Genomic DNA, 56,014 nt, shown 5'->3' on the forward strand with positions numbered 1-56,014 from the left:
GAAAATATTGTCACTGGGCTCATTTCCTATGTGGTGCCAGAAGGGCAGAAGAGTAAATGTGTGAACAGTTTAGTGAAGGCACCACTTAACTTCTCTGGGTGAGACAGAGTGTGTGTCTATGGCTTAGGTTACACGGCACTGTTTGGATATCCAGGCCACACTTACCTCAGCCTCTCACAGGCCTATGGGCCGATTCACAGGCTAATGCACTGAGAAGCCTTATACAGACGGGAAGAAACTTTTCTTATTTTTAATATGCATTTTACATTACTTAAAAAAAATTAATAAAAATTAAAAAAAAAGTCTTACATTTTTATCAAACTTACTTTTAAAAGTAAAAAAAAACAAAAAAACCTTTCCTATTAGGGATATAGGGATGACCTTGCAGGTTGATCAGGCAGTTTATTTTAAATAGCCTTCAGCAATGTGTTTGTGGACTGGCTATTAATATGAAGTGGTGCTACTTATCAATCAATTATGTATGTAATTATCATAAACACTTAATGATTATCTATTATGTTTGCAGAAAAAAATAAATGAAGTGAATATAATATTAGCAGGTGTTGTTTGCCAACTGGTTTACCAAACTTTTCACAAGTACAACTTTAGATAAACAGAGCTAAACCGATTCTACAAATAGTACTTTTCCAGGTCTAAACTAGGATTGAACCAGGTATAAAACTGGACAACATAAAAACATAAAATAAAAAATAAAAAAATATCCCAAGCTAGGAGGACCAAACAGTGGATAACGTACCACTGGCTTAGACCATTACTCTGCAGCAGACATAGAGCTCTGAGCTATAGTGTGACCTGGTGTCCACTGCACAGACACCTCTCTGTGGCCTCACCTGGTGCTATGTACAAAGGGATGACTCCATTGTCATTGTCCTGTCCATTCTGTGCAAACACTGCAGCTTGGTCCATGTTTACTGTAATCGGTTCCTCATGTAGTGTGTTTACTCAGTCTGCCACCTCTTTCACTGTATAATACATATAAACCTGTGGCCAACATGCTCATTGTTGCTACTTTCAGGCTCACTGCTTAAATACAGAGAAGTCACGTAAAATATGAGACTGTGTCATTTGGGTTGCTTTGAAAGTGAAATTTCCAATGTACCTAAACAGTTGAGGCAGACAAAAACTCAGACGACACCACGGCTTGTTCCTTCTTGGGTACTGGCGTGACAAGTGAAGATGAATGTAAGTGTAACATTGCCAACAAGTCCAACACCTGGCTGTCAGATTGAAGTCGAGATAGCTGACACATAACTATATATATACAAGACTGTGCAAAAGTCTTACATTTCTAACACAGGCTAAGGGCAAAACGGGTGTATCACTGAACACAAATATATCAATTATTATCACTCAAAAGGTAAGTCATAACCACATGCTCTTAGTCAAAGTTTAGACTTATTTTTATTTATTTATTTATTTAATCTCACATATTGCTTTCACTATTAGAAACCATGCCTATACCGATCATATTATTTAAGTTTGAGATGGCCTCGCTTACAAAATCAGAAATATGCTTGTTTGCGTCGTTGGTCACATGACGGTTTGAAAGCTTGTCGGTCCACATAGAAGGCTTGTCAAAGCTGTGACAGAGCACCCAGATGGTAGATCCAAGCTGCCGCCGCACAGGCCCTGAGGTGATGGGTGGGGCCAGGCTGTACTCATGCACTTTTATTGGTATGGCACGTGAACTCTTCGCCTTTGCACTCACATGTCTCTGTGTCCTCACTCACTTGCTGTCACAGAATGACAGCGAAGAAGCTTCTCTGAACAGTAAAATGGCTTAAAACATAGCCTAGATAATTCGTCAGTTTAAGTCTGTTTGTAAACAGAAACAGCTCATCTTGTGTAAGCTAGGTAAATAGGTCACTTCAGTCACTGTGAGTTGTACTCATTGACCCGAATGACACATTGGCTAATTGCTGTAATAAGTAATGGCAGAAATACAATTGCTAATTGTATGAGTCAAGTTGGTTCTTTTTTCATAATGGATATTATACTGAGGACATGATACATTTAAGTTGACATATGGACGTAAAGATACAAAGCACAAAATTTTCAATGAATTGGGTTTATTTGATGTCATCAGGAGAAATATGTTGTTTACGTTTGTCTAACCAGTCAACTTTGGTCAATTAGCAACTTTTACATTAGTAAGAATGCACATGACAGTGACAACAAAACAGTTTATGGTCTGTACGAAATAAATAGCACATTGCTCATTTACAGCTTGGCTGAAGAGAAAACAAACAAAGGGTTAATCTTCATATTAATGCATACCGATGAGTGGTGATACTCATGTGTTCACTAACTGCTCAACAAAGACAAAATGCTCTCCTCTTAAATAAAGCTTTCAGTTTTAATATGTACCTTCAAGAGCCTGTTATAGTTAAATAAATAGAATGCTTTCCATTTGAACATGCACATCCAATTTGCCTGGGAAAACTATTTACATTTTCACTGATCCTACGTGTCCACCAAATCTGCACTGTTTTTTCCTCTCATACTTACTTACTTACTTACACAAATGTACAGTCACTCTTGCAGACATCATGCTGCAGCTATTCACTATTCACACAATATCTAAACCTACTCAAAGTGATCCGAATGCTAACGGTGAACATGGCCATCCACGTATGACCTAAAGACACAACATCTTCACCAGGGGCTTACAAAAACGTAGTATACAATTGATCATGCACTGTATAAATCATGGTTATTTGGTTTGAGTGTGTAGTCAGTGGCTTCTGCTTACTTAAGTGAACAAAGTGAGACAGATATCCAACCAAATAATGTCATTATTTTCAATAGTTTTGAAGCCTTCATCCCCAGGTGTTGTCATAGTTCAGTGGTTCCTGTGTCTTGTAAGCTTCCACACATAACCAGGAGCTGTCTTCTTTCTAGTCCTCCCGGCCGTCACACAGTTAGGCAGTTTTTTTCTGGTGCTGGTGTTTTTTTTTTTTTTTCACTTTTTCATGACGCAAAGTACGAGTTCTGCATGGAGTAGAGGCGGTCAATGGGGTTTCCCACTCGGGCCTGCAGGGAGCTGACATCTGATGACGCCATGAAGCAGTCACTGAGGCTGGTTAAAGACGTGTCGCTGTCTATGTCGTGGAAGGCTGAGTCGTTGCCTGTGACGTAAACACAAACAAGGCGAAGTAATGTTAACCAATGTTTTAGCTACTCCACGATTTTATTTCTCATCCACTCTTATGTAAATCAGATTAGGTTTCAACTGTTACTCAGCACTTAAATATCATCAAATACAGTACAGTAAATATTTTTATATCATTACTTAAGTATTTGGGTGGTTACTTCTTACCTCTGCTTGCGTAATGCTAAAATAATCCTACTTGAGTATGACTTTTGGGTCCTTTTCTCTCCCAACTTTATATACAAGTGATTGTATCAGTAAAATGTAATTCTATATACTTACTTTTTTAAAGATTTTCCATTACTTTACTACACCAACACTACACACGATTTCTGACTAACAACTCCCTCTTCTAACAACACGGAGTAAAGTTTGCAGGAAAAACAAGTCAATCTTGAAGAACAAATTTATAGCAGTGTTGGGAAATTATAATTACTAATAGTCACTATGTGAAATAGCTGCATGGTGTCATCACAATAGTGAGAAGTGTTTCGGTAGATATCATCAAAGCTTCCTGTTTGCTGCCCTCACTGGGACAATTGCGGTCTATGATGGGGCATGTAAACTAGGGGCATCCCGCTCAAAGATCTGGTTAATAGCAACTGTTTACGCCTTTCATAAAACCTCAACATGTTATTTCTCTGGAGGGAATAGTTAACTTTATTACACTCTGGATCTTAATGATAGTGTTGCACAAAATGGGGACAGTGTTTGGAGACATATCTTTTAATGCCTTGCCAATATTGTTGTTTTCCCCAAACCAAAAGAGAGTGATGAGACTGGGGATTTGGGTTCTCACTACCAAGAACAACTAAATGGAGGCAAATTATAAGGAAGTTATGAACAAGTGGCAATGGTCCCGCAGGGAAGAGTGAAGGACGTCGCTGTGGTTCTAGTTACATCCTGTGGACCAAAGTCTGATTGACAGCATTTTATTCATTTTGTTTTCTTTTTTTTTTCATTTAACATTGTGAAATCCAGAAATCGGTTGTGTGTGATTTGATGGATTAGCACACACATTTTAATGGTGGTGAGGATGGACCAGATGTTTAAATCAATCACTGGAAAACACTAACAAAGGATGGCTTAGAGTAGAGTAGAAGGCAATACATTAGTTCTGTGAGAAGTGTTTTGTTTTGTTTGATTTATCAGTAATAGCTGTAGAAATATTAATGAAACATCTGAAGCTTTTATCTATTCTGATACGTACATATTCTATTGTATTTGAAATCACTAGAACTGTTGTATATCCCAAACTTTCACGCATAAGTGAATCCTTTGGTGTTCTGATGTGGGAGGAGAAGCCTCTTGTATGTGTCTCTGAAAGGCTAAACCAGGAGGCTGTGGCCACAACACATGTCCTGCATTGAAGAGCCATGAGGTTGATCAAGGGACAGGCATGTGCTCAGAGCAGGAGTGGAGTGGGTGTTGTTTTAATGAAAGGGGGAGGGGAATAGTAGTAGTGGCTGGATGCTCACCATATGGGTTCATGTGGTCCCCAGGCATCTGAGGGGGGGTGAGTCCCTGTTGGAAGGGGTCTGTGCTGTAACTGTTCTGGTCCATGGCCACGAGCTGCTGTTGTGGGGGGGCCAGCGGCGTGAACGAGCTCATCATGCCCTCCATGCGGTTGGACATCACCTCTGCCGCACAACACAACAAACATGAGAGTGAGGAAATGAAACAAGAAATATGGAGAATCGTATACTATGTAATTATAGTTGTCTTTTAATATTCATGTTACATCAATGAGGTTTTATGTCTTAGCTAAATGCATATTAAAATAGAGGATTAATTTAACAGATTATGAAGTCCTGCCATAGATTTATCACCAAATGAAATAAAATAGAATAGAACATATTTAAGCAGTTCACAGTGTTTAATGTATAACTGGATGCAGCATTAGACACCAGAGAGAAAGGTGTTATAACTCATGTGGCTCCCCTTTTCCCACAATCCCTTGCAAAAACACTCTGCTCTGGACAACCGTCAAACTTTGGGGACATATTTTTTGTGACTTCATCCCCAAATCCCTGCCCCCTGAGTTTTCCTGTGCAGTGGCTTGTTCCTATGAAGTCATCATTTTAAACAGCTTGACTTTCAAACCAGTTTAAAACACAAAACACATTTTACTTAAATAGTTCAAATTGAGTCAAATTACATACCTTGGCCAAGTCTTTGCGAGTTCTGCTGTTCTTGCTGTTGCTGCTGTCTTCTGGCCAGCTTCTTCATCTGAGACAGAGGAGTCAAAGTTGTGAGGAACTCCCAAAACTAACATGCACTCTTTAATTTAAAAAGGATGCTCCTCACAGTTCACCCTTAAATGAACTTCATAAAACTGCAGCGGAGTGCACTTCATTGTCAAGAATCAAAGCTTTTCACAGATAATAATCAGCAAGAAAGGAGGGTGTAGATGTTAAATGCAACTTTTTTCTACATTTGTGGTTGGAATGTAGTGATAACTTTAACAAACACAGTTGAGGTGATTTATAGGTGACACTGTGTAAATGCCTGATGGAAAAGAGCTGTTGTGAGTTCCCCAGCAAAGATCTGTATTGTGCAATCGGCTCATGTCTTACCTTAGCTCTTTGGTTCTGGAACCAGACCTGAACCACACGGACGCTCAGACCGGTCTCTGCTGCCAGGGTCTCTCGAACCTGGACACAAAAGTAAGATTTTTTATTTTTTTAAAGTCAAAAAGCGAAATGATACCATGACCTGATGGAAGCTTGTGGTGTGTCTGTTTTATGGTTAAAGCTATAGGCAGTTGTGTTGTGTCAGTTTGTCATTCATTGTAGTCGGTTAACACAGACCAGAAAGCAGAGCCCTACTTCAAAGCTCAGATCTGACGAGAGGGAGTATTTTCAAACTTCTATGGGCCATTTTGGTCAGCAGTAATTGTGAATATGTCCACATGCATGTTTACAGCTGCTTTGTAGTCTTAACAGCTCTTTACTGATCCGAAAGAGAACTTATTTAGTCACGGTAGCTTAGTAAGTGGTACGTTTTTTTTAAGATAACTTGGCAATGGCACTTTTTATCATTTACGCTACCACGAAACAACTATGTATATATTTAAGAATGAATTTGCTTTCATTCACAACAGCTTCCAATAATTATGTTTTAAGAATGAACACACATGGCACATTAATAAAACATGGAATAGATCTTCCCAGGCTATTTTTATCTATTATTAGAAACATACCTTTCTACAGGGTTTGGAAGACACCTCAAAAGAAGCCTTGAACGCGCGCCTCTGCTGAGTGGTCAGGATGGTTCGCGGTCTCTTGGGTCTCCGTGGATCTTTCCCATCATCCCCTTTGCCTTGACCTCCGATGCCCTTCTCTGGTTTGATGTCCAGCTCCTCATCGTCACTTTTCTCTGCACAATAAAACAAAGGTTTACTGACAGTGCTCTGACAAATCTGTTTTTCTTCTTTACCTCTTCACACACACAGAGTATAATCAAAGGAGACATGTGTTTTTCATACATTGTTATCAATTTATTACAATAGAAGAGGGCCGCACGAAACGATTAGCCTACAGAAGTGAAATATGCACATTTGTCACAGGGCTGGATACTGCGTCACTTGTAATTTATGGCTCTCAGCTTTGTCTGATTTACACTAAATCAATCTCTGATAAGGGAACTACACCAAGTGCAACATGAAAAGACAGAACAAGAACAAGAAGAGAATTATATTTACCGTACTACTTTACATTTTAAAGAAAGATAGTTATTTTTAAATGGCATCAGCAGCAATGAGGCAAAAAGAGCAAATTCTTCTGCTGGTATTCAACTGGCATAGACAAATGTAAAATACTGAAAATAATAATGCATATATGTTTACTTTAAGTCATGTTATATAAAATTGTTAGCTCCTCAAAACATATCTGGAGTTTGTGTGATCCTGGTTTATTAGTCTGTCTACATCTCTAAAGCTCAAAATGCTCTTCCACCGTGTGATGTGTGATGCAGTGGTAGTTTTCATGTTAACAGCTACCTTTAGTTCAGTAGACAATAGTAATTCCTAAAATCGTCCAAATTATTCTAGAGAAGGTGTATGGAGTCATGGTGGAGCACTTCCTGTATGACAAGGTGGAACAGAATGTTTTCTGTTTGAGGGAAGAACTCATCCTAAATATGCAGGGTTTGTATGTTAAACAAGTGATACAAAACAAAACGCCAGGTATGTTTTTGATGAGGAAACAACATTAAGATCCAAAAACACTTCCAGAACACTTTGGAAACTGTTGTATGTTCATAAAATGAGCTATATAAATAAAGTGGATTTATAAATAAAGCCATTTATCTAGGTATGGGCAGGCATAAAGAGTTTGCAGGACTGTGGCTGGATTGGAGTACTACGTTGTTTGTGTAACATTAAAATTTAAATAAACATCCATCTGACACCACATTACAGGCGATCATAAATTCAAGTGAGTCAACAAACAACTGTGTTACTCATGTGCTCTGCAGATTAGTGTTCCCAAATGAGAAACAGCACTATGGAATCACTGGCTGAGAACAGAGTCAAACATGACACTACAATGTCCCCTATCATCTGGTTTAGATATTTACAGGGAAGAACCCATATTTTTAAAATGGGACACACGTCTTAGTAAATATGGCTATCTTAAAGAATGTCTTTCAATTTATATAGTGAATAATATTGCTGTAAATCAGTTTCCCAACATTTCAAAATTTGACTTGAACATTTTTGTCTTTTGATAAGGTCATCTTCTGTCTTCCGAGTGACACGACCAAACGGGGAAGAGGCCGAGCAAATATTCCCACAAGTTGACAAAAGTTGACACAGGCACAGATGTATTTGACAAATTCCCTCGCTTTTGTGCATGTTTAAATGTGAGCCAGATGGTGGTGAACGGCGAGGCTTGGCGAGGAGCCGTGTGGTGTGCAATGTGTGTGGAGAAGGCTACAGGGCGAGGAACACTAGAGCTGATAAGACTGGGGTGCATGCAGGCCCCAAATCCCGCTGTCACTCACCATCATGCACCGCTTTAATTCTTTCCAGCACAAGATTCGACCCACGCATGGACGCCCATTAATACAGGTTTGACTTTTGTTTCTATTTCCTACTGTATCACAGACCTATACAACCTGTTTTATAGGTCTGTTGACTTTAAGAACTAATTGGCAATCTTGTACTGTGGCATTTTTTAAAGATACAACACAAGAAAAGCAAACAGGACATGGTAAGAGAATATTATGGTGAACAGAAAAAAGCTATATAAATATTATAAAAATTTATGACTGTTCTTAATGTGTATGTGCACGTCCTAAATCCTGTTAAATGGAGAGGACTGTGTTGTGATTGCATCTGGTATATAAATAATAAACAGAAAATATATCAATATAATGTGACTATTTCAATGAATACATTCTCATCTAAAATTGCTAGATCTTTCATATGAATTTCTCCAGGCTTGAGTGAACTCTGTGGCACTTTCCGCGCTGCACCCTGCTCTGACACTGGTGGGTTAGGTCCTTCATGGCGGACTTCTCTGTTGGCTGCGATTGCTCCGAGCCGGCGTGTCCAGAATACAACAAGAGGGTGCCATGTGATGGTCTCACCCTGGTGTGCGCTTGTCATGGAGGTGTGAGAGGGTGCTCACCTGAGTCTGAGTCATCGGGGCTGACACTGCTGAGGAGGTCCTTCTCTCTCTCGTAGTCCACTTTACAGAGCAGCTGGCCCTCCTTCAGCACAAACTCGTCGCCCTTCCGCAGCTGCCGGTCGCACACGCAGCAGCAGAAACAGTTAAGGTGGTAGACGCACTCCAGAGCACGCATCACAAACTCTGTGGGTGCAATCTTCTCCATGCATCCACTGCACTTGGTTGCAAATAACCTACAACAGAAATAAAAAACACATACTAAATATCACCAGCTTCGAAGCGTTTTTATTTTGCTAAATTGAGTTTTCTGTCTTATTCTACTTTCCAAACCCTGCTGCATCTGTAGGTGTCATTGGGAATGTAATTCGGCCAATAAGAAAGAGTTTTACAATCAAAAACACTACAAATCACCCCAGTCATTTTTATTGAGCTAGGTGGTTTATTTTGGCATTAACCACACATTTCAGCTGTGGGTTTGCATAACAGTCAAAATTGGAGGCAGCAACTATGAGCCTTAGGACAATGCACCTGGACATTCACATAATACAAATAATAATTAAAGCAAACCAGTTAAATAGCAATATAGATTTTTTTTTTTACAGCACTTCCCAATGAGTATGGCTTTGATCTTGTGAGACTGCAGTTGGCATGCTGATCCTGTGGGCATTTCTGGCAGCAGCTCATCTGTTCAAATGTGTTGGGTGGACCCTGGCTCGTGTCTGTCCCGGCGAGCTCAGTCATGGGTGCCCCCTCCCCCTCAATCGCATTCAACAGGAGTCCACTGCACACCGCACCACCAGCAGGCCCGCTCCTTTCACATCCATAAGTCTTTATCTATGCAAGCAGCCATATCTGAGCCCGTGATTCATTGCCGACTGCCAGGCTGCCCTCCGGTCGCTTCATATCTCATCTCGGCGTTTGATATTACTCCGCTATGACCGCCTCCATCACACCTCCATCTTCTTTGATATCCTTTCGGGAAGATGTTTGCATTGTTTTATTGGCGACTGAGAGGCATTTAATTGTGTTGTTCGGAAGACGCCACATTAAGTGCAGCAAGAAGGCAGGGGAGTGCGGTTAGATCTTGTCCGGCCGTAAAGCCCAGGATTTATTAGTGGACTCTTTTGTTTGCCCTGGTGTGTAAGACAGCTGGCAGCCGCCTATCTATTTGTGGTGGACATCTTTTTCATTGTCGAGGGGAGCAATTGACATCACGAGAAGCAGGATTCGGGACAAGGCTGAGCGATAGTGATGAATATAATGTGTAAATATGAGAGAGGCGAAGACCAAAGGATGCTTTTTGTTATGCTAATGCGGTTATAGGTGCTGATAGAGTAGTGATATGGTCTGAGCAGCTGTATGCACATTCAGAAGCACATTGTGTGGTTGTCATCTATACAGCACTGCAAATTAATAGCCAGACCAATGATCAACAATGAGAAATATTAGGGAACCTTAATTACATCATAGCGTTTGAATGAGTTTTTTTTAAATCAAAAGCTAATGTTCAAACCGCAGAACATCTCCAATTACAGATGCCAGTTGCAGAAAAAAGGGGAGCTATATTTGTGGCTCTGTAGAGTTTATAAAATCTTTTTATCTTTCATTTATTACAACAGATTAAGATGATTATTATTTCACAGTGGAAAAAAAACTCAAAGACTATCCCACGCAAAAGAAAGTTTGGTTATTGTTTCTCCAAAACACTGCATTTTCGGTCATCTGCCAAAACGGATCTGTTGTCCAAACAAACTATATTTTGGTCACTTTACAAAGATGATCAGGAGTGATACAAAATAATATTATACAGTTGATGCTTGACGTAAAATGATAAGTGCTGCTTCTATTATTATCTTATTCTGGAGTATTATCTTATTACATGCAGGGATCAGTACAAAGTGGTGATGAAACTGTCAAGACAAGTTCTCAGCTCCAACGCTAATGTTTAGCTAATGATTGCCGGCTTAGGCTTCTGCGAGCGGGTGCAAAAGGTGGCGGAAATGACTTGTTAGCTAGATTTTGATACGTCCATGGCCTGGGCATTCACCTATAACATCCAGCTAAAACCTCCTCATCTAGATGAAAACATTCTCATTCAAGCCCCTCTTTCCTTTCTTCTCACTGAGTCTAATCTTGTAAGCCATTATTTTTCTATTTCCCCTCTCTGTCACTTTGCATTATTTTTGCTGCTGTAATTCCTATTGGTCTCTTCTGGAATCTTCCTGTCCTGCTTTTGTCCGGGACCCTAATCCGGACTTTCGGCCTGTTTTCAGTCGCCGGTCTCCATTCTCAGCGGGGCTCAGATGGAATAGCCATGCATGACGCCTCTTCTATGGCAACCACACCTCCACAGGAAGGCAACGGCGACTTTTCGGATGGGCAGAGAGGGCCTTTGAGAAGCTGGCAGCAGAAGTAAATCCTTCTCTAGGGAACAAGGGGAATTAGCAGGGAGCAGTGGACTAGGGATTTAACCCTACCCCTGTGCTTTGAAAGGGCTCGGTCGGTCCCACTCCTGCGGCTAGTCACAATCAAACAGGGGAGGAGCGGGGAGGCGGCAGCAGGGACAGAGAACACAAACTCCCTGAATGACACAAGCAGTGGATTGTGGAGGAGCCTAATCCCACTTTAATACCTTTCCAAGTTCAGCTGCTAAAGAATGCTCTCTAAAACAACACCGCTGTGTGAGCAGTGGAGGCAGACCAGAGGGAGGCTTGCCATTCAACCTCTCGACATTACCTGATTAGTGGTTAGAGGAGCCGAGAAGCAGACCATTGGGCCAGAATATACAGGGAAAATGGAAAGTATTGTTTTGAAAAAAATCGGTACCATCTTTAAGGCTCATGTTATTCTATAAGATATAAAATGTGTCATGAACCTGTCCTGTCAATATTTTGATGACCACGAGGGACAGCAAAAGTTAGATTGTTATGTCTTTAGGGTCAATCAATCACCGCAAAATCCTGCAGGGACATTGTCTGGACGTTAAATTGGTTATGGTGATCATACCATGTCCTGCTCCATCTTTATCCCACTGACCCTTTCCGAGTCCCTCTAAAATCCACTTTGCTTGGACTCACGGGTGCCTTGGTAACATGACTCCCTGTCGCAGAGCTAGCACAACATAGAAAGGACCACCAGCGTATAGTCACATCCCCTGCGCCTCTCCCTCTGTCCTCCCACACCTGAGCGCACCGATGCTCGGAGGGAGCCTACTGTGTGGATCAATGACTGCATCCAACTCACGGAAATGTCAATATTTACACTGGCCTCCCCGAACTGGACACAAACCGTGAGGGAGAGACTATGTCAGCAGATCCTTCAGTGTCCAGCCAGTGTCCAGCCATGTTTATTCTTTTAGAGACTCGATACAATATTTTTTACTATATGCAAAATATATAGCAAAGGTTTTGGTTATAAGGTAACGCTATGCAGTAACTTAAGTTTTTAATTTAATGATCACCACTAGATAATATAATCTGGCTTTTAACGTTAGGGATTTTAATGATTTTATGTCAGATGTCCTGCTCAACACATCCTTCTCCATTTATGCTGGCTTAGAACTGGCACGGACAGTACGGTTCATGGGAGGTGATATGGGATATTTCCAGTTCACATGGTTGTATCTGCATCAGACTTGGGAGTTTAACCAACCACAGACCGTGAGAAAGAGCAAAAGCTATTTTGTGTTGCACTGAAAAGCCCAGCAGAGAAAACTGGCCTCTCAGGCACCCATATTTGCCTTTTCCGTGCACTTTTAAGAGCTATACTTGCTCCCTTTGAACAGATTAGCGCTAACTTAAAGTGTGACAACATCTTAAGTTCGCACCACATGTTGTCAATGATTCCTCTGCTCCAGCTATTACATCTAATGCTTCTGCCGCAGTGATAAGCATCAGGAGGACTGGGCTAGGATAAAAGAGGAGAAAGGGGAGGGGCAAATATGGAGATGTTTATGGAGGATGATAATACATTTACAGACATTTGCAACTGTCTCACCTATACTCCCCTCTGCTGCCGCACACTGTGAGAAACAGCATAACAATTAAGTGAAGAATAGTTGGGGCTATTATGTCACAGCATCTCTTCAAAGACAGAGGGATTATCCAGGCAGCAGCTGTAAGCCATTACTTTGAAGATGGGCGGTGTTTGGGCAGGAAACCTGTGTCCGTGCCAATCATCAGAGGTGAGGCATGAGGTCACACAAAGGCCTTTTTCTGGACAAAGGCCCTGAGGAGCAACTGGTCAAGCAAGGCAGCCGCTGGGACTAATACTTCCTGCTTTCCACACATCTATTCTGTGCAGTGCAGTGGTGGATATGCTGGTGTCTTTGTGGGTATTCTTAAGGATAGATTACACATTTGTAAAAAAGGTGATGTCATTTCAAGAACATTTGTCAAAACATGGGCTCAACTCAAGTCCTCATAATATTCCAAGCTCTTAAACGTGGTGTGAAAATGACTAATGGTGGTTTACAGGTTGCACTGTTGTTAAAATTAATTATATTTACATAAACTGTTACATTTATTTTGTTATTTCTTTATTAATAATTTTATATTGCTTGTAAAAATATCAGCTGAATTTAACCTAGTTTCAGTTTTTTTCCCTTCTGCAAGACTTGAAAACATGTAAATACGATTATTTACTTGTCATTAATTGTCAGTGAAATAATTACACGTATTAGGCTACAACTTTCGTGGACTGTTTGGAGATTACATTAAATTACTCCTCCCATAAAAGATGCTAACCATTCCGTGCTTCTTGCCCATGATTTCAGGTGGGATCTCGTCCTGTTAGTCTTCTGGACACACAACAAACAGAGCTGTCTGACTTCAGCAGAGGAGCTTGTGGTCTGCCAGCAGCCACTTCTCAACAGACACGCCTCATCAGCTCCTAACAACGGAATCAAGAGCTTTAACCAAAGACCAAACACATTTGATGCCCAGATGTTTTACACTGTACACCTTTTTTAACTTTATCTGAACATGATTAAAATTACTTTGTTATGTTGGCTAGCATTTTCTTAGGTGGGAGTGAAAACTTGATAATGTCCACACCAGGCTGGCTAAAAATAACTTGTATATATCACACGTACATTCTGCCAGACACAAGAAGAAGTTAGGGATATGATAAAAATCGATCCTGACTTTTTTTTTCTCCAGAACTACTTGGTCGAACAGCTCTATGTTTGTACAGCTCTAATATTTATGTAACAGTATATTCGAACATTTGGTCCAGAATTTGGTCGTCACTGACTAAACAAAAATTGAAATACATAAGTTGTTTTTATTCTACCTGAGCGATTTCAATACTATTACACTGAAGTAGTAGATCCATGTAACAGTACTTTTACTTAAGTTCCCATGTTCTCTCCACCTCTGATAATAATCCTGTCTGCATAAATGTGCTCAGTGGCCGACCTTGTTTTATAGTATCAGCGTTTCTCTTCGGAGCAAAGATTCATGGAGAGTAATGAAGCCAAATAAAAAGTGCCATCCTTCCTCTCCCAAGGGCCAGCTCCAGTCAGCCCTAAAAGCTGCTTAATCACCACGCCGTGCTTACTGCATTAGCATAATAATGGCCTTTAAATTGAGGCTCTTTGTTTTTTAATTAAACTCCCAGCAGGTAAAAGTAAAACACATTAACGGGAGATGTGCACACTGCTAATGGCCCAAAGGTGCCTTCTTCATCACTGGCCACAGGGTTTTCCTTCCCGCCCATGCTACGCCGGTCGTACTGTAGCTCGCGAGGGACACACAAGACTACATGATAGCACTTGGCAATGCACAAATGCATGCACCTGCCTTACACTGCATATGTGAGACACTTAGTAAACTCAGCCTGGCAAAAACAGTGTGCCCCGTATGTCCACTGCAGTTAAAATACATGTGTCCACTTAATTGTCGGTGGCCTTGGGATCGTCATGTCCAGGAATGTTAAGTATGTATATCTCTATTGTAAAAAAAAAAAAAACTAAACAAAAATAGAAACAAGGACCTTGGTCATGGTAATCTCAGTGGTGATGACTCTAGAACAGGACTCAAAAATGTCAAAAATGTCTGGCAACAGTATGTATTACTCCCCAATAGTAGTTAATTGTTTGAAAGTTATTTGTTCCATAGTGAAAAATTCTATGATACACAATCACCCATGTGCAGTGGATTGGTGAAGTGTGATTATAAATAAAGATATTATAAAAAACAAATTTTACCCAGTTATTAAAAAAAACTTGGTTTGTTAACATCAATTACAGAAAAGTGACAGAATTGTAATCCATTCTGAAGTTGTATTGTTTTCCTTTAAATGTATCTGTTAATGAGTGACTTGTGAAAAACTGAATGCTTCCCTATGTGGACATAATCCTCCTGATACACCACAAAGGTAGAACAAAGCTGTCGGGGTAAAAAGGACAGTGCAGAGGAGGCTAAGTACACATCCAAATACAAGAGTAAGCAGACAGGCACACAGGATGCTGTTTGGACAGCTGCTGCTGCTGCCTATGGAAGATGACTGCAACATTGCATTTAAGCCTAGTTTGAGAACTACAAACAAACAATGTCTATTTAGTAGGTTTAGGCCGGAAATATAATGCCTTTCCTGTTGTTTCCCTATAAAGCCTGTTATATAGTATGCTATATAGTATGCTATAGGCAATAATTCTCCAATATGTTTTGTTCTGTTGTATGTCAATGTAATTTTTATTAATTTAACTTTGACAAACTGTGTCGCTAAAACAGAAGTAACCACAGAACATAACGCTGCCAGAAGCACCTGCTAAAAATATCACATTCATAATGAGTATGTTTTAAGTATTCCCTTCACTGGTCTCTGTTTGCTCGCTCTGAGCTGATGTGAGTTAGGGGCAGCAGCGGTCGATGAGCGGCTTCACAGGCATCGAAGAGCGGGAGAGTGATGGCTACAATAAGTCTAATGGCTATCACATGTTACACAACTGCCCACACAATTACCACAATTATTTTTCTACTTATTTTTAATGACAGCGATGTGTGTCCAGGAGAGTCATGTCCCTGATGCCTATATAACTTCAAAAGACAAAACACAACTTACATAAATCCATCAAGTTCATTTCATTTTGATCATTTATTGTAAGACATTCTCTTTTTTTCAGACTGGAGCTAGTTTTTCATATCAGCATGAAAAAACAAACTCTCTTAGCATAAACATAACTTATATTGTTTAACAACCAGATCAATATCAACCAAGTGCTTACTTTTCTTTATTCTGCTAGATACATTTTAAATATATATGTTACTTTTTAATGTGAGAAACTAAACAGATCTTTCTCACAGATGCAGTAGTGAAATGGTTAAAAGACAACATTTGGATTGGACGGCTTTATAATTACTATTGACCCAAAGGTTCTGGGTGTAAGAAATAAAACAAACAGTAATATGAGGTGTTCAAAAGCACAAGTCTGCAAATATGCAAAGAGCGGGCCTGGAGCAGAGCATGGCAGCCTTCTTTTGGGCCCTAATCTGAGGCCTACACAATATTAAGACGGCTTTGGAGCCACTTGTGACCCAGCTGTGCACTAATGAAAAATTCCTCAGCTCTGTGCAGGGGCCAGCCGAGCTTGACCCTTCCACCCTCCACCAAACCACGGCCATCTTGAGGAGTTTACCCAGGCTCACAGATACTGGATTAATCTGTAAAAAAGGAGAAAGACAGACAATTCCCCTCCCCTCCAATCCTCCTGTCTTTAGTGCACTGGTCTCTAGTAAAGTGTTTGCTCTGGTCTTAATAGGCACAGATGATCTGCAGATCACTGTGGCAGAGGCTGCTCACATGAAGGGGCCATGTTTATTTAACAAAGATTCAGTCTAAGCTCAAAATGAGTTTGGACCAGAGAATGTGAGATGACCAGGAATTAGACGGTGTTCACGAGATCTGGATTCATCTTTGTGTGATCCCACTGATCCTGTGTCTGTCTGTTCTGACTGAGACACGACTGCTCTGTTGATGAGAAAATCAAAAGCTGAAAAAACTGAATGAAATTAGAGAAAGTATTTTTAAAATGATAATATATTTAATGCAATTAGAGCTATGTTGTTGTCAAGTTTCTCAATTTATGCTTGATCAATGAACCCATCCATCTTCAATTGCACATGATTTTCTCTGACTGTCATAATTTTCAAAAAGGCAATTTTAAGAAAAGAAAAATGATCTTCAACCCACTCGTCTGCTAATGTCTAAAGCATATTGTAAGACTCACCGAGCAGCACGAGACACTAAAACTCAGGAAATTGAAGAAGGGAGTGGAATGAGAAGGATGCTGGAAATAGAATAAATATGCATCCTAATAAGTGGCATTCGCATGAAAAACCTGGACAAAATTACACACCAAAAAAGTTAAAACAGGCACAAGTTTAGATAAAGTGTGGCGTTAATTTGAAAGACGGTGGCAGATTAAACCAATTAAGCCGAATCGATATCAGGCATTGGTCCCTGGGCAACTTCCACACAAAGGCTGAATTAAAGTCCTCATCAGACTGAGCAATAATAATAATAATTCATTTCTCCAGGGCCATCTGAATCATCAATGCGCTCAAAGTGTCATCCACTCAAAAAGATGAGTCCACGGCTCTAATATTCAACTGGGAATACTCGAGATTAAGAAGATAACTGGGGGAGGCGCTAGTCAAAATGAAAAAGGAGAACGCCAATGAAAAACAAACACTATTATTGAAAGACAGGATGCTTTAAGAGCTAGAGGCCATGGGATTAACATCAAGATTAGCATTCAGACAATATATTTGAATTTCTCATCAACAGGACCCTTTCAAAGGGCCAAATCCCAAGATTAGCAGGCGTTATGCTAAAAAGCTGTGATTTTTTTGTGTTGCGGATACACTAGCCAAACAAATATGTCTACCGCGAGCGAGAAAGGCTGGCTTGGCGTAGGATGTATGGCTGTAACCAATGGCAACGAGCTGGTAGTTAGGAGCCAGAGCAGCGCAGGAATGTGTCAGACAGACAGAGGGGCGCACACTCACCACAGAGCAAACCAAGAACCTGCTGCTTTCACTAAAGAGCCCAGATCTGCACCGCTGAGACCACCAACATGTACAAGGCAGCGACGCGCAGAGGGAAGAGGACACTCGGCATTGTCACTATATCTGTGCATATATTTACAGTTTATGTGAGTTTTATTTTAAAACTCATAGGAAGTGTAAGGCAGAAAGTGACAAATATGTGTGGTCTATGCAAAATATAAAGTCCAATGAAAAATAAAATCTGTCTTTTCATGCATATCTTAGAAACATAATAAGGCAATAAAAGTGTGTAAATATATATACATTTAAATTACACAAACAAAAATATAAAAATGATCAGTTTAAATCAGTTGAATTCTAAAGTCTATAAAAATCAAATAATAATTAAATTTAAAAAAAAAAAGCTATTTAAATATCATGACTTTACTGTCCCTTTAAATGGTTCTGTTTGACATTTTTGTTTAAATTGTGTTATCCATATATAATTGCTCCTCAATACTTTCTCAACATTTGTTTGTGTTTGATGTGGCTTTTTTTTTTTTTTCTTCAAAACTTCTAACTGTCCAGAGTGTAGATAGAAACCTGCATTTCATGGGGAACTATATCTTGTATTGTTGTTGCATCTGAATAATTAATTTTCATTTGTTCGGAAAATTTTACTAAGCAACAAAATGATCTGTATCAAACCAAAACATTTGATCGTGTTTATGCATCCTATGTGTAAATTCCAGACATGATAAAATCAAGAACAGTACATTAATTGTCTTTCTGCTTCTTGCTGTGACCTGCCATGTGTGTGTCATTGTTTGTGCGCTCAATCTTGAAAGGGAAATTCTGTCTTCATCCTGAGCTCCTAATGTTACTGTGAAACTATTTTGTTCTTCAAGTATTCAAGTATGCCTTTAGCCCGGGGAGGTCTGGCAGAGTGGTTGTCGTCTGATGCCCTTGTAGCGCCTCTGTTCTTTTTCCCACACAAACAGTCGGTGAGTATTTCTCTGTCATGTGCTTGGCGGAGTGCAGAAGCTCAAGTCTCCAGCTGGAAGAGAACTGGTTTGACTAAATTCTGCCTTCCCCAAGAGCAGCCCTGAGGTTGTATGGCAGAGCATGGCACGGCACGTCTGCTTTCTCCACACACCAACCGACGCTGCACACAGCCCCCGGCATTCCTCCTCCTCCGCACTGTCACCCGGCCTTTGGTGGCACCATTATGACCCTAACTGAGCAACTGCAAGGTTTGTTTAGATTCAATAAGCAGACATTGGCCTGATGGATACAGGTGGTGACTCATACATATAAGGCTGCTTTAAGTAGCCTGATATCAACTCTCCAGAGAGTGTGACTGCAGCAGCTGTAGTTACGCAGATTTTGCCCTGAACAAGCACAAAGGCACCGGTGCCTCTGCTGTTCATTGTACACATGATGCAGCCGATATGGATCCTTATTTGTCTTCAGATGTGATGACAATGTCTCCGCCGTAGTGACACCCACGGTCAGCCCTCTCAGCGAGGAGAAAAGCCTTGCATTCACTGAGCAATTTTACACTCTCTTTAGGGCCACGAGTGTCTTTGTGTTGTAAGGAGCCGCCCATTCTCTGTGGCTGTCTGCAAAAGCAGCTGTTTCTATACTGCTGTGGCAGCACTTTATGCAGCCCAATGATAAATGAAGGGGAAGCGGCCGAGGCGAGGTGCAGCTGAAGCACACACACTGAGACAATGGCAGAGGCGGAGCTTACGTTACAGCTCTGCTCCCTCTCTTCCCTCTCAGGTTAGACTCCTGCAGCTTTAGCATAGCTGCAGGTTATATGTAGGAGCAGGGGGCTAACACACTGACACGTCCCACCAGCCCTGCTGACACCCAAGGGAGAGAGAGGTGGTGCTCTGTCCCACCAGGACCTGTCGCTTGTGTCCTCGGGCCAGTCCTCTTCCTCTGCCCATCATTCTAATGACAGAGCCCGGGGGCTCATCACTGCTCCTCTCCCGGTCCTACCCAGGCGCCTGTCACAGGGGTGTCTGCTCTGCCACTGGTGTACCCGTCCCAATAAAGCCCCCCCACAGTGTCCCTCCTCATGGCCCAAGGCACAGCCTTTCATTTTGAAGTGTCGCGCTATAGCTCCGCTCCAGCCTGGGCTTCGGCCTGGAGCCTGCTTCATTGTTCTGCCTCAGAGAAAGACTATTATTTCAACTCAATTTACTGTGAGTAAACACTGACTGATAAGGGCCCCTGTCCTATCCCTCCCTCTCTGACCGTGGGCTGTAATATACACTGCCAACAAATCACCGCTCTCAGCCCATTGCCATCACGCCTTTAGACCGGAGCTCTCTAATTCACTTTCCAACACAGATCAGGGACAGGCCTCATGTGTCGCAGAATATGGCTCCTGCACCATGGGGCATGGAGAGGGCTTGTGGCCCTATGGTTCACTGTTGTAAATTTTGTGCAACTGCTATTTTGCATTTTCACCATGCTGTTTACAGCCCGAGTCTACTCTAATGAGCCATTAATAAATACCCAGAAAATACACTTTAACAGAGGCACACTTGTTATCACTTGTATCAATAATATTGGATATGAGATGGATGCTTCCATTATGACGGCGTCATTAGCTGGGATGGACCAGTTGAGTTTGAATAATAATGGCTGCTTTTTGTTTGCTTCATAAAAGACAAAGTGTGATTCGCAGCTGCAGGAATGACACACTGTGACCCAATGCAGTGAACAGAAAATACAGCAAATATTACAGCATCATATATTGTTAGATCCTGTGTTAATAATAGCTGATTTGCATTTAGCTTCCAATTCCCTTAACATTTTTTTACACGATGGGCTGTTGGTTCTCTATTTCATTGTTTTACCAGAATAAAAGCCCTTGATTCCACTTCTGTGTGAGAAGCTGTGGAATACGTCTTAATTATACCGAATTATCAAGCAGCTTTAAATAGCAGTCGTTTGCACTGTCTCGGCCCTATGCAGCTAATAGAATTATTCTGGGCCTACTTTATCTTAGGCAGAAAGAGGCTGACACAGTAGCACCAGCTAATGGGATAAAAGCTTAGCATATTGCGGCTTGATTCAGGGATTTTAAAGGTAACCGCTTATGACAAGGTAATAATGCCTCATGCAAAAGGCTGGCCGTAAATTGGTTAGTTAGGGCATGATGGATGAGGAGGAGCCTAACCTTATTTCCAATAGAGCTTCTTGATTTCTAGAACTGACGATAATGAATTTGATTTAATTAGGCCATCCGTCATCTAATTAAAAGTGTGAGAAATCTGACCCTGAGTGTAGCCTTAAAAGACTCTGTGAAGCATATGTCTAAACAAAGACTCCATATTCGCTACTGGAAATAAAGAAACGCCTCATTACGAAGACATCCCATTATCCATGATTCATTTTTATCCTTTCATAAAACAAGGCGCTAAAAACTTAATCAATTAAAAACATGATTACTGTATGGAACAAACTAGCAAAGCCATTAGGAGAAGAGTTGGAGAAGATGGGGTTTGGGATTAGGCTTTAACGGCCCAATTAAAGGAGTGATTCATCATCAGATTATTAATGGATGTTGAGAGCGCCCCCTGCAGGATTAGTAATGGGCTGGTGGGCCTTTGGGTGCAGAGCTGCTCCTTACAACACCCAGGTAATCTCTTTAAAAGCCTGGGTGATATAACCTACTACCACTACTACCAGTCCCTAAACGCACCGCAGGGATGCTCCTCTGAACCTGCTACACCATCTTCCACACTTGACAACACCTATTATAGATACAACTTTTCTAAGACTCACCTCAGCGGGGGAAAATCCTTGTGACAGCCCCTGGTGTTAGATTTGTCATTCTAAGACTAAACAGACGTTAGGAACCTATAGTATAAAAAAAAACTTCTGTGTTTTTGCAAGTTTTCTTTGAATTGAGATTGATCATGTTTCATAATTGTAAGCCATTTTTTTTTTTTATTTGCTGACTCTGTATAGCTGTGTCTGCTAATATACACCAAATCAGTGCAGCTATAGTTGCTCACAATGCTTATCGGTGACAGTGCATCTTGTCCAGCTTTTGTATGAGAACTCGCTTACAATACAAAACAATACAGGAGTAGATGCTTAGGTAGCCAACACAGCCCAGATCCAATTACCTGTAATACTCAGTTCAGTTTATCTCACTCGCAGTCATTATCTAAATTGCCGACATATTATTAGGCTACCTTCTTTGGTTGCTGTTTCTCTTCGTCTTCTAATAGGGCCCAAAGGGAGTGTTGTTTTGAACGTAGCCCACCATAGGCTTTAAAGTAAGGGCTTTATAACCGTTTTCCAAATCAGAGGCGTACACAGGACCACACCATTATGCAGCGAGCACAACCATATCTGTCATGACGCGGTGAGTGGTAGAATCAGGAGATTAATTATGTGATTGTAGGGAAGGGGGCCTGTGCCTTCAGTCCGAGTGGTCCCTCATTACATTACCTAGGCCTCCGGAGAAGACCAATTGACTTCTGAGGCAAGTTTTCTCCACTGTGAACTATAGCTACTTTAAACACTAGGCTGGTTTAGTATTGTGACTATATGGGGCTATTGCACTGGGCATGCAATAACAAATCTAAGAATAAGATAATTTCTGTATAGGTTTAAACATATGTTACACTTAAAGGTCCTATATTACGCAAGATTGAGTCATGTTATGGTATTGTTACCTCATCAAAAACATACCTGGACTTGTGTTTTGTTTCATTCACACATGTTTGAATAATCCTTTATTTTTGGTTTGTCTGCATCTCTAAAGCTCAAAATGCTCTGTTTCCCTGTCATATACTGGTAGTTTTGGAGTGGACAGCTACCTTTTACCTTTAGTTCAGTGGAGATTGCAATTCCAGCACTGAAACCATCCAAATGATTCTAGTAAAGGTGTATGGAGTTTAAAAACAGTGGAGCACTTCCTGTGTTTCCACATACATGACATCACAAGGTGGAACAGAGCGTTTTCATTTTGAGAAAAGAACTCTAAATGCAGGGTCTGTGTGTTCAACATGTATGAATGAAACAAAACAAAACTCCAGGTATGTTTTTATAAGGAAACAACATTATAACACAGATCAGAAAATAGTGTAATATGGGCCATTTAAGTATAAATTTCACATGACAACTGGATATTCAGTGACCAAATATGCAACAATCGTACATCATCATTTTTAGATGTGAAATAAACTAATCAAAAACTAGCCTATAGTTGAGAACAAAACTGGTTATGCCTTACAGTAACAGTATAGGCCAAGCATGTGAGCAAAAGAAAATGAATGCAACTTGTAAGCACCATCGCTGCTACAGAGGATAAAAAAAATTCTCTCTTCCAACATTCCTTGCTAGATCTTACCAAAGATACCATGACTTTAGACAGCTCTGAATTTACCACGTGAACACTCTCTTCTCTTCTCTTTTGTTGTACCTTTGCTTATACTGCTGCTATATTTTTGTGTACTGCTCTGGCACTGGCTTAATGAGTGTGTTGAATTGATTCCAGCCCGGAGACCTGCACATCCACAGAGGGAAAACTGAAGGCCAATAGTCGCGTGCATCACTCAAACCGTGTCCATGCAAGTAAGATGTACTCCTGACACTGGCCGCTCCTCCGAGAGCCATATATGCAATTGCAGAACAGGCCTAAAATGTCTCATCCATAGGGAGGCCAGGCAAGTAATAATGCACAAGAAGACAGCTAGATTCAATAGAAAGACAGCTAGACAGGCAGGGATCAAGTCCAATCCTGCACCCGTCATCTGCTCCATGCTCACAGGTCAGCCTTAGCTAATCTAATTCTTGGGCTTTTCCCGCAGAAATGGAAAAAAAGCCAAGTGCCACTCAAGAGAAGTGGCAGGGAGAAGACAGGAGAAGTGGGATGGTGTGGGTGCAGTGGTGGAGGGCTTGAATAATTATGAATCACAGAGCTTAACCTTCTGGGGAGTTAATTTGAAGAGCATTGGGAATAGGGGAGAGGGACTCTTTATTTCCCTGGGGTGCCCCTAATGCCATTGTGTGGGAATGGAGAGATCAGGACGGAGTGGGCCAATATCGTGTCTGTTAGCGGGCCATATGACGAGCTGACCCCCGGGCACGGAGCACAATCACACCTGCCGTCATCAGGGCTAATTTGTTAAACATATCAATAATGTGCTGGTGGAGCCGCGGCTGCTGGCCTTTTCTGCCATTGATTCAGACACTGTGTTGAGTGACAATGGCCCCCCGACAGGGCTGCAGCCTTCATTTTCCAATACTGCAGAAAAAGGATGTGTTTTTGTTTGGTTGAAATGCCAAAATCTGATGTGAAAATAACTATGGCACTTTTCGAAAGTAACTATTTTCTTTTGTAAAATAAAGTTACATAATCATAAATTATGTGTTCTGGTAAAATGCCAACGGTTGTGTCAGGGACGGCATCAGGCATAAAGTTAAATATTGCAAGTCAAAAAGAGTAAATTTAATAAAACATACAACATTTAAAGAGTTAAAGTGTTAAATGTATGATACCTTGTATTTAGACTTAGACAAACTTTATTGACCCACCATTTTGAAACTTTACAATAGCAACAAATCAATCCACATTTTACCAGCAAGACATCGAACGATAGTTTGAAGCCAAGGAGCTCATTCTTTAATTTCTCCCTCTACTTGCTGCTGTCATAGAGCTAACATCTGATTGACTGGTGGGCAAAAATACCCTGTTGTGTTAGTGGCAGCAGTCAACATGGCAGTCCAAACCTCCACATCTGGATCCAGTTTGCTGGGAGCAGACAGGCCTGACTCTGCCAAAGGGGAATCTTAGCCCTGTGATTCCTATACTCCCATGACCATAGTTCTAATTGTCATCCCTCATTATTTAGTCAAAGGTGCACAGATGAATCACAAACTATTATACAGAAATGACACTTCCTGCTTGGAGAGAAATCCTCCCCGTGCTCAGCCCTCTCTCATCTCAGCTGATAAGAGACATAAATCTAACACACTCTGAGGGAAGAAGCCCAGCTGCACAGTGCACATATCTAAGACATGCAGGGATCATGAGGGCTGGGCTGAGGGGCCTGAACCGAGAGAGAGGAGTAGGAAGAGAAAGGGGGGCGGGGGGGAGAAAGAGACAGAATAGAGAGAGAACAAGCTAAAGGTGATGTGACGACAGACCTCGATTAGAGATGGATGCTGTGCTGTCAGGGACAAAGAAAGAGATCTGACAGGAGAGAAATGTAAAAGTTGTAAAACTGTACTCAACATACACTTAACAAAGTTCAAAATAAATGAATGACAGCTAAACAAAAATTTTAACCAGAAGAACAAGACATATCCAACCATGGGAAAGAAAAGGAAGGAAATATGTGTACACTTCTGCCTTTCCTAAAAATATAAATACATCCTTTCACTTTTATTTATAAGCCACAAAATAATAGTGCTGTCTATAATTAGTTTAATTAAGTTAAATATGAACTACACAGTATATTATTCAGACCAACATATCAGTTTGTGATATTAATATCACTCAAAAAGTCTCAGGATGTATTGAAATATTGTCACAGCTCTCCTCTTTACGGACCACTGTTCACTCACACATATGTGGATCAGACATGTTTTTTATTTGAATGCACCGTTGTGCTCAAATGAAGCCATCTCTGATTTCAGCACTAATTGTACAGTCCACTTAAGGAGCTGACAGCCTGGTGAATGAGGAGGCTGCAGGCCTCCGCAGATCCTCTCTCATCCATCACAGCCTAACCGATTGCATCCCTCTGAAGGCTCAACACGCTAACACCATTAGCTCTACTGCTGGGCATCTAACTAGCACATCACTCACAGCGCTACATGCTAACAGCATTACGGCTAATGCTGCCCCTCTAACCAACACATTCGTCATCATGCTGAAATCCTAGGGCTCCACGCAAACATGTGAGCGAGGTGCCTCTCTAAGCCAATCACGCGTTACTATTGTCGGCTGTTGATAAACGCCTCATCTGTCTGAGGAGACCCAGTGCCACTGGAGAAAGTTGTTTTTGTCTCTCTCTGCCCACAACAGACGTGGATCTGGGACTGTGGTTAGATCTGCATGGCTCTGAGAAAGGAGCCATTCAAATTCGATTATGATTTCATATTTCACTAAGACAGTACACCACACAGATGATTTTTAATTAGAACCAGAATCAGTAAAAAGAATGGGGCATGGAGACAATAAAATGAGGAATGCATTCATCCATGCGATGATTCTCAAGCTTTATTTAAGATCTGTGCCAATGTGCTAACAGCATTAATGAAGTTATAAAGAATTATGAGGGGAAATCAAATTTGCCTCGCCACTTGAGCGCCACTAAAATGCCAAACAATAAACTACCAGATTGCAAATTAGATCAGTAAAAATATCAAACACATTGCGGTGCAGGAAAATCCATAATTGCATTTAGTGGCTGGCCTCTCCTGGGGGAAGAGACACTAAAGATCATCAGCAGGCTACACAGGAGTCGCTATTGACAGAGCGGTAAAAATCGACAGGCTAACTAAATAAACACTCCAGGCTCCATTAAATATTCAAGGGCTGAGATTTGACAGTGGAGCATGCCTCTCTCTCCCCATCGGCAGCACTGGCTTCTCTGCAGCACATCCTCCTGTACCCCCCCACCCCGCCTCCTCCTCCTCTCCCTGCGAGTCCTGACAGCAATAAATGATGTGGTGCCTGAGGGTGCTGCTCCAGTGGGAGACCTGGGAGGACACAGCAGCAGAGCAAAAGAAATAAAGGCGAGACAGCCTATGACCAATGGCCATTAACCAAGGACTGGGACAGGGCACCACCCTCACGCCTGCTGGTACAATCATACAACACTCAAATATGAGCACATTTCTAGGTGTAGCTCTCTACATTCACAGGACATCTGAGGGGAAACTTCATCATCATTATAGTGTTTATCACATCTGTCTGAAAGAATGGTGTCACCTACAGGCAGGTGGAGCTGTGTACTCCTGCAGCCTTTGACAGGATCCCAGGCTTCATCTGTTGTGCTGAGGCGAGCGGGGTTATGCAAATGAGAGATGACAGTGTTATTGTGTGTGGAATATCAATGGAGTAATTACTGTTCCATGTCGGCCTATTGGCCCGCTGCTGCCGCGCCCAGCCAACGCTTCATTTCTCTGCTCCTCTCGGGGGGGAGATGAGCCCAGCTCTGGAGAGCAGAGCTAATAATGGCAGCTCACATCCAGGACGGGCTTAGACCAGCCCCGGGGTCCACATCGCAGACTGCTAAACGTTGCAGGGGTCTCAGGAGAGCCCCACAGCAAAGATGAAATGATTAAAAAACCACCCAACCTGACTGACAAGCTGACCAGCCGCTATGTGTGTGTGCACAGGGTCAAAGCACCACTCTCACTTCTGTCATAACAGCAACTGACCTTTGTGGATGTAAGCCGCTGTTTCTCCCAAAGAACAAAAACTGGAACATTTTCCTTCCAAAGAAATAGGTGAAATGTATGAAACACTAATCTGGTCCTGCAGCCATAACATTCTGGTTTGCTCTCTTTTTACTGCTGGCATTCGTCCAAAGAGCGTACTCCTTTGGCATGTCAGTGTCATCAAATTTAAAGCTCAAATTTGTTGGAGCGTTCAACAAAGTGCTGTTCTTTAAGCACCAAAGCTGCAACTGCCTGTTACATGTCAACTTTATCATCCTTTACAAGTGAGGGATTGTCTAATAAATAAAAGGGCTGAAAGGCCATAAGTTCACCTGATGGGAGACGCACAGAGAAATGTGAAAAAAGCACCCGGCTGGCCTAAGCCCTGGAGCTGTGAATTAACATACCGAACAGCAGGAATGTTTCTCCCACACGCCTTCTCCAGCAGCCGCCTAATCACTTTCCTTTTTGCTGCTCTAATTTCTTCATTTGTTGCAGATAATATTTGTTCAGTTGGAATTACAGCTGCTAAACAACAAGTCACATTATAGGATATGTTTGTAAAAATCCCTTAATGTTGGAATAAGAGTTATCTGAAACCTAACAATAAAACACAGGGTAAATATCAGGGATAAGAAAAGAATATCTTGGTGGATATAAGCTGGTATGTAGGCGACTCTCATAAAGAGTGGTTGGGATCAGGTTTACAGGTCAGGTGCACATTTGGCAATGTCCAGACACCTCATTGATTTTGAAGGAAAAGACGAGCTTATCTCCGCCTTCAGCACTTCAGACATAATTCCTACTTAAAGCTGCAGCCCTCATACCTGCACAAGATTCAGGCCAGGGTGTTACTTACAGCTCTACGCATATTCCTAATCAAAATAATCTTTTCACACGACTGGATAAAAATACAAAGTCGATATCTTTGATGAATGACTTTTTTGTTTTGTTTATCGGGCTAAAACTCAAAAAGTCTTCACTACTACCGTATCTGCCCCATTATTCACAACTATAAAAACTATGATCTGTAGATGTCATAATGGGAGTCATGTTGAACTGGTTGTCTTGTTTATTATTGCTATGTTTTTCCTAATGCCCTTTCAGCACTGCTTTGATCCAGCTAACCTTCTGGATGCTCACCGTAAACACCTACCTCTTGAGGACATTTTTATCACCTCCAGGCTTGCTGCCAGGACTTTGGGAGGAAGTGCAGGCAAAGATAAATTGCCAGTTACCAGTGGGGGCAAAGAGAACATAAAATACTTAAAATGTAAAATGTATATAATAATTCTCTACAGATTTACCAGCTGGAGTTTTGACTTTCAAATGTGCATGTACTCTGTTCTCCCAACCTTACACAAACAGGGCATTGGGTATAAAATGTAAAGCAGGTGACTTTTAGCAACCAAACAAGGAAATGCACAAACAAAAATATCAAACTGATTTACTGATTTTGCCAGTTTAAAGGGTGAAACCATAGAGGCAGGTAGGGCATCTGGCGTAAAATCAAAATCAGCTGCTGCACATTAGGAGACTGTTGAATTGACACCAACAAGAAAAATGAAAAAGCCCATTTATGCATGTCATGTATCTGTTTCTATTGGTATTGACAGCAGTAAGTAGATACCAAGTGATATCATCTTTATCCATAAAAGACAATCTTATCAAATCCTTTATGCATAAATAAAAATGAAAAACAACATTATCAGTCCAGACCAAAGCAGCGCACGAGTCTCAACATATGCACAAAGACAAAAGCCACCCGCGCTCTCCCGACTGTTGCCAGTGCTGTTTCAGAGCCGACCACAGGAATTGTTTATCACTAGAGATCAGAGTGACTAATGCAAAGCAGAGCTGCGCTGGTTCAACCTGCAGCAGGTTGAGATGGTTCCTCTTCTTCTTCTACTCCCATACCGACTGCAATGTGCCGCGGCATGATCTGCCCCCTCCTCCTTCTGCCCTGCCAGAGATGTCTGTGATGTTCCCAAACTATCACTGCTGCAGGGCGCCAAGCAACTCAACACAAATGTTCCCTTTCGCTCTGGTTTATTTATCCTGCTCATAATCGGAATAATTAGTAGATTAAAGCTTATTCTTTCCACTGTTTTCCATCAGACTGCAGTGCCCTTAATAACCTCTGTTCCTTCAGGGTTGGGTGAACAAAATGCAAGAACAAAATGTCAAATTTTAAATGAAAATAGATTTTAGTAAATATTTTTTATAGTATTCTTGATGTTGAAGATTAGGAAGGCTTCTTTAAATAGATGAAATTATCTAGAGACCATTTGTTTACGACACAGTATGGAAAGCACTGTTAAATAATATAATTGTGCTTATATGGTGACCTCTAATATATATTTTTATATTTTTTAATTTATATTTTTTATGAATGAGCCAAATCCAAACCTACTTACACCAGAACTAAAATAAACCAGAACTGCATTTTGGATTGGACTAAAACATAAAAGAGTGCACAATGGTAAACAAAAAACACACAGAAGGTAGTGAAATATGATTGTGACGGTAAAGTAAGAGTTTCCATTGGAGTTTGCCAAAGTGCCATTAAATGTTATGGGCACATGGAGGCCCTCAGTGCATGTTGGTCAGCACAGTTGGAGTATGACATCTTACACTGTGCAGGGCCTCCTTTGAACGAGGCAGACAGCTTCAAAAGAACCTGAGGGAAAACCGTTTGGGTACCTAAACCTCAAGGCACCACTCATAACTGAATACGGAGTCTGCTAATACAAGATGCATTCTGTTTAGGACTAGTCACTCTTTTAAAAATCACAGTGAATCGCACCAGTGTTTTCAGTATCATCCTTTAAAAATGAGAAATGCTTAAAAAAAAAATCTAGCTTTAAATATTGTAATTAACTATTAAACTAAACCAAACCATGGCATCAGCAGAACATAACCAGCATTTCGATATCAAGGACTTATGTAGTAACAATAATCCCACCTGAATGACGAGGAGTTTATGACTTACGAGCACATTGATAAAGGAAAGATGAATTGTCTTGCCCAAGAGCACACCAACCTTTGAGCTACAGGCATGTTTCTACCACTAAATGACCACAAATACCAAAGCAGGGCGTCTATCAACAAAATCAAAACAGTATTTTTATAGTGCTACATGTACCACAATTTGAGAAGCACATATTTTCCCCATATCCACATAAGGTTACATGCAGAGGCAGAATGACTGGAGTAGAAATAATGTTGGTGAGCCGATGTACCATAGAAGTGATGGAGCAGTGCTGTGGCCCATGAGGGATGTCTCAAAGCCACTGGAACGCTTGTCAGCACGCTTTATTGCTTCCTTGAAATATCTGTAAAAAGACGAACCGTTGAGCAAAAGAAAACTGTTTAAGAGCCGGGGGTGTAAATCTCTTTTTATGCTCCTGATCCCTCAGTTAGCGGCACATTGAGAGAGACAGAAAAAAGTTTCTTCTTCCCTACAGTCTCCTCATTACGCGTCGTCTAGGAGAAATGGCTACCTTTTCACTTCTCAAATATTGCAAGCTATAAGCGGTTTTCTTTTAGTCATAACTGTGGGGTAGAGCGTCTGCCAAGTCTGCACAGCCCCCCGTCCGCACTTACATTTCTGCGGCTCTCGGTTTGGAAAAGTTATGTCACTATAAGCCAAAGTTGTGACATAGAGATGCATGTTGTTGATACAGAAATTTGATAGGGGTTTGTGATGCTGCACTTTCACTGATTTGATGTGTGTGCTGAGAAGAACCAGACCGCAAGTATAGTTACAAGTTTTTGCAAATACATTGTACTTTTTAAACTATGTATACTTGAGTAATTTTTATTTTTTAATTTTATTTATCTTTATTTATACAGGGGGAGCCCAATGAGAGCACTCAAGACTCTCCTCGTCATAGGTGCCCTGTTCAAATACAGAAAAAATACAAACAAAAGAACATAAGACCAATAAAAACATTAAAAACTGGTGCAGGTGTGGGTATAAATGTATGTTACCAGATTATTAAATTGAAATATATTCAATTTTTTTCCCATCTCAGTTCTGATGCGGCTAGTACTTAGACTCATACAATTATGTGATCTTGTATTAAATGTTCCCGTATCAATGATTAACAAGTGAGATATTATGGCAGTCTATGAAGTAGTAGTAGTAGTAGCAGAAGTAGTCCCTTATGAATAAATTCATTCATTCATTCACTGATACAATGTTGTTCTCTTCTAATAGATAATGATCTGCTTTTTCATAACATAATAGGTATAGTATACTTTAATTCAGTACAACAGTGGTTACATTATGTCTGTTTGTATTGATTACATAAGTAGTGCTAAAAATACAATGAGGATTATTTTTTGGTGACCTTATTATGAGATATTATTCTTTGGAAATACTATTGGCACCTTGCTTTTTTGCCTGTTTTTTTTTTTTTTTTTCTTACATTAACCTAAAATACAAAACTCACATTTTCTAATGACTTGACTGATACGTTAGTCACTAGTCCTCCTTTTGGACACTGCAGTCTTCTTTGGATAGTGACATTTAAGGAATGCTTATTTTGATGTAGCCATACACCGTTTCCATTGTATTCCTTTCCCTAAAGATAGATCCTGACGTGAGTTTCTTCTGCTGCCCTGGGTTAGGTGAGCTCCTAGTGGGATGTTTTTGTGCGGAGAGGCCACTGCTCTTTCTTATCTTCCTGTCATCTCAGCGGGACGGCAGGGCATGACTCTGGCTCTGGCTCCAGAACCACAGGCTGCCCCGGGACGTCGAACCAGCGCTCCACTCAACATGAGCTCGGAGAGGGGCGGGCTGTTTAGGTGTGTCAAAGCTTATTAACACTAGAATGTGTCAGGGGCACAGCAGAGGTTCAGATGACATGTTCAGGGTTAAATCATGGTTTTCTAAGTGCCTACAAAGTGGGGATTACACGTAAAAGCCATAACAATGAAAATAGAGTAAGTCAATAATTTTAACTAGATTATCAGTGTTATACTTGAGGCTGAGGAGTTACTTTGGACTAATATGATGCGTATGGGGCTGGGATTGCCACAAAGAATATTTTAACTTATGACCAACTGTAAATTGTTCAATGCTTTTTACTCTGTGTTTAAATGTACACTGGTCATCTGAAACTTTCATGGGTTTCAGCTTCCTTTTATATGCACAGTTTTGAGGCCTTTTTCCCATTCTTATTTATAATATATTGTTTTAAAGTGTTTATAGCTCTGGCAATGGTCATATTTTTAAATCATTCTGACACCCATGGATATATTTCCTTTTTGAGAAGTACACCTTAAGAGTATAGATTTGTATATACAGTATTTGCATATGTTCTAATTTCTCCACAAAGCACATTTAGACTATATATTTTTTATCATCAACAAGCACAGCGCCAGTCTACTAAGTAAACAATGTGGTGACGCTAAAAACCTATAATATAATGCTGAATGGTAGCTCATGTGTAGACAGCTCCTTGCATGGACATACTTGTGGGCAATTAGAAAAACATACAGCGGGCACCAAGGCACGAGGCCTTTGCCCAGCTTGGCAAATGCCACTGAAGATTATGGTTAATCATATTTAACAAAAGGCTATGCATGTTTTGCTGACTTGGAGAAGGATGAGGATTCAGCCAAGCAACACTGCGCTTTGTGTTTACGTTGTGAAAAAGCTTGCGGTGTCAAATACAGCTTTTTCATGTTAAATACCTTCTTGACAGTCTGAGGAAGGCTGAAAGTACTGCCATAATTTTCAGTTCATGTAAGCCATAAAGAGATGCTGATGCCAGAGCCTGCTGTGACCCTACCGACCCCGCGCCTGTTCTCTGGCTCCTGCCGAATGTCGGGTATGGCTCCTCATGTGAGCGTGTGATGTTTCCAAGCAGAGATGCAGCAATTAATGTGATTATCGTGGCAGATCCCCCAACATATGTAGGTCTGTCTGTGGCCATGTGCACTGCAGATGTGGTTCAGCATGTGTTTACCTGCGTCTATGGCACATCACCATCAGGAGTTTTGTTTTGTTGTTGGGCAAAAGCTTAACTGACTGCACCACTGTAATACAAAATGATGGGTGAGAAAAGCTTGATCTCTGCATTTCTGAGCATCCAATGAAATGTAAAAAATATTTACCAAATTTACCATCCTCATTACTACTGCTACTTTAATAAGTGTTGCTGCTAATGCTACTATTGCTACTGTTACAGACTCTACATCTGCTTTAACTCTTTTGTCCAAAAAGTGCTAATTTTAAGATGTATAAAACACTATGGATATCTGTAAATGCTATATTACGCACTTAAAAAAAAAATCATGATTTCAAAATGCCCAGAAAGTAAACTTTCTTGTGCTTAAGTAAAGAGAAGTACTAGTATCAACATTTAGTAAGTGGCATTTGGCAAGCATTCAGTCTAACTGATGGAAACATAAGTGTGACTCACAAAAAGGCCATGTAACTGTATGCAAATATGCTGCGGGTGAGCGACCATACTTCGGAAGTGAGAGAATGACAGTTAAAAGCAGCTGAAATTGAATCGTGGATGAAACGTGAATCCGTCTGTCAAAGCTTTCGCGGTCTGTTTAAAAACACAACAGTCGAGCACTTAAGGGTTTTCAAGAGCCCTTTTCATTGGCGTGGATATGAATATGCCTATTCTGAGGTTAATCCTTTCATTTCCAAAGCACATATCTGAGTGCGCCTGTGCCACTGACTGCTGCCTGGGTCTGGAGGAAGTGCAACCAGGAGCTGACAGACAGGGCCACGATACAGCGCTTCCACCACAGGCCAATCCCCAGCTAACCCCTGTGCTGACAGCCAGGATGTAGCACTCATCCACAGGCCACAGCCCCGGCCCAGAGCCCCAGAGAAGGAGCAGGGAGCTAGGGGAGTGCATTGATGATAGAAGGGGGTTCGGCTGGTGGTTTGAGTGGCACGCACCGTGTTCTGCCTCTGGAGCAATGTGACCAAGAGAAGCATCCACAAACTGCAGCTTGGCATAATAGGGGGCAGACAGTCCACATGGGGGTGAAAGAGGGCACCAAAGTAGAGTAAACAAAGCAACTTATTCAAAACTAGAAATGAAAGACATTATTACAGTAAGTCAAAGTTAGTCTCTACTGAATTGCATGCTATAAGAAGGTACACTTAGCTATAGGCAGAAAGCCATGCAAATAATTATAGGACATTTTCTCAAATCATGTTTGCTCCAGTTACTTTGCAAGCCAACATTAAAAATGAAACCTCTGCACTCAGACATAACACATTGCCAGTGATTGTTATTATTGCAAACCAAGTGGATCATTCATTTACATAGTCTAGACCTTTTGACAGCAAGCCTCTCAAGACTACTTCCTAAAATCCATTTCTTCAACAAAGCTTCAGAAGGCTTTTTGATCAGTGGGTCAATAACTAACATGATTTAGGAGTATGTAGAATGGAGTTGAGAGAAACAGGTTCAGAGGTCACTGATGACCCAGGCTGCCTGCTGTGAGGAGGTGCACAGCAGTCTCTCCAGCTGGGACCAGCACACACTGTGGGGCTTGGGTTTCAGAGCAGAGCTGCTGCCTGATGCTCAGGTCTGAAGCTTAGGTCTGGAGCTAAGGCCTGGGGCTGTGACAGTGCCTCCTGCGGGGGTGCCTGCTCAGCCAGCAGACCCTCACTCAACGGACTGGACTAAAGGAGGAGGCCGCCACAGGCACTGAAGACAAAGACTGATGGAGTAGCATCAACCACAGCTTTATATTTGAACTGCTGAGTTTGGCTTTGCATCCAGCCCTGGTCTACTCTCTATTTCTGTTCAATTGAACTGGCCCTGGAGGCATGTTCTGTGCATAAGTAATGTTCTATGAGACCACGATGCTGCATCAAACTATATAATGGGCCTGAGAAGAAAATTTAGATGAATTGTGCAAACAACTCAGGCCTAACCGGCAGCAAAACATTTTTCTTATAAAGTCGAGCGAATAGATATGTCTACCCAGAGAGCACTATGAAATCACACTAGCACCAAAAATGCTTTGAAAAATGTTTGTGCTTTATCCCCTTATCCATCCTTTTCATGAACATCAGATCATTTTGCAGTATTCAAGCGTCGTGGAATTTCCCTAGAAGATATATTGGTGCAGCTTTCTGGGATATATTAATACGCACTTTGGAGGCATAGGTGTAGGGCGCAGAGAGATGAGCCGGGGTATGCAGCCAGAGGGTGGGGTATGATGTGTTTCATGGCATGTACCTGAAGATAACATGCCTGTGCTCACTCCTCTGCTCTGTGTGCAGTCTCTTTATGGCATTTAGAGCACAGGGTAGGTGATGTGTGGTACCTGGGGGGCACTTGGGTGCGGGTTAAAGCTAGTACTGGTCCACTGGCTACACACTCCCCTGTCATCACCAACACTGCACTGCAGATCCTCACATCTGCCTCGGCTTACACCAGTTAGCTGTGCTCTCACCAGGCCCCACCACACCGCCCCCACCCCTCCCACGTCTCCACTCCCCATCAGGATCATCCAAATATTTCCCCTTGCTGCTTTTTGAAGCTTCCATGGGTCACGGGACCTCATGCACAAATCATGCTGGCTGGCTGTGGGGGGCCGGTCAGAGAGGACGGGAGTGAGGCGGCCGCATAGTAACCCAATATGCACTGTTTTCATACAGGCTTATTTTTCTTTGCCCAGACAGCCATCACCAATCAGTCGCTGCTTCTAAACAGTAAGTTTTAGGGATGGTATGAGAAGCTCTCCGGCAACTGACTTTCAGCATGTTCCCTTGCCATGCTGCGGGAGAGGAGGCCTGACACGGGGAAGTGGTTTAGCCCAAGTAAATAGCCTCAGATTTGTGTTGACAGATAACCAAGCTCATCTCATTGTTTGTAATAAAACATGTTCTTATTGTGGGATAGCATGTGGAGTAATGTTTATAGAATCTTAATGCTATGCTGACAGCTTTGTAACGCTTAAGATAAATATCATAAAATGTACACGTGGGCATAGGGTGTTCCATACTGTCCATCGGCCTTAAATGAAATATTGTCCAGTGTAGAGTGGGATGAGCCAGCAGACCTACCCTCCCACCTGCAGAGCCCACTATAGCCAAGACTAAGAAGAGAAGCTGCTATAGGGAGGAATCTGCAGTGGTGGTTAAAGTAATCACATTGGTCTCACTGCATCTGATCTGTAGGCTAACAGACTTCCAAATAGTTGAATGAGTAAATAAAGTGCCTCGGGGGACTCCTGCTTGGAGATGGATTATACCACAAGGGTGCGCACAAAAGGAACTCAGGTCCTAGATACATAGGGACAAAAGCAGCACTGGACCTGAACCAGAAAAACTTTAAAAGGAACATATTTAAAATCAACTATTGTGATTTTTTTATGTTATCCATTGTCATTTATTTCATTTAATCCAAGTTGTATTTTGATAATATGTCTTTAAAAATCTCCGCGCTCATACTGTTAATGTATTGCTTTAATTTTGCCTATAATATTGGCAGTTTATATGTATAAGCTTGACCAAATATTTATGCATACTGTACTGTAGATGCACTGGTTGTGAGTGTGGAATGGTGTTCACGTCCGCTCGAGTGCAGAGACCACATAAGAAGGGATCATGCTCACTTGGCTGTGGAGGCATAGAGTCTGGACCTATTCTTCCCCTCTTTCTGGGACTGACACAAATAAAAGGATTAGGAGCCCCTGTTTCCGTCAGCCCCTCCATTCAAAGACAAAGCTTGCACCGGCTTAGTGTCACACTTAATGATAAAAGCACAGATCTCTGTCACTCTTTGGGCATGGACACCAGTGTTTGGGCTGCTAATCTCCCATAGGACTGCAAAGTATATTGGAAATGTATCATCACTATATCAATGTGCAAATTTGCCTCTATTTCCAGGGTCACTACAGCAAATTATTTGTCACCTAGCATGCCGCTATTTGCATGTTGATGTGGTCTGGGTTTGATACTCTCACTTTTCTCTTTTTTTTTTTTTACCTATATTTGTACCAGCAAAACACTTGTTTACATCTCCTGTAGTTTGATTCTTAATGCACAACAATAAATGGTTACTAGGTTAATTATTGTATAAGTCAGCCAGGCATATATATTTTATGGTGAAATTGTATCGTGCAACAAACAAACACCTTACTATTAATAAAAATATCTACAGTTTCTAATGAAATATGTGGTAACTCTTTTTTTTTATAGTAAAATATATGTGTATATAGTTATGGTAATGCCACACTAAAATGCATCAAATTTAATTAAATATTTGAAATCTATACAAATCTATAATCTATATCTATCTATATCTATATCTATAAAAGAAAATGGTATGGAAGGTTGTATAAATAATAATATACAGTACATAGAAAATAGGAAAATATGGATGACTCCAGTGTCCACCTACACACTGACACTTGGGTCCGACCTGGTGCATGTGTGGACAAACAGCACATTCCCATAAAGAGGCAGAATGTGTGCAGTGGCTGTGAGAGGGAGCCCTGGGCACACAACAGTCTGAATGTAGCACTTGCCACCATGATGCCAGTCCTCTCTAGTGTATCTGCGAAAGGCTACGTGTTGGAAAAACATTCCTGAGTAGGATCACATATACACATTGGAGGCCAGCAGCATACAGCAAGTCAGCAGTAAGTCTCCATTTCTCATGCAGGTTCCACAGGGCTGCCTTTAGAACAGGCGTGGACTATAGGTTCAACAAGGGGAGGGATGCAGAGGTTACACTGGAGCAATAAAACTATGTGGTTAATGTTACAGGTCACAACAAAGTCAGAATGTTTAGGGTCTGTAATTTGTAATCACAAACATCGAAAACATTTGCTGGGTATGTATCTATGTATATGGTTGTTGAAAGTGCACAGTGCCATAATGTTTTGATTAAGCCAAAATCTAATTTGTAAATTACATTTAATAGTTTGTGGTTGCTTCTCTTTTTGTCATGCTGTGAAAATAAGTCTGAAAGGCCACAGACTTGGAGCTGGTGTGTTAGTGCTAAGGGCTTTCTCTCTGATTAGCCTCCTCCACTGACTGACATGTCCCACTGGCTGCCTAACAGCCAGCTTTAGGAGATGAGGTTAAATTGTGGCTACCAACAAATTGCATGCTTGAGTTGCTGTGCACCCCTCTGTTATCATCCAGTGTAATGTGAGCACACCAGGCAAATCCATGTCCCCCTTCCTGCTCCACTGCCCCTCCCAGCACAAGCCTACACTCCACCAGTCTACCCCTAAAGTGGTGAGGGGCATTAGCGCGCCTGCGCCTCTGTGGCTCCCCAGAGCGCCCGGCAAAGTGCTTTGTCGTCCAACTGCTGCTACACACATCCTCGTGAGTGTGCGATTAGGCCCACCCATCGCACTCTACACCCACGCACTCCTATTCAAACACACAGCGGAAATGCCTTCACAAAAGTCAACTGGCGCCAGATCACCTGATTTAATATTTCTACCTCTATAAAAATAATCTGTGAGAGTCACCTGGCAGCATAAACAGTATCAGAGCTAGTTTTATATCATATTTGGATCATACACATTATATGGATGAAAAAAATATTTATTTAAAAAAGAGAAAGGGAGGAATTCAATTTTATGCTAATGCAGTACAGCTATAGACATGCTAATATCTCTCTCCCATAGGTGCTAAACACACTGGTAAGAGTTAGCAGTGCTGGAGATGACAGATGATGCATCGCCGTGTTCTTTTGGGACAGGCTGGGCCATGTTGACATAGAACCCAATACTTCCTTACAGAGGAGCAGGCCAGCTTCAGCTCGCTCCTCGCCAAGCACTCCAAATCCCAGCAAGCTGAAGCAATATTATCCAGCTTAGGCTTTCTAACATTAGATTTGTTTCACCATTAAGGTTCTCTTTTATTTATGCAAGTGAAGTGGTTAAAAATACATATATTTTTACCCTTTTAGGAAGAAAACAACAGCAACATTTTAGATACATTAAGTTCATGGAATGGATGTTTTACTAAGACTTTAATTAACCAAAAACTACGCTTAAGCACTGACAGAGTAAAGCTGCAGTTTTTTCCTGTTTTGATTTGTGAGTGCATTCACAAAGCACTATAGGCCGCTGGGGAGTGCCCTACTATCGTGAGCAAAACACGCACACTGGTTAGCCTGCACAGAAACCTTGCCGTCAGCATCTAGGATCTTGCACAGTGCGTCCCAAACACAGGTAATTAAAAAACAACAATTTCACAGGAGGGCACTGCAAACTGTTCTAAAAAGCAGCACTCAGCACACAGGGGGGATGTCCAGCGTGCACAAGAAGTGAAAGGCATTCTGGGGGTTGTATTTTTATGGTTGCGTTGTTGTTTTTCTACTACTCATACTACTGTGACCTCAATAGAATCTTGCTTACAACACTACAAAATGGATAATATTATGAATGATGGGCATCTTAAAATGCCTTTTGCTTCTCCATTATAAACTGCCTCCTGCAAATATTTTTAATATAGATTTAAAATATTTGCACAATGAGTGGACTCGTGGCACAATTTGCTCAAACACATTTTTTGTACAAATTTTAAGAAAGATTCCAAGTTGAATGCTTAACCCCACTGTGTCGATTTCACCAGGCTTGGGAGTGGCACAAAGAGTAAACTATCATATAAGCTGGGAGAGCAGTGTCTAAAAGGGCATTATACGGGATCATAAAACTTTATAGATGGTGAAAAACACACACACAGAGAGCCTAAAATATACAGAGAAATGTTGTTACTGTACTATATGGGGCCTATATGGCAGTTTCTAACAAGGCTGTTGATTACAGGGGCGTCGTCCAACACTTTGGTCAAGTGATAGCCCTATTATATGGCTCCTTTCAAGGCATCTGCAGGGTCAGTGAAAGACTCCCTCTGGGGAAAGGATCGCCCTGTTTCTAATGAGCTATAATTGACCCCAAACACCAGGGCAGGACACACTGTGGAGGTGCTGCTGTAACTCCACTCTTCATGTACACAGCCTGTCTGCTCAAGCGTGTCCCGTTAGAACAGATACGGATCACAAGCCACTCACAAATCACGGTATCAAGATGTACAATTATTTCGATCTCTAAATATACCAAAGAAATTCATAATGATTTTAAAATGTATATTTCATTTATCATATTATAATCATTTGAGATCATAGTAAAAAAATAAGTGTATAATGTATTTTACATTATTTTTTTATGCTATTTTAATTCTGGTTACATTTAGGAAAACTATTCACTGTACAAAATGTGTTACACGTTATTTGCAAATATTTTTACTATTTAATTTACACACAATAACTATGTCATTCTGTATGCTAAAAAGTGTTCAGTATTGTTGCAGTGCTTGCAAATATACCTTACCAATCTGCAAATTATCAAAAATGCATAATGTATTTAAATGATACGATACAATGCTTTTTTTTTTTTTTTTTTTTTTTTTTTTAAATACGGAAACTTACTGAATACTGAATATCTGGTAAAATAATACTTCTCAAATATTCAAATTTTGCAGTGCTGTCATGATAAGCTGTGGTAATTAACAGTGAGCAGCAGATTGTCTTATAAAAAGGTGCAAATATTGGATAAATGCTAATAAAAGTCCATCATGTTACACCAAACACAATATGGATCTGGCTGCTGCTTAACCAGTAGATGCTTTAATAACAAAACTGGTTCTCCCTTGTCTGCACTTAGACCTGGTCCAAAGGTGCGAGAAAATATGGCTTGCCAATTCCTTGATTTATTATAGCTAGTGAGCCCTGATTACAGAGAATGAATCAGTTGCTGTAGGAATGTAATTAGGCACACAGACGTCTGTAAGGCATAGAAGCTCTCCTCGCAGCTCTGAGTAGTTTGTGGGCTGACAAATGCATCTTAAATGGGTGTCATAAAAGTCAAAAAGGTGCCAATTACATCTTTAAGTATCTCATCCATGTGAGTGAAATAAATAAAAAGGGATAGTTGTGTGTTTGGGTGTAATGGACGGACCCTCCAGCTAGCTGTTAACTTAGGAGGGGAGGAGATGAAGAATTAAAGGATGGAATTAGTGGTTAAGTGGATAGCCTGACTGGTCCAACAAGGCAGTATGATTAACAATACCAAGCCAAACAGGAGGAGAAAGAGCTGGCACACAGTCAAAATATGAGCACAAGTGGGAAATTAATTATTGACAATGAAAAAACTGTTTACGCACAGTGAATAAATAAAGTTTGGAAGCTTGTGGTGGAGCAGGCGACAGAATGAGGGACTCTCATCTGTAGCTGCCTCTGAGCCGTGACGCCGTGACTCTGGTATCCCATAGTTACTGTGCTGAATTTTCCTTTGTTAGCAGTAGACTACACTCCTATCACAAAGCCCAGTGAAAGGAACGCATGGCAATACATGTAACTCTTTGTTGGGTGCAAGGTGTCTGACAGACAGCCTTAATATCAGTAATCCACAGAGTATTGTTTAAAAACCCAATAGCTGGACATTTAGTAACAAGCATGAAAAAAGCAACCATGCAATAAGGTGCAACGGGAACCACCAGGGTATACACAGGCCAAACAGCATTATCTTACATCTCATGCATTTTATACGCTATGTATCATTTGCAATCTCCAGCAATAATGATTAGAATCTGCAGTAATGTAGGAACAGACATTCAAATATTCAAACATGGTCCTGATGGTTTTAGTAACCTGTTAATTGGAAATTATTTGGTCGATACAATTCTGTAAAAAAAAAAAAAAAAAAAAAAAAAAAAAAAAGAAATTACTCACTACAGGTAAAAAATAGTAGGCTATAAAATTTCAACAAAATAACTAAATAGCACAGGTGCGCATACTTCAGTGGATGTTGCTCGTTAATACGCAATGTTTTGATGTCGGCGCCTTATTCGAGTAATGTTACTCCAATAAAACAACGCATTGTTTAGATTAAATTATTTAAACAACTTTGACAATAACATCATTATTAGAGAATGCCAACAGTATGATGGCGTTTTGTGAAAATATAGACTATTTCCTGATAAACCCTTAGGGTAGAAATAAGAGCATGTGTTATTCTCCCTTTAGTCAGGAGGCCTGATTATTCACTAATTATAAAACTTTTTTGTTTGGGAAGAAAATGACATTTGCCAAAATCTGAACTCTTGACGCGCGCATTCTCGGCCTTCACACACTGTACAATAAAACAAGTGTCTATGAAAAGACTAGAGAATTGTCATTGTAATATAATATTAGCCGAAATCCGGGCTACAGTCCACAGCACATATTTACAAACTTATGTGTGTGTTTTATGTGTGTGTTTTATGTGTGTGTTTTATGTGTGTGTGACGCCACAATCTAGCGCCGGTCACAGCGCGCTCTAATAAATCGCCCTGTCTGAACGCACACCCGCGCGTCGTATTATTTCTGCGTCTGGCTCCACGTTTAGGTTAATTTCTGGTAATAAGAGTCACTCATTGCACAACCAATCACTCACAGAAAAACTTAATAAAATGGCAGCTGATTTTACAGCACATACGGCTCAACCAAAAACCATGACTGAAATTAAAAAAGATTTTTATGGCCTTTCCAAATACATTTTAAAATATGCACACTGTATAAATACAGACTACAATTAAAGGGATATTTTCTTGCCTGACAGGCACTTGTGTAATGAGAAAATCATGGAGGCCTAACAACAGGCGTTTTGCACTGCACACACCCCGGGCACAAGCATGCAAAGAAATGCATTGTGCTTACTGTTGGTAGTCATGTTTGCAGTAAAGTTTCCTTTCTCTGAAGTAACAGCTGGTGGTGAGAGGCTGTTGACACACGGTGCACTGCAAACACTCCTCGTGCCACGACGAATCGTTGACGCGCATCAAGAAGCGGTCAGAGATGGGCCGCTGGCATCCTTCACACACGGAGGGATGGTGACATTCAGAGCCTGCTGAAAACCATGCACAGGTTAGAACAAACCTCACGGCTTACAGTTATTCACACCTTTAAAATCATCTAAAATAATTGCATCGATAAGATTCGGATCTTACTTCTGTCTACAAACGTGAATAAATCATTTCACTTTACACTGACAGGAAACAGAAAAGTGGATCGCTTTATTTTTTGTAAGACAACAGTTTAATGTTGACCTACATTTGCCAAGCTTTTAAATCACTCACCGAGCATGACTCCAAGTGTAGCTTGCCCCGATCGCAGCGGATGATCCTCAATTTTAATGCCGTCCAACATGATGCACGTCACGGACAGATCCGCTGTGGAGAGGCGCTCCAGAGACACGAGACCTGTTGCAACGTCCATACAAATACAGTCAGACACAAAATAAAGACACGTTTCCACTGTTGTGTGGAAAAGCTGTGAGACAACGGGTTGCTAACAGACTGGAAACCTGTTGAAAGCGAATAGTTCCGTGGTTAGGGTCAGTAGTACAAAGAAGGAAAAAATCTAAAGTGTAAGTCTAAAGAAATGGCGTCCTTTGAAGTTTAATGCTGCCTAAGATCCTTGTAGTGGCGGTGTCAGTGAATCAAAGAAACAAACAACACACGTGGAAAACTATCTCAACAGTCACCTGTTATTCTTGGGGCTAAGGAAGTTTTATCAGTTTCGTCTTCAACCCGTGCGAAGAGAGCGGGGACAATCTGGAGGCGGAATCTTTTTCACCGATAAAAAAAAAGGAACAAGAAGAGAAAGTATACAATTCCAAAGTTAGGAGAGCAAAGATGTCCCGTCAGTAACTCTGGTTGAAGTGCCGAGACGGTTTGCTTTGCCCTGTCGCTGCCAAAGTCTCAGCCCGAGAATGGAGCGGTGGATCCTCCCACTTCTGCATGCATGGGTAGACTTCTGTCAGTCCCCCATGGCCATTGGGATGCTATTGGAGCACGGTGCGTGCGCTTTACGCAGGCCAGTAACCACATATAACAGTCAATCAAATCTTCAGTGATGATGATGATGATGATAATAATAATAATAATAATAATAATAATAATAATAATAATAATAATAATAATAATAATAATAATAATAATAATAATAATAATGTTCAACATAAAAGACTCATTTATGAACCATGTCTCTTTCAAATGTGCCTTTGAAGGCAGACCTAGGCCGTGCGTTTAGTTTCATTGCTCTTTTGTGTATTGTGTAAGGCGGCTGCTGTGGCCCTCAGATGATGCACCTGGCGATGAGAGCTGATAACAGCTCTGTCCAGCAAGAAGATGGACATCGGGCCGTGCCTGTGCGCCTTTTTGCAGGAATAATACACCTCGACACTGGTACATTATTTTTCTTTAGCATATAACGTGACGTCACGACCATTTGCCGAATAAGGCAGGTTTACAGACTTCTTTCATTATGTTGCCTTTACACACACCTGCAACAGTAAACACCATTCTGAAAATAAGTACGTGAGATGTGTGAATGTAGACTTTCAGTCTAATTCATTCAACATTTTGACGCGGCCATTTTTAAGCGTAAGTTCGAAGTGCGATAGATAAAAGCTGTTTGTTCATGTGCTTGGAATATTGTAAAGGCCTGCATGAAATGACAAGCTGCTAATGGGACTGCCCGGTGCGCCATGGCACGCTCATTGTTATCAAGGCCCTAAAATAAACAGAGGGGAAGAAGAAAAAGGCCCTAGACATATTATTGGCCTATGCAGCATATGTCAGATTTGATATAAAATAGTGAAGACCTGGTCCAATGTAAATCGCCAAATAATAATAGGCTAATATATTTCTGTATGAAATATATTTCATGCAGAAATATTACAGTAAATTTGAGAAGTATATATCACGGTTATATAATAATAATTATTATTATATTCATAATTCACATTTTATACAGAAATATGTTTTGTACATTTGAGAAGTCTGCAGCCTGAATCTTTTATTTTAGTTCGTCCAAATAATAATTATACCAACTGAGAATATTATAGGCTACTAATTTAGCGGCTCACATTAAAATTCTTTTAGGTGTAAATATACATACGTATGATAATTATAACCTTGCATTTAAAACACCCTATTATAATTATAGTATCCTGTTATTAATATATATATATATATATATATATATATATATATATATATATATATATATATATATATATATATATATATATATATATATATATATATATATATATATATATATATATATATATATATATATATATATATATATATATATATATATATATATAGTTTTGTTGTTTTGTTGTTTTTCTCTTCCCAGCCCATGTCGCAGGCGCAGGCCATACTCAGCTCTGGTATCTGCGGTGCCTGAGTGCCAGTGAGGTTGTGACCTGTAGCCCACTTTGCAAAACAGAAACTAGATTGTTGCTGATGCCCTCTACTGGTGAGGCCAGTAATAGCTCGTAAATGTTACAAGAGAAACAACACAACTGGAGGAGCGTGGAAGACTGACAAGAGGGGATGTGAGCTATACATAATGAAAACATAATAAAAGACACTTGGATAATAAGACCAAACTTGCCACACATATTACTCATTTAGCTCAGTTCTCTTTTTCAACTGCTTCTATCAGCATGGGGTCAATTACCTCCAGCGCGCACTATATTGGATTATCTTACCACTAAGCAGCATTATTAGCCAGGGACTATCAATATACAATATAGACTAATCAATACATTCAAGAACACATAAAGCCGGCTGTAGTCCCTGTGTTACAGCCGCCCCCTGCCATTCATTCAGCAGGTTATCAGCCGGGTCACTTGTGCGGATGAGGACATCAAACATTCATTCAATAAATCAATCTACCAACTTTAGCCTGCAGTGTTTTAATGAGCCCCTACACGACAGGCCCTCCCTCCTCGACTTTAACTGCAGCAGGTGTGCACGAGGAGGCTATGAGCAAAGCAATGGCTTCCAAAGTTAAACATTTCTGTTCAGCAACATAAGAATTCAACGGAAAGGTAAGACCACAAAACGCACACATTACGAGCCGTTTACGCACAGGGTTTTCCCTGTCCGGGATAGTTAGGTTTCCTAAATCGAATATCATTCTTCAAGCTGAAAAGATGAAGAATGAAGAAAAGGGAAGAGTTTTCTAGAGAATTATTTTTGTTAAGTGGAGTTAGGCTGCCATTATACAAGTCAAAGAGGCTAAGCGGATCAGTCCGTGTTGATTAAGAGACTTTATGTATTTATGCATGTTTAGATCAATTTAGATGTATATTATTATTATTATTATTATTATTATTATTATTATTATTATTATTATTATTATTATTATTATTATCAGTTTAATTATATCCATGCATGTGCTCTTCCATAGTCAGGACCTAAGTCTTATTCACACTAATAGGTTTGTGATCGCGTCCTCATCGGTTTTAAAAGCCGTTATCTCCCCTGTATGGACAATGAGTCAATAAGACTGTCCAGCCCTTGTCAACCCCAAGGCTCCAATCAATGCACCAATATTACACAAAATGATCGCGCGTAAACCCCGTCATTATTTATTAAATGACATGTGGACAGTAGCGGAGCTTTGTCTCTGTCAGTGGATATATAGTCTTATAATAGCCCTAGAGATTTCCTTCATTTGAAATACGAGCACAGTTAATTATAGGCCTAAAACAAAGTTTAGCGACGGTCATTAGAGAATAAAATACCTTAACTAAAGCCTGACATCCTCACAGGGGCGCTCATAGGCCGGAGACATAATAGCTCTCTAAATTGCAGGGAGCGAAGACTTTGATACTTAACTCACTTTGATCTTTTTTAACGAGTCTTACTTGCGCGCCATGATGCTTCTTTAAGAGGCCAAATAAACACGGGCACACACTTATTTGGACCCCAACCCACTTTAGGTGTATTATTTGAAAGAGTGCTTCTGTATTTGACAGATTTGAGCGCGCGTCGCCGGGGTTTGGAGAGGACTGTCTTCAGGCCGCGTTGAGAGAAGCTCTGTCCTTCGCCTCCTGACGCCGCTGACCACTGACCAATGAAGAAGAGCTGCACGTCGGGATTTTGAGACAGCGTACGTTCAATTTAATATCTTAATGTAGAGCGTTTCTATTCTGTGCTAGTTTGTCTGAAAAGGCCAAAGTTTGGTGCAACAAAATAGTTTAAGTGTCGAAAAGTGCATAATAATGAAACAATGAAATAATGATATCTACACATAATTTAAATGTTTAAATAAATGCGGTAATAATGGTGTCCTGCAGTCCTGATGCAGTAGGCATATGCTCTGTTTCAGCCAGCGCATAACATTTATGCTTTTATTCCTCTCATCCACTTGGCCCCTCTTATCTTCCTGAGACAGCCAAAAAAAATGATACTGCGGGATAATCCTAACTCCCAGAGGGTTAAGACAAAGTACAATACAGCACTGTCAACCTCTGGCCAGATTTGTTTACGTTATGATTTATTGGATTCGCTTTTTTCGCTCTGACAAATGTATTGAGTTCCTGACAGATGCCTGACAGGCCCCAGTCTGACACTCAGCCGACATACTAGTTTGAGAAGTGCCTCTGAAAATCGTTGAGGTTTGTTTCTGCACTTTTCTGCTTTATCTGTAAAAATTTACATGCGACAGTTTCACCAAAAAACAAAAAAACAAAAAAAAAACAAAACAAAAAAAAAAACAAAAAAACAGATCGGTTAATGAGAATTTACAGGAGTGACTCTGTTCGTCCGCATAACTCTGTTTGCGTCAATTCAAAATACAATTCGCCTGTTGCATAATACATGTAATTATTCTTATTCGAAGTACAGACCGTTTGAGAACAGTCTGATAGAGCCTGAGCTGTGTGGGATAAAGTCGAAGTCTGTGTAAACCTGTGGACTTTGTTTGTCCTACTGTGCGCGCTCACGTTTGGTAACGTGACAGCTCATGTAGGCTCATGTAGGCCTATAAAACAAACACCATCAGGCCTCATCAAAGGTCTAATATTAGACGTTTCAAATTAGTTTCAACTTAATCCAAAGCTACATCGATGCAAAAACCCGCATAAAGCCTCTAACGACAGAGCGTCACTGTCCTTAAGAAAATACACTTTACAAACTCACTGAGCATCTGCGCCATCACAGCGTTTCTCTTCCACAAGTCATTTATGAGAGAGGAAGGCACTCAAGTGTCTTGTTGCGGGACCCCTGAGAAATCATTTAAACTACAACATTGCCCCCTGCTGGAAAAATGAAGGTATTACAACAAACCACTGCATGAAACCTGGAGAAATGCTAAGGCCATATTATTTTATAAATTGAATATTTAAAGAACAAAATTACTTACATTTAAAATGTTTCTGCACATATCTTCTAAAGGCTCGTACATGAGTTGGATTCAGTGTATAAGTTTGGTTCAATGGTAAATTCATCTCACTTTGTTATACATAGAAAAGAAGAAGAAAACACAAATATTTGTACATAAAGACACATAAAATGTAATGCACACATGTGTTATGGTGGGGACATCCCGTGGAGAGAAAGAAATACAATATGAACAATGTAATAAGTTATTTCTCTGGGCATATTTTTTCTATGACAAAAGATTAACTTAAAACATTTTTAGAAATGGTTTAAATTGTAAAGCAGATGGCGATGGATGCATTTAACAAGTAAAACTAAATCCTTCACCTCTTTGATGTGGGGACTGCCTTCGTCTGTTTGACTTCACAAACTACAAGCTAGAGCCAAACACGCCTATGACACGCCTGTGTGTGAGACTCACACTTTACTGGTGATTTCACTCAAATAAAGTGGCGTCTGAAAGGCTTCAATATGTCTGCATTAAACTGCATAAAAACTAGTGAAGGAGAACACGGGGTGTACTCAGGACATTTTAATATCTATTTAACAGGGTCAATAAAGTTTTATGGAGAGGATGGGCACTGGAACAACACGACATCTCACCTGTTCACAATCATGTTCTATTGAAAAATATAAATAATAATGTTCAATGTTTATTTAATGTTTCCCATGTATTAATAAGTTACATTTTATCCATCTTTAACTGTTATATCATGGCTGAAAAAATCCTTTTGATAAACATAAAATAATTTGATAGAAAAGGCTCACACTTATTTGGTAATGTTTTTATTATTATTTAAATTTGTGTTTGTGTGTGTTGAAAGGTCATTAGATTTACATGTTCATCCTCACAAATGATGGATATTTTTTTTTATTCACATTTTTATATGGTTGATTTTATTAAATCTTAAAAAAAAACCTAAACAAACAAAAACCAGAAACCATAGAACAATTTTTACTATTATTTTTCCCCATCTGTTTTAAACAATACAAAACTATGACTATAAGATATAAGATTTGCAGCACCTTTCAACAAATTATCTTATTATTCAGTGCATTTGTCTCAGCAAAAAAAGTGAAGCGATGTGAGGCCTGAGCACAGCTTTAGGATATGTGCCATTACCAACAAGCGCCTGGGCCTCCTCAAACGCTCCTCATGCACAAGGCAGAAATTAAGTGTCTGTTGAATAAATTGCGTGTGCTTGCAAACTTTGTGGCCGATGTAGTGAAAGACATTCTAAATACATCTGCATGCTAATACAGAGGTTAATCGTTAAAACTATAGAGCAACTAGTCATAGTTAATATGAGAGGAAAAGTTCACTATTGGGGAGGACTCTAGTGATGCTAAAGACAATAGAAAAATGTACTTTAAATTATGAAGTTTTAATTTGGGAATTTAAAGAACATTTAATTTGGTTTGGACTAAAAATAAGGTGAACATAATTGAAAGTGTTTCAATAAAATGCAATATGATCATTTGAGCTCATGTTTTTCTTTGTTTATGAATTGTCAGTGTTCTGACAAATATAAGAATCATAATGCAGTGAATTTAATGGTAACACATTCCATAGTTCAACTGCACGTGTTGTACGTGTGTCGCCACTTAACACAAGTGGAAATATACTGATCTACACCAACAATTAACAATTGTGTGACTCAATTTTTGTAGTACAATTTAAATTAAAATTGAAGTGAAATTTGGATGTATCATGAGTTGATTCAGTTTCAGTAAGAATGGTGATCATACTGAGTATTATTAAAAGTAATGTGTTGCTATATTGTGTGTTACAGTTTGTTTTGACTATGAGGAATATCCTTTTCACAATACTGACATTCCTGGAGATAGCCCAGTAAGATATGTACATTTTAGCTTGGCCGTAATCATATTTTTTGAGAACGTGAAAAGAAGAATCTGCGCATGTTATAAATGTCCAGTGGTGAGTGTGTCATTAATGGGCCGCACTTCAGAGAAAAGGTAAAATCCTGCTCCAGATGTTGTGCAGCTGGGTGGATCTGGTGCTGAGGATCTCCACAGCCTCTGTCACAGTGCAGCCTTTCTAATCTGTCCTGAACATTAGGCAGAGAGCACTAAAAACCCATCATGGCCTGCTCCGTCCACTCCACAGGATCCTCGCTTAACTGCAAAAACACACAGCAAAAACACAACTTAGTAACAGTGTAACAGCATGGAGGCCTGTTTAACCCCAGAGAGCTGCTATGAGGACAAAAAGCACTGACTTATACTGAAACAAGGCTCACTATAAGAGAAAAGCAGAAAGAAAAACAAAGTGTGGAGCACGGGTTATGAGGGGAGAGGGCCCGGGGCGACAGGGCCAGGCTTTGAACTCAGGTCCAGAGCAGCTCACAGGGTGCTCTCACACAACACACACACAACAATACTACACTTTAGAGACAGGTTTAGAATTTAGATTAACAGTGAAAAGTATGTACACAATTTATTTTATTTGTAATTAACTGATATATATATATATATATATATATATATATATATATATAAAACATATTTCTATATACATGCACACAAATGGTCTGTTATATATATATATATATATATATATATATATATATATATATATATATACATATATATATAAACATTCCATAAAAAATTAGGATCTAAAGTAGCTAAAAATATATATAAAATAATACTTTGTTTTAAAATGGTCAGTTTATCAACACATAAACTGACTGATAATCATTTCCTTCACAAATGGTAAAGGATATAGTTACTTTTAAAGCTTACACAGTGTGTAAAACTAGCCTGAATATGGATAATGATCATTTGATTTTTGAGAACTCTCTGGCCTGACCTTGATAATCTGGAGATAAGCCCCACCCTGGCCTGGGTTCAGTGGCCAGTGGCCTGACCAGATGCCCCATGAACTGACCCCGTCCTCCCTCAGAGATGTCGAAGTAAAGAAAGAGCGATCCTCAGGGGAGCGCTCGGACTAACAAGAAAACTGCGGGCCCAAATCTCTCTGAAGTGCTGTGTTTTCCCACCGGACCACTTTCAGCTTCATAAACATCTTAACTAGCCAGAGGTCCCACAGGGGCTGCTGGGAAATCCTCTGGGCAGCCACGACTTGGGAGCTGGCCCTTTATTGCATCCAGGTGGTGGTTAAAAATGCTGGCCAGTCATAAATGTCCAATAAAATGCAAGTGGCACCTCCAGGGGTGGACAGGGTCAGTGCACCTGTCTGCAGACCAAAGCCCGATGCTCCGACCAGTTTGATATTCTCCTGTGGTGCCAATATAGTGCCACCATTTAAGCAGCTTCACTCACAGAGACTGACCAGACTATTGACCATATTGAATCTTACATAACGTCGAGCTGGTCAAATTATGAGATTAATCTTTTCTACAAGTAAAGTTAAAACTGCATGGTTGCAATGGTTTTGTATATAATTTGGTATCCGTTTTTGTATCAAATGCCTGGAGACCTCACCCTAACAGGCTTAGCCTTTGTTAGATAATAGAGCTTGGCATTATGGTGTCACATATTATGAACTTTTCAGTTAGTCTAATGCTAAACCAATGAAGGTTTGAAGTTGTTGAGTACTACAGTGCCCATTTGGAAGTATTCTGACACTGCAGAGTGATAAATGTATTCAATACCCAGCGTTCAGTCTTGAGTTATATATAATTTACATAATTGGTTCATCATATTGTTGCACCTGGTCAAGTCCCTTTTCCTACTTCATCTGAGTGAGTGATAATGAATATTAAACCCCCAGTATGTAACATTTTTAGCCATAAATAAACTCAAATAAAAACATGTTTTTAGATGTTTTTATTACTGAAAAATGTAGAAAAACTGTGAGCGGCCTTGCATCTTCACAAACCTGACTCTTACTTGACCTGTAGGAGGAACTCATCCTGCTCGTTTCCATGGAAATGTTGTTCCTTCGGCTATAATCTTCAACAGTATGGGGTAAAACACGTCTGTCTCCATGGAGATTGTTTCAAGTATGACTTAAACTTTCTATTTCCATAGAATCATGGAGGTGATGTACCACCTCCAGAATGTTACATACTGTACCTTTAAAATGAGTGCAAATTGAATTAAAATAATATTTCTTGACAAATAAATTTTACAGTCCGGTGAATTATTTATTAACTCCTCAAACACCATCAGCGTTGCTTTAATTCCATGCCCTCAGTCCCTCCTGACGACCATAGACCACAGAGTTGTCCCTCTCATCAAGTGTCTGATTCTCATGATGCCAAGTGGCAGTGATGGAGAATTATGCTTTGGGAAAGTCTAATTAACTGTGAGCTATTATGAGGCTGGGTCATTGTGAAAATCTCTGGCTCCTCGCATTCAATGTAGCGCCCTCCAGAAGGGAAAAGCTGGAAGTACAGAACAAATATGAAATACATGTTATACCTTGATCAGACAAGTTTAGTATTTGATCAGAAAATTTTCCAGTCTAATTAGCTGCTTTTTGTTTAAAGCCAGCGCACATGTTAATGACCAGGGCAGCAGCCTGCCTTCATCTGCCCTGCCTGCCCCGTGTCCCGAGAGCTAATTGTCCCAATGCAGGTAGTGGAGGGAGCTGGACACTGGTGTATTGGGCCTTTGATCTCACATGAAAGGAGTTAATTGATTTCTGTGTTAGGGCCAGTCTTAAGGTGAGCCATAGGAGGAAGAAACATGGTTGTTAGTGGTTATTCAAAAACCTTTACCAAAATACCTGGGAGAGAAGAGAGAGATCAGCTCACATCCCTCTCCATCCTTACTCAATTATAATAATCCGACTCACATGGGCTGCTGTGGAGGAGAGGAGGAGATGCCTGCTCCGGGACATCACTCATTTTACCTTTGCAGAGGTATGGGGGCTCCAACCATGTGGTGGGGGCTAGTTAAAGTACAGAAGACCACACTGCTCCTGGTTGGACAAAAACACATAGGCTGACGTCAAGCGAGGCAGAGGTGCATAGTGCAACCAGGATCATTAGTCATGGAGCAGTGGTTTGAAACAAAATAGTTAAAGCACGCTGTAGCTCTTGATTTATGGCAACAAAGGAATACCATGTGTATCAAAATGTCGGACAAAAAACAAATTGTCGGGGTGCTTCTGTCAAGTGCTTACCACATAAACCGAAGTGACCCGGGTTCTAGTCCACCATCAGAGGAATTTTCTCCACATAGTTCCTCCATGTCTTTCCCTGTTTCTGTCAGTTGTACCTTTCTCTAAAGACAAAAAAGGTCAAAGAAAATACATATACAATAGTATAGAGAAACACAGGCAGAGGTTCTTGACCACTGGTATGCAGTGTTGGGCGTAACTAAATGTAGCAAAAATACTTTTAGAATGCAAATTTCTACAAACTCTCTCATTTGCTGGGATTCAGAATACAATTATTTTCCTAATATCAAAGGAATACATTGTGGTACTTGAGCACACAATTTAGCCTTCAAACTGCACTGCACAGTATCAGTGAGACAAAAGAAAACTGCTCTTGTGTGGTGCATGTGTCCGTTTTCCCTTCTCTAATTAGTAATCAATAAAAGCAGAACAGGCAGTGTAAGAAAAATGAAGCAGTTTTATCCTATGCCATGTTTTTACACTAAAATATAATGCAACTCCATGTGAAAGTATTCAAAACACAGAATAGAACAGGGTATGTTTAAATACATTTTAATAGGAATTACTTTTTTTTCTAATAAAAAAAAAAAATGTCATCACTGTTGGCATAAAAAAAAGAAAAATGCAATAAAACTATTCAGAAATATTTGATAATAACTTCCCAAACACTAATAAAATATAAATACATGTAATTAATAAAATGTACGCATGAATTTAGCAGTAATGCATGCAATTATTTTAATACTGAAAGACTGTACTTCGATACGTGGACGCTTAACTATTGTTTTTGAAATTTTAAGCACTATATTAGCCAGCTAATCTCTATGTTATGTACTTTAACTTTTACTTGCATGTATTTCTCCATATGTAATAGTTGAGGGATATTGGCAGGCACTTTGTTCATGTTTCCTGTATCCTACCTACCATTAGCTGCAGTTAAATCTCCCTGGAAACAGGTCTGTGCATGTGATTTGCTGATCACCTGCGTGTTTTGGCCCAGGCCTGGCTCACCTCTGTGTGTCTGTGCTGGAGTGGGCTCAGGGGAAGTGGGCCTGTCAGTGGGAGAGTGGCAGGCTAAGGCCGTCTTAACACAGCCCCTCAAACCACCTCATAAATACTGGCTTCCTCTTCCAATTTCCAAGCAGTCCATCCAGCTCTGTCCACAGGCCTCCTCGCCTCTGCATGTCATGTGCTGGGGTGTGAGTGTAAAAATGACCGCGGGACATCTGGTGCATTCTGGGAGGGTGGGGCTTTGATGTCTCACAGTTCAACCTGACTTAAGGAAGGCCAGGCCGTCCACAACACAGCGCCGAGGTGCAGTAAGTGGCCCTGGGAGAGAAGAGGAGATAGTGAGGGAGTTGAAAAGATTCCTTAAAACATGTCGGCCATATGTCAAAGGCTTAAATACGCAGCAGACAGCGCCTAACCGATCCTTCAGCACTCAAGCTGCTCTGCAACCTTCTCAGAGCACATACGGAACGGGTCTATTCTGTGCTTTATCATCAAGGTTACTCCAAAAAGAGATACATTAAGCAAGGTAAAAGGGGGCTTCTTTGATATTACACAGTAAAAAACATCTCCAGAAAACATAGGTGTTCTTTATATCTGAGCTTCATCTTATTTTATTTGCTGCTTCTTGGTCAGGATTATTATTATAATTTTTTTTTTTTTTTATCTCATTAGGATTCTCCTATAGTTTATATATATATATATAAAGTGTGATTTTAAACTTTAATTTGATTAAGTACCAAAACGTGTAATGCTATTAATTTTGTATTGTTTGTAAGTGTTTTGTCCATATTAGGCCAAGTTAAAACACAACACATAATTTATAGAGCAAGGCTTGATATACTCACTATTTTGGGGTAACATAAAGAGATTGTTATTTTTTGTATTTTTTAAAACCTATTGAAGATAATTTAAAAATGCAAAAATGGTAAAGACCAAATCAGAGTTTTACAAATAGATATAATAAATGATAATAATAATATAAATATATGAATAATCAACTTTACTTCTTCTGAGGCACAGCAGGCCCGTCACTTTATTGAAATGAGTGTCACCTCCATTTGGAACAGTTTAAAACGTCCCCGGGATCCAGCAGCAGGACCACGGCGTGGATACAAGCGCTGCTGTCATGTGCCGTACGCCTCACTACGCACCTGTGAACAAACAGACTTTACACAACAAATGTGCACTGTTAGCACTATCCAAAGTCTTCAGACTCAGTGGGATGAGGGGATAATTAACAGTGAGGAAATTACAAGTTTGTGATGATTACAAAAGGACGAGAGTAAACAGAAGTGTAGGCAGAAAGTTTCTACTCATTTGTTATAATGTAATTTAAATGAAGCTATAATAAGGTACATTTATACAGAAATAGTGTAGTGCATATTTGAAACAATTTAATTTGAAACAACTCAATTTTGTTGCATT

At 40.4% G+C, this 56,014-nt stretch overlaps 1 protein-coding gene across 2 annotated transcripts; it reads right to left on the reverse strand.

Annotated features, from left to right (window-relative positions):
* Nucleotides 1-2,089: 2,089 nt before the first annotated feature.
* Nucleotides 2,090-43,976, reverse strand: lmx1bb (LIM homeobox transcription factor 1, beta b). Of its 2 annotated transcripts, XM_055224362.1 has the most exons (9): nt 43,764-43,976; nt 43,357-43,479; nt 42,938-43,127; nt 8,806-9,038; nt 6,375-6,550; nt 5,749-5,826; nt 5,335-5,401; nt 4,651-4,812; nt 2,090-3,149 (listed from the first exon to the last, which is right to left on the reverse strand). In XM_055224362.1, the coding sequence occupies exons 2-9, from the start codon at nt 43,424-43,426 to the stop codon at nt 2,992-2,994; spliced, it is 1,134 nt and encodes a 377-aa protein (XP_055080337.1). In that variant the 5' UTR covers nt 43,427-43,479; nt 43,764-43,976; the 3' UTR covers nt 2,090-2,991. The 2 variants fall into 2 exon arrangements, with proteins under 2 accessions (XP_055080337.1, XP_033828688.1); XM_033972797.2 differs by lacking the exon at nt 43,764-43,976 and having other exon boundaries at nt 42,938-43,124; nt 43,357-43,495.
* Nucleotides 43,977-56,014: the final 12,038 nt, after the last annotated feature.

Source organism: Periophthalmus magnuspinnatus, chromosome 9 (assembly GCF_009829125.3).
Source record: "Periophthalmus magnuspinnatus isolate fPerMag1 chromosome 9, fPerMag1.2.pri, whole genome shotgun sequence".
In the NCBI taxonomy this organism is placed as follows: Eukaryota; Metazoa; Chordata; class Actinopteri; order Gobiiformes; family Gobiidae; genus Periophthalmus; species Periophthalmus magnuspinnatus.

Bases quoted from the DNA above. Each gene is read 5' to 3' on its own strand.
- lmx1bb (XM_033972797.2), bottom strand. From the start codon at position 43,495: ATGGACGTTGCAACAGGTCTCGTGTCTCTGGAGCGCCTCTCCACAGCG. The intron at 43,125-43,356 runs GTGAGTGATTTA...GGTTTTCAGCAG, and splicing joins TACACTTGGAGTCATGCTCG to GCTCTGAATGTCACCATCCC. The intron at 5,402-5,748 runs GTAAGACATGAG...CCTCTGTCTCAG, and splicing joins TCCAGAACCAAAGAGCTAAG to ATGAAGAAGCTGGCCAGAAG.